The sequence below is a fragment of the Phaseolus vulgaris genome, chromosome 9 (genome assembly GCF_051622355.1).
Source record: "Phaseolus vulgaris cultivar YP4 chromosome 9, ASM5162235v1, whole genome shotgun sequence".
NCBI lineage: Eukaryota > Viridiplantae > Streptophyta > Magnoliopsida > Fabales > Fabaceae > Phaseolus > Phaseolus vulgaris.
In genome coordinates, this window is record NC_143506.1 from 26865381 (window position 1) to 26937469 (window position 72089).

General features: G+C 30.3%; 5 protein-coding genes and 2 non-coding genes across 13 annotated transcripts; 3 read left to right on the forward strand and 4 right to left on the reverse strand.

The window, feature by feature from the left end:
• The first annotated feature begins 5463 nt into the window (after positions 1-5463).
• Positions 5464-7914, forward strand: LOC137820408 (acetolactate synthase 1, chloroplastic). The gene has a single exon (XM_068624490.2). It carries the CDS (start codon positions 5671-5673, stop codon positions 7636-7638), a length of 1968 nt encoding a protein of 655 aa, XP_068480591.1. The 5' UTR covers positions 5464-5670; the 3' UTR covers positions 7639-7914.
• A 2611-nt stretch (positions 7915-10525) lies between these two features.
• LOC137821415 (uncharacterized) lies at positions 10526-12836 on the reverse strand. The gene is made up of 3 exons (XM_068626001.1): positions 12152-12836; positions 11949-12053; positions 10526-11864 (listed from the first exon to the last, which is right to left on the reverse strand). The coding sequence occupies exons 1-3, from the start codon at positions 12197-12199 to the stop codon at positions 10929-10931; spliced, it is 1089 nt and encodes a 362-aa protein (XP_068482102.1). The 5' UTR covers positions 12200-12836; the 3' UTR covers positions 10526-10928.
• A 7836-nt stretch (positions 12837-20672) lies between these two features.
• On the reverse strand, positions 20673-20753 carry TRNAL-AAG (transfer RNA leucine (anticodon AAG)). Its single transcript has one exon. It is a non-coding gene; the product is annotated as a tRNA-Leu (tRNA).
• A 3296-nt stretch (positions 20754-24049) lies between these two features.
• On the reverse strand, positions 24050-28177 carry LOC137821115 (coiled coil protein). 7 transcript variants are annotated; one of them, XR_016515593.1, is made up of 9 exons: positions 27837-28177; positions 27624-27750; positions 27447-27529; positions 27229-27334; positions 27031-27104; positions 26931-26963; positions 26669-26714; positions 25568-25965; positions 24134-24594 (listed from the first exon to the last, which is right to left on the reverse strand). XR_016515593.1 is itself a non-coding variant. In XM_068625550.2 (8 exons), the coding sequence occupies exons 1-8, from the start codon at positions 28100-28102 to the stop codon at positions 24559-24561; spliced, it is 1281 nt and encodes a 426-aa protein (XP_068481651.1). In that variant the 5' UTR covers positions 28103-28177; the 3' UTR covers positions 24050-24558. The 7 variants fall into 7 exon arrangements, 3 of the variants coding, with proteins under 3 accessions (XP_068481651.1, XP_068481652.1, XP_090151473.1); XR_016515591.1 differs by lacking the exon at positions 26931-26963 and having other exon boundaries at positions 24050-24594; XM_068625550.2 differs by having other exon boundaries at positions 24050-24594; positions 27229-27529.
• Positions 28178-32378: 4201 nt separating this feature from the next.
• On the forward strand, positions 32379-32459 carry TRNAL-AAG (transfer RNA leucine (anticodon AAG)). The gene has a single exon. It is a non-coding gene; the product is annotated as a tRNA-Leu (tRNA).
• Positions 32460-51430: 18971 nt separating this feature from the next.
• Positions 51431-52477, reverse strand: LOC150025229 (uncharacterized). The gene has a single exon (XM_090295677.1). The coding sequence runs from the start codon at positions 52475-52477 to the stop codon at positions 51431-51433; it is 1047 nt and encodes a 348-aa protein (XP_090151803.1).
• Positions 52478-66889: 14412 nt separating this feature from the next.
• LOC137820449 (HCP-like superfamily protein with MYND-type zinc finger) lies at positions 66890-68340 on the forward strand. The gene is made up of 3 exons (XM_068624551.1): positions 66890-67144; positions 67252-67414; positions 67506-68340. The coding sequence occupies exons 1-3, from the start codon at positions 67008-67010 to the stop codon at positions 68223-68225; spliced, it is 1020 nt and encodes a 339-aa protein (XP_068480652.1). The 5' UTR covers positions 66890-67007; the 3' UTR covers positions 68226-68340.
• Positions 68341-72089: the final 3749 nt, after the last annotated feature.

A 72089-nucleotide genomic window follows, 5' to 3' on the forward strand; every position in this document is an offset into this window, starting at 1 on the left:
ACTAAACAGTTTAAATGAAGCGTCTACCACTACCAATAGATTAAATCACATAAAAATTTAAATTATTTTTCTAAATTTAAACAGTAAACAAAATCTAAGATAAAGTATTAGAAATAAAATCTACAATAGAACTGTAAATAAAATATTTTTTTTATTAATTTCTATCATTATTAACTTTATGATTATTTTTCAATTGTGATATCATAAAAATAGTTCATAAAAACATTAGAAAAGATATAAATTTCATTATAGTTGTAAAATGGATAGTTCAATAGGTTCTAATCCTTGTTACCCGACCCGACTTATTTTGAATGGATAAATTTTTTTATGGAGTCAACTATATATTTAATAAATGGTTATTATTCTTAATTTAAAAAGAAAGAATAAATAATAAATTTATATTTAAATGATTAACTAATTTTTTTAAAAAATTTAAGTCACACATGTGAAATTAATTTTAATTTTTAGGATAGTGGTTTGATATACAAATTTTAATAACATTGACATAAAATCTATACATTTAAAACTGACTTGATCACTTGAAAACCGATTAACAAGAATTTTGAATTATTATTTTTATATTAAACCTTTCAATTTTATCTTTCATTTTTGAATTTACGCTAAATCATATTTTAGTATTATGATTTTTTTTAAACCTATCAAAATAGACTCACTAATCAATCACAATTTTTCTAAAAAATTAGATCATAAGTTGAAAAGGACATGTTACGGCAAGCTCAAATACACTGATAAAGTAAACACTCGGAAATAAAGACTTTTATCTTTAAACGTTCTTAACTAAAACAATTATTTAAATTTTAAATAATTAAATACAATACTTAGTTTTAAAAATTTAAGTGACACTTATGAAATTAATTTTAATATTTAGATATAGTTATTTGATATATAAATTTTAATAAGAAAATATTTTTTTTAAGTTATAATTGTTATTTTCATATTCAGTCGACTCATAAGCTTGTTTAATAGCTTAAATAGGATTAATAAAAATTGGCCTACTTCAATTTAATTCACTGTTTTTTTCTTTACTTTGCCTTACGGACTTCTGAACTGGTCTAACTATTTCCCTAAGTTACTTTACGGTTTACTTGATGCCACATCGAATAACTATTTTTGTCAGTTTTAAGTTTTATTATTTAATTTTAATTTTATTCTGTTTTAAATCCTTAAAAATATGACTTTAGGAAAATATTACTATTTTTAATGTTCTTATTATTATTAACTAATATTTTACGTTAAATATAAAATATTAGTTAGGATAGTTAAAGTAATTAAGTTATTTTAGGTGTAACTCGATTAAGTAATTTATTTTTTATTTTATTAAATAAGCCATATATATATATATATATACTTTACTTTTATAGCCTTTTTAAGTTTAATCAAGTTTTAAGTTCTTTATGAATTTTAATATTTTTAATTAAATTTTTATTAAAAAAATTGTTCTATTAAGCATACTTAAAAAATTTATACTATATTTTTAGTTGAGTATGTAATCCTCACATACCTCATTCCTTTCCCTATCTCTCTAGTCACATTTCTTTCTTTCTCCTCATTCATTCATTTTTCTTTTCTTTCTCTCAAACTTCATTATAACTTTTTGCCTATTATCTTATTTCTTTCAAAATTTGACCGCAGTTTGCAATAGTTGAGGAGTTAAAGATTATTTCTACTTGATCAGATACTCAAATAAAGTAAGTTTGTATTTACTTTAAAGATTTTGTGTTCTCCTCTTTTCTTATTATTTTGTCATCAATTTTGGTAATGATAGTTGAGAAAAGTGATAATCTCAACTTAATTAACCCCATGCTAAAATTTTGTGATGTTTAGATACCTTGTTCCATGTCTCTAAATTTTAAGGGGTTATCTTGCTTAAATTTTAAGGGGTTATCTTGCTTGAACTGGAACTTTCCTATAAATAAACTATAGGTAAGATAATCTATTTATATCTTGATAAAACTTTAGAATAGATTGTCTATATGCAGGGTTGTGTGTTGTTGAACATGTTTTTAATATTTGAGTTTGAGATGAAATATGTATAATTTGGATGAGTAGAATTTGTTGTGTGTTATCACATTTTTTTTATATTAATGCATTTGAGACTTGTATTTGTTAAATTGGTTTTGTGCAAAACTTTAAAAATATGTTTGTTCTCCTACATAGCTTGATTTTTTAATATTTTTTGCATAGGATGATTTTTTTTATATTTTCGGAGAGTCAATTCTTACTCAAGAAAAAAATTGTCATACAACTCAATCTTGCTTTTAGTCCTTTTTTCGTTTAAGCAAGATAATTTTTGCTCAAACGAAGACAACACTGAAAATCAACCCTCTTTGCCAATTTTTCCTTCAAGCTTAAATATTTTTGCACAAATGAGTTCATTATCGCTCAAGCAAAAAAGTTAAATTTTCTTTCTTTTCTTTCCTTCTGGTCTATTCAACGCATAAGATTGTATACAAATGTTTATTTTAAATGTGAAATGAGTATTAAGTTGTAAATTTAACAGGTTTTGTGTTTTTTATTTAAATGATGTACGTTATATGAAAATCGTTGTTGTGACTAAATAGAAATTTTGTGGTAAAAATTCTAGGACGATATGTGAACTATTGTTTGATGTGTGTATTAAGGATTAGTATCTATGTTTGCTTCACTGATGATTTTAGACACACAAACTAAGATATCAAGTGGTGAGAAGTTGATGAGGGAGTTCTTACACACAATAACCATATGTAATGACTTGAGTTGTGATGAACTTACCCAAATCAATTCTCTTAGTTTTGCTTGTAAATCTATGTCTTGTGTATTTGATCAAATGTTAGTCTCTACTAAGACATACTTAATAAGAATCTTCTAGAAGATATCAATTGATATTCTGTTTGTTGAATATCTCTGATGTATAGATGCATATGTGGTCTATATTGTTATTGTACATTGATAATGGAAGGAGATTGAATGTTTGTGTTATGTTGATTAAAATGTCTTCTTTTGTTGAAAAATTATTTCAATAACTTACCCTTTATTGTATTCTGAATTATGATGATTGTAATATATACCTGAATAAATATAATTACATATGCATGCACAACATTTGGAAAATAATAGGTTTTATTTTTTACCTACATTATATATATATATATATATATATATATTTTTTTTTTTGTGTATACGGGTATTGAATTTTTGGAGTGTTAAAGAGGCTTTATAATTTGATTTTATCATTAACTAGGATGATATGGCTACTACTTTGCATCATTATTGTTTTTGTGTTTCTAAAAAAAAATAATAGAAAAATTAATTAAATTTTATGTCCTTTATAAATTTAAGTATTTTAAATTAAGTTCATATTTAAAAAAAAAATTGTTTCATTGAATATTTAAAATCTTTATATTTTTCAAATTTTTTTATCAATTAAATTATGTGATCATTTCATTTTGAAGAATACTAACTTAAAAAAAATAAATTAGAAATCTAATTATTTAAGAAAAAAATATCTTAAATTTGATTTTTTTTTAATATTTAATTTACAAAATAAAACTATGTTGTATTTTATAAAGATAATTAAGATTATGAAACTTCAATTTTTTTATTATCTAAGTTGTGCTATTTTATTTTAAATTTAAAAGAATCAAACGTTTTTATTGAAATTTTCCAATTATATAATCATTTAGACCTTTACACATTATCTATAATAATTTTAATAAATATATTTTACTTAAAAAAAATCTAAAATACGTATAAATAAAATATAAATTAATATAATAAATTTCTTTTATAATTCAATATTTCAAATTGATACCTTATATTATTAATTACTCACCCCTTTAATTTTAAATTTATAATAATAATTAACAATACAAAATAATATTAATCATTTTAAGTCCCAATATTTTAAATTTATTATTTTAATATTAATTTGTTTATTTCTGTATATTCATATAATATTTTTTTGTTTAACTTATTAAAAATAAATAAATATAATCAAATTTTACTAAATAATTTTAAAAATTCTTTTACATAGTAAAAAAATCTTAAAAATTGTATTAATCGAGTAAACATATATAATAATAATTTTAAGTTAAAATTTTATAATTATTAACAAAAATATTGAAATAAAATCATTTAATATTAATTCTCATTAAAATTATTTTTATCAACTACAAATATGATATTCATTATTTGTATTCAATATATTATTAATTATATAATAATTATTTTTAATAAAATACAATGAAAATAATTTAAACATTTTTAATATTAATAAAAGTAAAAAAAATCTTCACAGTATGTGAATTCGAGAGACAGGAATATAACAGTAAATATAATTTGTTCATTTTGATTCCATGAACAACAAAAGAAGAGACATATAGAATATTTTTCACCTTTTTTCTTCTTCTTCACGCTCTTCCTATTCTAAACCCACCACTGGAACATTAATAAAATCAACTATATATATATATATATATATATATATATATATATATATTACTACATTAAGGATTTTAGTCACTATTATATTATTTTTGGTGTTAAACTTTAAAATCTTTTAAATATTATAACAATTAAGATAGCATGAGCTTTTACCTATTCAAATTTTTTATTTTAAATTTAAATGAAAATATTATACGATTAATAGAAAATATACGATATGAAAAAGTATAACAATGGAAAGTAGAATAAATGTAATGAAAGTAATTTATCTAAAAATAAAATGGCAGGGCTTGAAAATGTAAAATACTTTATAAATATGTTTATACCAATAAAATAAATAAAAATATTATAGAAGCATGTACTTCCTCCATTTCTATCAGTAAGCCTCTTTCAACTAGTTTATACAAAAACAATAAATTTATCAATAATTTGTATTATTGTTTAAAAAATGATCACTATTATATTTAAAGTGAAAATAGTTTATTGAAATTTTGATATCGTGAATATTATATTTAAACTTTAAAATCTTTTAATTATTATGTTATTCATTTGAAATATTTATTAATACTTTTTTTGAAGAAAACATATAAATTAATTAATGATATTATAGTTAAAAATATTTAACGGCATTTAATTAACTACAAAGAGATCTTATATAAAGAAAATCAGATTTTCCAAAAAGATGTTATAAATAAATATTGGGAGTTTAATTTTATTGCTCTATATCATTTAATAAGTTAAACCTTAGCTGTGGAGGTTTGAGCACTAAAATAATAATAATAATTGATAGATGAATTTCAAATATTGAAAGTTATTATAAATTTGATACATAGGATTCATAAATATAGTTAGAATGATTTAAATTAATTTGAGTGGCATAGTGGGTGAAATAAAGAAGGAGGTAAAGGGTGTTTAGTTGTTTCTCAAGTGATTTATGTTGATTGAAGGTTTGAATGGTGGGCCCTACCAAGCACAACAATAATAAAATGTCTGCTTCTTTGATTTGCAGCCTCTGTGTGGCTATCAGGCTCTCACATCACACTCCCACTCTATAATCACCACTCACTCACTGACACTCACTATGCCAAATTGCCCATTTTACCCACGGGGAAGCACGGGAGTTATCAGAAAAAGGAAGGGTAGAAAGGTAAAAACAAAAGCTTCTTTTTCCTCTAAATAAAATCATTTACCATGCACACTTAGTGTTCACAGTACCCTCAGTTCACAATGGCGGCCACCGCTTCTTCAAGAACCCCATTTTCTGCTTGTTCTTGCTACTCCGCCTTTCCCAAACGCATTGTCAGATCCACCGTCCCTCTCTCTCACCCAACCCTCACTAAGCCCTCTCACGCTCACCCTCTCGCAATCTCATGTTCCCACCCCAAGCCTCCGGCAGCCACACCACCCGCCTTGGTCCTGTCTTCTCCGGCCGCCGAGCCTTTCCTCTCGCGGTTCGCTCCAGACGAGCCGCGTAAGGGTGCGGACATCCTCGTCGAGGCGCTGGAGCGGCAGGGCGTCTCCACCGTCTTCGCGTACCCCGGCGGCGCGTCGATGGAGATCCACCAGGCGCTCACGCGCACTGCGGCCATTCGAAACGTGCTCCCGCGTCACGAGCAGGGCGGCGTCTTCGCGGCTGAGGGCTACGCGCGGTCGACGGGGCTTCCCGGCGTGTGCATCGCCACATCCGGCCCCGGTGCCACCAACCTCGTGAGCGGCCTAGCGGACGCGATGATGGACAGCGTGCCGGTGGTGGCCATCACCGGGCAGGTACCGCGGCGGATGATCGGCACCGACGCCTTCCAGGAAACCCCCATCGTGGAAGTTTCCAGATCCATCACCAAACACAACTACCTCATCCTCGACGTCGACGACATTCCTCAGGTCGTCAGTGAGGCCTTCTTCATCGCTACTTCGGGCCGGCCCGGCCCAGTCCTGATCGACGTCCCCAAAGACGTTCAGCAGCAACTGGCGGTTCCTAATTGGGACATTCCGGTTAAGCTCCCCGGGTACACCGCCAGGCTGCCCAAGCTCTCCAGTGAGGCCGAACTGGAGCAGATTGTCAGACTCATATTGGAGGCCCAGAAGCCCGTTTTGTATGTGGGAGGTGGCTCTTTGAACTCCAGCGCAGAGTTAAAGCGGTTTGTGGAACTCACTGGGATTCCTGTTGCCAGCACATTAATGGGCCTTGGAACTTTTCCTATTGGCCACGAGCATTCCCTTCAAATGTTGGGCATGCATGGTACTGTTTATGCCAACTACGCCGTTGATAAGAGTGATTTGTTGCTTGCCTTTGGGGTGAGGTTTGACGACCGTGTCACCGGGAAGCTCGAGGCTTTTGCTAGTAGGGCTAAGATTGTTCACATTGATATTGATTCCGCTGAGATTGGGAAGAATAAGCAGCCACACGTATCGGTTTGTGGGGATTTGAAGTTGGCATTGCAGGGGATTAACAGGATTTTGGAGAATATGGGGGTGAAGGGGAAGGTTGATTTTGGAGCTTGGAGAGAAGAGATTAATGTGCAGAAAGGAAAGTTTCCTTTGAGTTATAAGACGTTTGATGATGGGATTTCTCCTCAGTACGCCATTGAGGTTCTCGATGAGTTGACAAATGGGGATGCTATAATTAGCACTGGGGTAGGGCAGCATCAAATGTGGGCTGCGCAATTCTACAAGTACAAGAGGCCTAGACAGTGGTTGACGTCAGGGGGTCTTGGAGCTATGGGTTTTGGATTGCCTGCGGCTATGGGTGCTGCTGTTGGGAACCCTGGTGCTGTGGTGGTTGACATTGATGGGGATGGGAGTTTCATAATGAATGTTCAAGAGTTGGCCACTATAAGAGTGGAGAATATCCCTGTGAAGATATTGTTGTTGAATAATCAGCACTTGGGTATGGTGGTTCAGTGGGAGGATCGGTTCTACAAGGCCAACAGAGCTCACACCTATCTGGGAGATCCCTCGAGGGAGAATGAGATATTCCCCAACATGCTAAAGTTTGCAGATGCTTGTGGGATACCCGCAGTGCGTGTGACTAAGAAGGAAGAGCTTAGAGGAGAAATTCAGAAAATGTTGGACACCCCTGGCCCCTATCTTCTTGAGGTCATAGTCCCTCATCAGGAACACGTGTTGCCGATGATTCCCAGTAATGGATCCTTTGAGGATGTGATTACTGAGGGGGATGGTAGAACAAGGTACTGAGTGCCAACACCAAATGTACCCTCATGCTTGTTGTTTTGTATAATATACATATAGTGCTTTCCTAGTTGCATGGATGGGCATAATAGTTGGTACTAGTGTTTTGTAGCAAGTCTATGTTTTTCCCCTTTTCTTTAACTTGCCATATGCAGTGGTGTGGTGTCTATCCCCTCTTCTATCTCTACTCTACCTGTACTCCTGGGTTTTGCTGTAGTATGTAGTAATGAGACTGCACATGATATGTTCTGTCACAAATATAACTAGAATCTATTAAATCAAGAGTCGAAGTAACTCCTCTGTTACCGTTGCTCCATCTACCTGGTCCACCAAACTCTATAAATGGCAAAGTTATTGGATTGTAGAAAAATTACAAGAAAGTCATGAACTAAATAGTACAAAACAATATGTTAGGACTTATCTTCAATGACCTCACTTAAGACAACTAAATGTCAATTGCTAATGGCAAAGTGGAATTACAATTTTAGGAATAATAGGTGTTAAATAGTTTAATGCATTTATTTGTCAGTAAACTACCAAAAATGATTTGTCATTAAATTGGGGTTTCTATTTAAGTCTTTAGTTATTCTTGAAGCCCATATACTTTATTTTCTTCGGAAAGAGCAATGGCCAAGTAACCTTTAAAGGGAGATGATTGTGAGGGTTCTGAAGAAGTCCCATGGTTGAAGTGGGGGCATAATTACAACTAGTGAAGTAATAAGATTTTCCATTCAAGAAAACTAGAAGAGAGGATATGGAGATGAAGAAGGAATGAGATGACTCAATCTTCAAAGTAGTAAAAGGTATTAATTAACAATTTTTTAACAAAAGATAATAGCTGCAATAAATTAATCAGATAAATTATTTTTCTCTTATTAAGAGTGAACAAGATGGGGGCAGTCACAAATCATATAATCCACACTATTTTTTCCAATATTAAACAAATAAGAAACAGTTAAATAGAAAGATAGAAATGATTATTTATAAAGAGAGTAGTGTAGATAATTTTGAAAGAACAATATAAATTATTATTTGTTTAGTTTCAACTAAGTAAGTACTGAAAAGTTTACAAGACTTTTTCAACTAATTCATATTGAAGTTATTTATTGACATTAAATTTGTCAAACGAATTATAATGTTTTTCAAATAAGTTTTTTTTAAATTAACCATATTGTTTCACATACAATCAATTAATGTTTAAAAGAGAATAATGGTTATAAAATTTATGGTTATCCATCTTCTCCAATCCTAATAAGAAAAATAAAAGCTTTATATCATTAATTTTCAATATTTATTATCTTTTATTAAAAAAAATTAATTACTTAAATTCATGAATAGAGTAATTTCTAGGAATCTTCCTGTAAACAGATATAGTCTCTGCACACAAGGCATGCGCCGTAATTTTTTTGGCATGAAGTCAATTATTGTTTTCTTGCCAATTTCGCCTTCCACGATAGTCTTAACTCCCATAATTATGACTAAACATTATGCCATCTTACAACATCATTCATAAATGTATAATGATGCATTACACAGCAATAGACACATTCATTTAATAACTCAATAAAATAATATATATTTTTTAATTTAAATATTATTATATTATTATAAGAAGTTGTTAAGCATGTGTTTTCTACTATTTTGAAATGTAAAACAAACTTTATTCTTCATTTTAACACATAATATTGCCAATCAAAATATGAACCATTTTCACTTTAATCCATCAAATGGTATGTTTTTATCAAATTTTTAGTAAATATTTTAATAGTAAATAAATTAAATTAACTTTTTTTATAAACTAAAATTAATTTTATATATAAATTTCTTTTTTAAATTCTCATAATAATTTATTTAATGTTTTATTTTTAATTTGTCTTTAAGTTAATTCTAATTTATGAAAAAGTAATTTTACTTTTCACTTTTAGAAGTAGCCTACCATTTTTAAGAAAAAACTTATCCAAACAAACTCTAAAGTAACCTACTACCACTTGGGGAAAGAATCACTATTCTTCCATATTTATATCATCTACTATGAACTGCATTATTTGTGCACCATAATTCAATCTTGACAAGACAAAAAGATGCTTATCTTTATTCATTAGTGGCCTCTTTTCCGCTAGAGTATTTGAAAGACAACATGCTATAGGTGCTGAGAAAAGTTCACCATCAACCATTTTCTAGTCTATGATGCTATAGTCTATGTTCATTCACCTACAAGATCCTCAAAAACCAAATTGCATGTAGTGGCAAATATAACTTTGTCAGCAGATGAAACTAACAGTGTATAATTGTTTCTAAGATTAAAGAAAGTCAGAAATAAAGATGCACTTTGAGCATGAAATGAAGATAGCAAATTAGATATTGAATCCATTGCATTTCTTTTAGGACATTTTCTTGAACTCATTCAGACAATCGTGATAAGCACGGATTCTGAATTTCTGTCCATGGTTTTGTACTCTAAACATAGAATAAAGCAAATTTTGCAGTATGGACAGGGACAAAACGAACCTTTTGAATTTTGACTTTTGCACTGCAGACAACTTGCTAACTTGACCGGACATGCTTCACTCAAACAACTTAATTCATAAGATGTCTTGGTCTACACGTCCCTAAGCATCGATGTTACCAAATGCCAACGCAGAATTTCGTGACACCACTCAGCTAACTAAAATTGTACGCGTATGTATTTGTATTTTTGTGTCTTGCAAGATAAAATATAAATGACAGGGTTTGCAAGCTTCCAGGTTTTGGAACCAAAAGATTTGAAAACTAAACATATCAAAACTTGATAAGAGAGTTTTAAGAACCAGTACATGCATTTGTAATAGTTATACATGGTCAGAAGTTAAAGTAGAATAAAGTTCTTCAAAACTAATAATATTGAAAAAATGGGTTTGGCTGGGATAACTTACCAAATTAAGATAATTACTTATATTGCTTATAAATTACAAACAAACCAGATGATTAGGAAGGCTTAATTCGTTCCTACCAGTGATAATTGGTCTTATATATGCATGTTTTCATTTATTCAATATACAAAAAGTACTCCAGGAAAAGTCATGACTTCTGAGAATCAATGATACCAAATTTTGCTGTGACAAAACTTAATTGCAGTTTATTAAGTGGTTCTTCCATCAGAATTGGAAGTTCACCTTAGTAGTTTGCATTAAAGATTGATATAAGTTAATTAAGGTGAAGTTCCAATTCTGACAAGAGAAAAAACACCTAAGAATCTGCATGGAAATTTTGTCCATCTTCTAGTTGCTCTAAAATCTTGAGAAAGTACTCCTTATCACTCAATCAACTACCTGAGATGAGGCAGCTGAGTTCTCAAAGGATTTCTTTCTGACTAAGAGACAAGTGATTCTTGAAGGGTTGGAATGAATGTTGTCAAGACTACAGATGACAAAGTCCGGCCGGTGAAGTGCAAGAAGATGTAGCCTATCCTTTCCCACCACCAGGGCAGATGCATCAAGTAGAACATGCCAGTTGTTCCTATGAGCCTCAGAAATCCAATGCATTGTTCCATTTGCATCAACTGGGTAAGAGAACAAGCCTTTTGAGCTGATCTTACACCTCCTCCTAAAGTTTTGACTCAGCTGAGATCCGCTGATCCTCAAATCCAGCCAAGTCTTGGGTGCTGAGATCACCTTGGACTCCTTAAAAGAAGCAAATTCCCTGATGTAGTCTTCTTCCTGGTCAAGAATGGTCATGTAGTAGTTTCCCTTAACAAAAGGGTAACTTTCTCCCACCAGCATCATAGCATCCTTGTAGCTCGGAGTGAAGAGAACAAGGTACTCTTCATCAGGCAACCCATAATGCTTCAAAATCTTATTACGAGCTTGGATTTCTGGGATAGAGATGAAACTTCCAGTAAATGAGGATTTCTTGTTGAGAATGTCCAGTAATCTTGATGGCTCCAACTGGATCTTGGCCCTATCCATTTCAGGGAGATTACTGCCAAACAAATATGTAGAAGACTCTCTTGGTGACTTGCCCCTATCATCCATCACGGGTTCTGAAGGCTCCTCATAGATGATAAAGCTACACAAGTCTATACCATTTCCATCTCCTTCCATCACGCCTGAATATTCTGGATATTTTGCTAGGACATATTGTTCAACATATTCCATTTCTTTTGGTGTGATTGGACCTGACCATCTAATGTCAAGATCAGGGATAGTTGATATGGCTTCAGCTATGATGTGAGCAGGAATCAACGTTTGCCGTTTCTGCATTTCAGACCATTTTTCAGCTTCAATTCAACATGCAACATCCCAAAAAGATAGAAGAAAAAGTGGGAATATGATAATCACCTTTACAACCATGCTGTTTGATTTGCAGCTCTCAGTTATTATTTTTTGTGTTGGACCTTTCTGAGCCTCCTTCACTTCATTTTCTACCATCTCTTGATATTGAACCTGATTTAGGAATTGGAATTCAGAGTTGTTACATCTACCTTAAAATATACAAACATAGAGCTGACTATATATATAGCTTTGAATTGTGACCACTTTACCTCAGATCCTCCTTCTGAAATTTCATGCTCCTGCCGGTTAGTTCCCATATTAATTGTCTTCACTTACAGAAACATAAGATAATTCTGTTTAGTGTACAGTACCTGAGAAAATCTTAGGTAGATGGTGAACAACAACAACAAGAAAGAAAAGAACAGAAGACAATATGTGTAGAAGTCCTTTTAAAAGATCCTCTAACAAATGTTTTCTAAGAGATTAAGGCTAGAGAGAAATCAATCCAATGAAGTAGGATGATTAAGATGGGGTATTAATATTATCAATGACTAAAAAGAAGAATGAAAGGAAAAGAGGAAGAAGGGGGCATGTTTGAAAACAAACTTTGGCCCAGCCAAACTCACAAAGATGACACTTCTTGTTGAAGCTGTGAATTTTCTTATGTGCCAAAGAAATTAAGAAAACAAATAAAGTCAGATGATTACACCGAGAAAGACAATAGCAAGGCTTTAAAATAGAAGGTGATGATGAAACGGGTGACATGTCCCTCTTGCCTTAACCATGGTTTGTTTGTGCAATATTCTCCAGAATTATTCCCTGGTACCTAAAATTATTGGTTTCAAAATTCAAAACTCAACCTTAATTAAAGTCTGAACCTAGGGTTTGATTGTTAAACTCTATTAATTGAGACGTTAGGAGAAGATTTTTGAGGTGTTGCTTTCCATTGGCAACAACATCACCATATTTGTTAATTGTTAAATAAACGTCACTCTTCAGTTTTATATTCTTAATGGAAAATGATCATTGGAGAACCTTGATGAAATGTCAACAGAGCCATGGCATCTTTTTTTAAAAAAATATCTCAGCATACTTTACCGATAGAATACTTCAAATTTTCAAATCACTGGGTAATTAAGTTTTATTACCTTCTTGAAAAGGCTTTCTAATCGTTTTAACAGCTGCATTTAAAGACATTACTTAAACCTGAACAAAATTGACTGTCACTGAATTTTGCTCAGGTAAAACCTAGGTTCATTATGAATTCGCTTCAACTGAGAACTGATTCATATTTAAGAGATAAAATTCAGCAATAAAATCACCATTGGAACAGCGGTTGCATGCTTGATGTAAGAAACCCTAAACCCTAAATTTTATAATATATAAGTGATGGAAATCAATTTTATAAGGTTTACTCCATCCTTAATACTTTCAGGAAGAAAAGCTTTTCAACTTATATGAAATGGAAAAAGTTTATAATAGAAAAATGAAATTGTGGGTTTGTAAGTAGTAGGTGAAATTCTAGAACGTGATTTAATGTGAAATAAGAAAGAGAAATAAAACTAATTTTTGGCAATAATAAGCACCATGATATGATATAGTCATTGCAACAAACAGTGTTTAATATTAATAAATGGTAATGGAAAATAGAAGTGAATTTGTTAATTGAATTTCCCATATGTCACGCCACAACTTGCATACTATTGATAAGGACGAAAATATTAAGTTAATGTTAGGATCATATGGGGATTTGACCTTTATTATTTGTTTCCCTACTGTAGAACAACCAATGAGTCTTTGAAAAACAATTAAAAAAGACATGTACCAATATAATTATACAAAATAAATCAATCTTTATTTACAGGGAGGAAGAGGGCATTATGCCCTTTAGAGATTCCTTCAAAAGAATATTAGATATGGACAAAGGACAAGGGGGTCACAATAAAGTGTTTAATATAATAATTTAATAACTAAACCAAGATTAATAAATAATTAAACTAACGAGGATAATAAATAATGGAATGCCGTAGGGCATGGTTGAATTTGCATACATGACTTGAATGCTTCAATGGCCAACTATCCAATATATGTGGAAATTGGGAAGGTTGAGTTTATAAAACTCTAATACTATATTTTTGAAATATAAGATTGATTTTTGTATATTTATTTCATATGTTTTTTCATAAGTTTTGGAATGATATTTTTTATCAGATTTCAAAGTAGACTCAAAGGATTTTTTTTATTCTAATATTTGTTTTTTTGGAAAATTGAGCAACTTTGAAACAAGTTCTTAATTAAATTCTTAATAAAGTGAAATTTATTATCTCCTGCTATATGAGCTGACTTATGGGTAATAATAAGGAATAAATACAGTAATTACTTGTATATAGGTGAAAAAAATATACATGAAAAAGTAAATATGAGTATAAACTATGTTGGTGTTAATTATTATAAAAACTTTTTTTACAATGATATAGTTACATTGAGTCTTATAATGTTATTGCAATCAAATAGTATATTAAAGATTTGTTAGTTCACTTGTTAGATTTTATCTCTTAATTAATTAATAATAATTTATATATAAAATATCTTAGTTATTTTTCAATATTTTTTGGATACCAATGCGTACAAAATTACAGTGATGTTGGTTAGTAAATTATGTAGTAATGATTTTATGTGTTATCATTTATATACGAGTAACATAATATTTAATGTTTTTAATGACGAATTATTATTCATCTCAAAATAACAAGATAGTTGTGTTGTTAATTTTTCACTTCTCAAAGATTGTTTAAAAACTTCAAATCACTTGGTAAGTAGGTGAAAAGGAAGAATTTTCAAAAGTTTGAGTATATTACTTGTTTTGAAACACTTTCTCATATTTGTAGTGATTTTTGTAATTTACGTTTTTCACTTTTTATACCTTTCAACCTTTTGGTCATCTCAACTTTCTTTAAGCGATCATCTCTTTAGGTATGCCATTTGTTATTTGCTTAACATTTTTTTAATAAGTGAAAAAAATAAACATGAAAAAGTAAATGAGTATAATACTATGTTGGTGTTATTATAAAAACCTATTTTATAACATTTTTAATTAGATGATATAGTTACATTGAGTCTTATGATGTTATTGCAATCCAATAGTATATTAAAGATATGTTAGTTGACTTGTTAGATTTTATCTCTTAATTAATTCAGAATAATTGATGGAGTCCACGTTCTCAAGCATAATAGTCCTTTATGAGGATTACAATATTTGTCTCACTTTGAGGGTAACATTTAATCTCACCCAACAAAGATTAAATACAATGTCTCTTTAGTCTCTTACTAGGATTTTTAATCTCACACTATGGTAGATATCAATTCTCTCATTTACTCTCTATGTTGCTCTTCTCACTTGTTTGTTCTTGCTTGCATTTCTCTCCCTCACAAGTTCTCTTTATATAGAGAATAAGAGAAAGATTTCTTCAGAAAGAGATAATTAATATTTGTCACATTTTTAAGATACCTTGAAAAGACAATCTTCAACTTTTTAGGTTGAACTTCATAGTTTTCAAGAGAGATATAATTTCAAGACATTGGAATGTTCAATATTAAATATATTTAATGGATTAATTACAAATATTCATTTTTCATGGTCTCCAATTAATTATTGAAGGATTTAAAAAAATCAAAGATAATTTGTTTTTTTTAAATGTTTGTGTTATTCTCAATTATCATTTGTCGTATTTAACATTTCGGGCTTAACGAGGATTATACTTCATTCCTTATTTATTTTTATGTTTTATGGCATAAAAAAAATTCACATTTGATGCTTATAACATCATTAGGTAAAAATATATTTAATATAACCATGTTTATCAGTGAAATAGTTATATCTGCGAACATATATGAATCCAAGTTTCTATAAGTTATTACAACATTAAAATGATTTAATTAGCCAAAATATATCTGCGAACATATATGAATCCATAGTTATTAGCTTTTGGAATAATCATTAAGAAAAAAAATTATTGATGCATTGTATCATGATTATTAATATGCATGAGAAAAGTATGTCAAATTAGTGATTTTAACTTGTTAATCATTCTACTTAATTTCGCTGACCTATCAAATCGATTAGTCAGAAATAAAATAAGATAAACTGACTCACATAATTTTTGTATTATATTATTTGAAGAATTTAAATACATACAAGATTATTCTATTTAAATCATTAATATTACAAATTAAATTTCAACAATCAATTAGATGGAATAAAAAACTTAAATATTTAAGTGATTAACAATGTTTTTCATATATATATATATATATATATATATATATATATATATATATATATAAATAACTGAGTTGTTTTCTAATAGAACAAACCAAAATTTTCAGTCATTTAATCATAACCAGAGTTAGCTCACCTCAATCATGTTTGGCAAGTCAATGACAAGTGAGGTGAAAATAGGTGATGTTATTCGTTTTGTCATCGTAATCATTAAAGACTTTTAATCATTATAAAAGCTTTTAATTATTAAAGACTTTCAGTATTGAAATATATTTATATATATAACGCCTAATATATATATGAATCTCAATATGTTGACACGCTTTGTAAACTAATGCACAGTTGACAAACTGCAACGTGGCGTGATTTAACAAACATAGATTGATGTGACATGACATGACAAAAAAAATCGAAATTTGAGGAGAAATTTCTCATTCTTGCTCATTTGCATTTTCTGTCTTCCACTGATGTTTTGTTCCTCTTCTCTTGTTGTGTTGTTTCTCTTCTCTTGTTGTTGTTTGTCGTCGTTATGTATGGTGTGAGGATCGTGTGATGTGTAGTCGTTCATTCGGTCGCTTTGGTTTTGATGGGTGTTTTCCCATGCACTAGGTTGTGTGTTTTGGATTTATTATTGCAAGGGTTCTTTGATGAGATGTTGGGTGAGAAATTTCTGGAAGTTTGATTTTTTTTTTTGTAGAGTTAGGGTTTTGGTGGCCTGTGTTTGAGTTTTATGAATGATACGTATCTCTCTTGTATTTAGGGTGTGAGACTTGTACGATTCTGGGTCTGCAATTGGAGAAACTTTCCTATTCTCATATAAAACATGCTAGATATAAGATACAATTACATTGAAGATGAGTGGTCAAGTTGAATTATAAGATGGTCTTTATTGTATACCATAATCATAGGTTACCCTTTCGTCATAGTATCACTTCATCTTAAAATGGTTAAAAGTTTGATTATGAAGACTTTTACAATAAACTTGGTATAATGCATCACACAACATGTATAGAAATTTCACAACAATACTCTATAGTGGAAAGGAAAAATTAACACATATTGAATGTTACTTCTAACATTGCAGTATTTCCATTTTCATTAGTATTAGAGATGGATTTGTCCTTGCTCCTTCCATAAGTTCTTCGATTGAAGATGGTTTGAATGATTGGAGAAGGCATGACAACATAAAAATTGAATAGAAATGGATCAAGAATGAATGAGTTTTGGAGTGTTGCTGGAGAAAGGTGCTAGGAAGGAGGTTAGACCAACCTTCTAGCTTTTTCTAAGGCTTCTACACTAAGAGAGTGAGAGCAAAAGAAAAGTGAGACTTGAGAGAAATTATGAAAACAAAAAATTCAAGTCTTATGTTTACAATAGAAGAACCCTCTATCTATAGAGCCAAAAGTGACTAATGGAACTCAAAAACTCTCCATTCATGGAGTGACATGTGACACCTAAAAACTCTCCAGTCATGGTGATGTGATTCCAATAACATGATATGGATATAGAATGAATGGGTAACTCTAAAACAGCAAGTAAACCCCAAGAACTACTCAAGAACAGTTCAGGAATCACAAGAACAGTGCCAAGAACAACAAGTTAACGCAGCATACAAGGATCTACCGAATGAAATGAGCAAAAGAACAAAACCCATGTAGAAGAACTTGAAAACAACAAGATTTCGCATGTAAAATGATACCAAAACGAAAACGAACCAAGAACAACAAGAGTACAACAGATCTGCACTGATTATAAGGGGAATAACGTGTAGAAAAAGATAGAAACACACCAAGGACAAATTGCAGCGAACAAGGAATAGGGAAACCAACAAAGAACACAAACCGGAAGAAAAAGGAGATGGAAAGAAAGACTTATGTGGTTGTTGATCAAGGGATGATCTTCACGCCACTTGGAGGGTGGTTGCTTCCAAGATGAGTGGTGGTGCCGCCACTTGAGAGTCCCAAGAGCTCACAAGATGAGACTAAAGAGAGAAGAAGAGTCAACACTCACAACTTTCTCTAAACTTCACTAGAGTTTCATTACTTCCAATTTTCAAATCTGTTTTACAAAGAGGCAAAGTTCTCCTTTTATAGAATGGGAGATGACCGACCCTCTACGTAAGGAAGGAAGGAAAGGCTCCTTCAAGTTCCTTTTGTGAGCAAAAGGTACCTAACTAGGCCAAAAGGTGACCTTCCTAGCCATTTCTAAGTAACTAGTGACTAAAAGTGCCTTTACATGCATAGTTTCTTTTGTTTTCCTTTTTAGGCACTTCCCTAAGGCTATCCTATCTTATTTACAATTTAATACAAAATATATTACAAAGAGAGATTTCATTTGGCAATCTCTTCCCAATGATCTAGCCATGCTCCTAGTGATTCTTTGATTGGAGTGGGCTTTCTTGGGCTTGGCCTTCTTGGGTTTGGGCTTTGGGCTTGGGCCTCATCTTTTGCAAAGACTAATAAGAAGAACTTTAAATGCTTCGGCCCTTGTCCATTTCTTCTATTGATGACATCTATTTGATTTGCATCACATGGGTTGCCATGTGGCAATCAATGTATTCCAAAACTATCCATTCAAGATGTGACAAGTGGCTTAAGGAGGAGAGGAAGGAAAGCATGAGGCACATAAGTCATCATGAAGGAGAAGGAATAGTCATTTTGGAAAAAGGAAGGGAATGGTTCCATGTAGGTGTCCAAATGGTGCCTATGTGGATGCCATGTGTGCTCCCTTCAAGCTTCTTGCTCCTAAGCTAAAATTTGGTCCAAATACAAGGCCCAAAATCATGTACAAAAATTTAAAAAGTAAAAGTAAACTACATTATACAGTTTTACAAGGCTTCAGAAGGAGAACCTTTTAGGAAAGAGTCTTCTTATCAACATTTCTTCTTTTCTGAGCCTGATTGTATGTGTGTGTATTTTAAAAACACAATAAGCCTAAAAAAAATTAATCTTGAAAACAAATGTAGAAAATTAAATTAGATATTATCAAATATAAACATAATCTAAAAATATGTTCTTTATTTAAATTCAAACATGTCCAAAACAAAATTGCTATAAGTTGATCCATACTCTAAAATTTAACACAATACTTTATGATATACAAAATTTCACTCATAAAAAATATCTTCTTCAAATTGTAAACTTTATTCATCTCCATCTACAAGGTCACTTGGTCCCAATTTATAAATAAATCACAATTCACATATAGTTTCTAATTTGCATAGTTATTTACTAAAATAATTAATTTAACAATTTCTTGAAAACCAAATGTTTTAGTAAAATTTATATTGAAGTTTATTCATTTTGCTTCTTTTATGAATAAAGAACACACAGGTCCCTTAGTTTGAGAGATCTTTTACCTAATACTACTCAAATCAAAGTCATACAATTCTTCTCGCAAAGAATTATAAACTCTCTTTTAATAATAAAATTACCATACTTAAAAATTTCCTACTCACATAAATGATGATATATATTAATGTTCTTAATGAAGATGAATTGAAGTCTTCTGAGGTGGATGTCCAAGTTTTATGAGATTCTTCTGTGAAGGATTACCGAACTTTACAGTTGAAAACTGAATGGTGGTCCTCCTACTTACTCTTTGATGTTAAGAGTTATAAGATAATATGTAAACAAGCAATTAAACAATGGTTTGCTAAACTTGGAACTTCCTTACAAGCATTAACTTCATTCAATCTAACTCTTATCAATATTTGTTCACCAAGATAATTGCATCCTCTTTCATTTCTTTGCTTGTATGCATAGATGGATGCAGTTAAGATGTTTTTAAATAATACCTTTAAAATTAAGAACCTTAGACAACTCAAATTCTTCATGGGTTTAAAGTTAGCACAATCCTACGAAGGTATACACCTGTACTAAAGAAAATATTCTCTAAATAATCTTGCCGACATTAAAATGTTTGTTGCAAAACCTTACTTTTCTCTGATGGTGAAAGACACAAAATACATGTTCAAACAAGAAACATACATCCACGACATTGAATCATATAAATGTTTTGTTGTACAGTTCTAAGCTAGTTTATACAATCACGATCCATACATCAAGAAACACATAGTGTCCTAACGTATATATATAAAAGAATCACCATCAGAAGTTATTTTCTTTCCTTCTGATTTTATCATGCAACTTAAAGGTTTTAGCAATTCCAATTTAATATCTTATCTAATCACATGTGACTTACGTATTAGATATTGTGTTTTTCTTGGATCATCATTAATATCAAGGAAATTAAAGCCATATAAAATGGTTCATAGTCTACTCAAACATGCAACTCAGAACCATGTTTGTGCGCCAAACCCTACACTACTGCAGAAATCGAAATGTAAGCTTGCATTCAGAAAATTTAGCTTCAAAAGTGGGATGTGATTGTTGTAATAAAGTATTCATAAATCTAAAACATTGTTCAAGAGATATAAATTCATTTCCACTTCAAACAATAACTTTTGAGTTCCCACAAAAATGCTGCTAATTCTGCATTAACTAAAAGAATGTTGAGAGTGGGATTTGAACCCACGCCCTTTCGGACCAGAACCTTAATCTGGCGCCTTAGACCAACTCGGCCATCTCAACTTATATTAAACATATTTTGTAGTGCATATATAATACAAATTACTTTTCATGTAATTTATAATTAATTAGATTAAAATTAATAAAACCCTTTAAAGTACAAATTATATTAGAAACAAAATTATATACTTTTCTAAAATATTTCTGGTAGAAAATAATAAACCCTTAATATAATTTATTTTATATGTAAAATGTAAAATACTCATTAATTTTATAAGTTATTAATATTTTTGTAAAATTTAGATAGTTGTGTAATGAATTCTGAATCATAGGTACTACTTGTTTAATAAGTCTCTCTTAGTTTTATGATTTTCAATAAAATTGAACCATTAATTAAATGTGTATTAAAAATAACTATATATGTCGTTAATACTCATCGCTTGTATACAATTATTTTGCATTTACCATTTCTTAATCCATCTTAGAATTCATATTACCAGTTAGCTTACACGATAAAGTTTCTTTTTTTTTAACTCGGAAAATACTTTATAGGCACAAGTAGCTCTAAAAGCTTTTCTTTTCTATTATAACCACCCAATTTGTAAGTAAGTGACAACGTAATAAACTTTTTATTATTTTTTAATATCAATTACTCCCCGTATTTAAACTTAGAAAGGTATAGTATCATATTTTTCTCTTTTTTATCTTCAAGTAATTTTCCTCTTTTTATTTTTCGCTGGAAAAAAAAAGGACATAAGCAAATTTTGGGATAAAAATTGACACAAGGAATGTGGAGTGATTGTGCATCCTATCTTAGTTGTACAAAGACTGAAAAATAAAAGACAAATAGGAAGAATATTGAATGTGCATGATGAAAACTTGGGGACAAACCAAAATGCAGGAAAAGAGAAAACCAAGAAGAAAAAGTACTCAATATTATTCATGGAGAGAATATTATAAGCTTACCTAAAGAAGAGACCAATGTATATAGGAGGACAAAAAGTTTTAATATGTTATCATATAAATCAAAATACTTCCACTTTACAACTTATTCTAGCAATATAATAATATATATTAATAATATATGTTAAATATTTAAAATAATTAAAATAATAATATATTAAATTATGAAGTGAAAGTAACTTTTTGAACACTTTTTAAATACAAAAAATTATTACTTCAACTTAAGGAGACATGGACAAGGAATAAGTGCTAATAATTCAACCAAAAAAATTTGTTGACGTATACTTAAAGATAATCCTACTTTTGTTTACATATACTTAAAGATAATCCTACTGATATTGGATGAGAAAATCCTAAGAAAGTGAGAAATAGTTTTAGCACACATTAATAGACAAATAATTTCAACTAGAAAATAATTTATATCAACATCAATGTAAAAACTTTAACTTATATTTAACTAAAAAATAGTTTCATTGGAGTCGATTAAGCATTTTAGTTCTCATGGGCTGAAAAATAACCCTATCAGTGTTATTAAGAAAGTGCTAACATATAAACGTTATCAACTAAAAATAATATATGATGTTAGCAAAAAGAATGTGTTTGGCAAATTAAAAAATAATATAAATGATTACACAAAAATCTCAACGAGACCTTAATGAACTTTAGCTAAAAAATAACACTAGTCTATATTGATAAAAGAAACATTTTTTTGTGATAATAACTAAAAAATCATCATCATCAATTTAACTACATCACTTGAATAAATGATGTTAAGCCAATGACTTATGAGCATAGGGCGTCCAACTAAAACCCAAGCCAACAATATCCCAATTGAAGTTGGATAGAAAAGGAATATAAAGAAAAGAAACATGAATTTGAGAGATAAAAGAATATTAAATTTTTTAATTTTTACTTTTTTTAAATGAAATTCAAAATTATATAATTTTTAATTAATCAAAATATTCTTATATTTTTAAATTTTTCATTTTTTTAATTCTTATTCCAATCATTATATTTTGTTATAAAAATTGTAATTTCTTTATAAAGAAGAATTGTATTCTAAAAACATATCTTGACAAGTTGACAATAATTTTGCAGGAATCAAATTAATATACTCTTATATAACTATAACAATAACAATAAAAAAAACTCACAACATATTTAAAGGACTTTTAGTGTTCTTTAAAATTCTTAAACTTATCAATAATTGGATCATAACTAAAATGTTTAGTTATTTCTTTTTCAATTTAAGTAACCATATCATCTTCCATAAACCTTAAACTTAAGTGAGTTAGAATGTAAACATATAATATATAACTATTTAAATTCTTATATTTTAAACATTGCAAAAACAAAAAAACTTTTTGCATGAGAAATAATAAAATATAAACTGTTTGCCAGAACCAAGGGGTTCCTGTAGAAACCTTCGCGAACAATCGTCGTTTTTTTTTTGTCAAAAATACTATACTATGAAATTAATATTTCAGTGTCTAAGTGTTCAAAAGAAAGGACGGTGAGAATAGAAATAATGAGTTTGTATTTTCCTTTTTTTTCCTTAATAAATGGAATAAAAACAATAAGTTTGTGTTTTACTATTTAAGAGAAAACCAACTGAATAGGTGATGGAAAAGAATATTAAAAAATATTAACTTTTTTTCTCTTATACATTTCACAATTTCTTTATTGTTTATTATATTTAATTTTATTTTTTAATATTTATTAAAATTAAATAGTCAGTTATAAAACAAAAATTGAAAAATCTCCTAATTTAAAAAATTTCGGAAGGCTACACCACCCCCCTGTAATCCTTTATGGTAGTTCAGTGCCAAAATTGAATAGGTGCTAACAAACTAAATCGTATGATTTTGCTGTGAACTACAAGGAATATTAGTGATGCACCAGTAAAATGTTGTATGTGGAAAGGGGTATGAACCTTAGCAAACTTTTTTGTGAATCTTAATATATATGATGTATAATTATTTAGTTGTTTTCAATTTACTAATAACTAAGCTAAAGTCTTGATAAGAATACAGTCTAAAAAATATATAGTATCATCTTGATAAGAACATCATAAGGACCACGCGGCTTAAAATTATAAGATAATCATCAAATGTTATTACACTGTTCAGCCATGAAAGTTGTAACTGCAAGCTTCAATTTTTTTCATGCTCAAATATTTTAGAAACTCATCTCCCAAATTACTAGGTTTATATACTACTGATCTTGTAATAGTAACATACAATCTGAGCAAACAAATAAGTATAGGTTTTAGTTTCGATTCTACTATTTTTATCATACTTCGTCTTGGTGTAAATATTGGACAGAAGTTAGTAGCAAAAAATAATTGAAATGTAAGATTAAATTTAGGAGTTGAGATGAAGGACATTACAGTGGTATTCTTTGTATAGCTGGCCAGAATACTTTCAGTACTCAGTATATGCTATGGATAAGTTTGTTCCATTGCATGTAAAAGAGCAACATGCTGAAAGGCAGCCGATCTGATATTAATATTCAAGTTACCATTCCCTACATTGAAAAAGCAAACTGGTAGGCGATAATAAGCACCCAATAACTGCACAAAAATGAGCAGACCAACCATACCAAGAATTGTTATCACATGGCATATGAAATCGAAATGTCGTAAAATGGGTTTCCCTATGATCACAATCATTCATGCAGATTAACAGCCCTAGTTTCTAGCTTAATGCATGTACATATTTACTAATCTATTGTTGTGCTTCAATACTGCACATTGACTGAGGTACTTTTTTCCAGGATTGACATAAACGTGACATTTCGTTATGTGAACTTTTTCCAGTCTTCTCCCCTCCAATGCAATAGATGTTAGTATGCATATTTATTATATTGATTACACTCCCCAAAAACATCACTGCGACAAGAAATTTCATCCGCTTGCATTATCACCTACACTATCCATCCGCTGCAAAGAACAAACAAGAGGAGCAGATCTAAGTATTTACATATGATGATTGAAATGTCAATATTATAATAACTTTATAGTACAGTGCAGAAGGGAAATCCAAAATTAACAACTCAGTGCTATAAATTCACACATCCATTTGCCAGTTTGTTCCTAACTTCACCCAAGGCAGGGCGACCACATTATGCAGTGTTGTCATGAACCTACCCAAGCGATGAGCAATAATGATTTCTGTGGACTATTTTTTTTATTTCAGCGTTAAAATGTGTAAATATCCTGGATTTACAACTGTTTCAATCAAAATCTCATCCACTTGCCAGTTTGCTTTGCATTTCATCCATGGCAGGAGGGCTAGGATACCATGTACTATTTGCAATGAAGCCAACTTAGATGGGCAATAATAAACTAGGAAAGTGATTAACTCCTAAACATTTAAAATTTTAAAAATCAATTGAAATCATTTATTACCCAGACAAACACAAACTAATTCAAGTTAAAAATGCATAGGGAACAATATTTATTTGGAGTTAAAACAAGCTGTAGGCCAAGCCAGCCTAACTGTTACCTATCTTAACCACCAACTTTTATTGGTTGTTTCTCAAAGACTTATGATATTATATTTTGTTTCTGGTGACTCAGTAGGCTGGTGAAGGCATTTTACAGAGAAAAATCATTTATAATAACTGTGCTATCTATTCATCAGCCCATCCAAAGAAAACTGTGCTAACAATTTCCAAGTCCAAAAAATTAAGATGCACCATCCATTAATGGGTACATCCCACCATTTTAGGCAATCTGGGATAGATTGGTATAATGAGCTTAGCTTCAGCCCTTTTTGCATCCCATTTATCTTCCAGTTGGATTTGGGCAATTTAAGTCAGCCCAAATCAAGCTGGTTTTGGCTGGCAGTTGCAAAAGAAACTAAACCAGTGATCTTTAGAAAATAGAATTGACACCATAGAATAAAACTCACCATTCTTTTGCTTACATAAGGCTGAATTTTGATTGCCATCTCAGACTCTGTTTCAACATTTAACTTCTGCAACTGTTTCTCCCTCTCAAATTCTTTTCTGGATTCTCTTCTGCTACCAGATTGCCAGACTCTACCAAAATTAGGAAGCCAGCTGGCATCACGACCATTCCTTATCGTCTCTCCCCTTTTCTCCTTCTCCATTTCAATCTTTCTCTTTTCAACCCAAGCTGCTCCCACCCGATTTGGATTCAACATTTTGGACTTCCCTAACTTGTTTGAACTAGAATGCATCTGAACTGCCTCAGTTGTGTCAATCCATGGTGGAGGTGCTTCAGAATAAACTTTTTTCTCAGCACTTTCAATAGGCATAGAAGAAATCTGAGTGATCAATTGTACACCTGAAAACGTAAAAGAATCATAGTAGAAAACACATCATCATTCTAGTTTACCACCTCTATCCATGGTAGTAGAATAGAGATACAAGTAATGTATCGGAGAGCTGATATTATGAATCATAAATCGTATAGTGAATCATAAGATTCATAAACATTAAAAAATTTAATATATACTTAAATATATAAGATATGTATCCATGCAAGATACAATAAATTATATATATATATACCACACAATTTCACCAAAACAACCTCTAAAAAAATAATGTGGTGCATACATGTTATTAAACAAATTCTGTCTATCTTTTTTAATTTACTCATTTTTTAAAATCCACACTGATTCACACAATACGGAATCGTTTCGTTTCGCGATTCAGCGATTCTTCGTGCGAATCGCATGATACAGATTCAGGGACGAAAAAGATTCTTCAAACGATTCGTATCATGGGAGGGTGAAACCGTATCGTTCCGTACTATACGTATCGTGAATCGTAAGATACTAACTACTATGCCTCTATCAACCTCTCCATGAGAATAGTAAAATTTTAAAACTCTTTCTCCGCATTCATATTAGTCTTAAATATTTTGTACATATACAAATTCCCAGTGCAACTAAGTGTACATATTCAATAGGCACATGCTTTTCATCTTTACAGTACTTCAATGATGGAAGCAAAACAATATATTCATAATTACAAATAGATACCCTGATGAATGCTTTCACCGCTAACCATTCTACCATTGTCACGCCCCTGGCACATTGACACAAAATGCAATATTTTCTATCAATACCGAATTACAAGTAAGGTTAGACAACTACAACACTGGAGAAGGGTATGAAAGTGTTAAAAGATAAATTAGAAATTATAAGAAATACAAATACGCAGTGTGCTAAGCCAACCATAATCTTGATCATGGTAGACTTAAAAGTAGGCAAAAATCCAAACAATTTCATCTTGCTTGCTTACCAATGAAGTTACCACCGAATGATTTTTGATAGTCTGAAACTCAAGTAGTTAGATTCTAATGACTTATTTGAAACAACTAAAGCCTAAAGACCAAACAAACCTGTTTATCACAGGAGTAACCATTACTTGATGATTGTCTACCATCATGAGGGAAAGAATGGCTTCTCCTTTCAACTGAGGCACAATATAAGCACACCGAAAATATCAAATTAGAACCCAAAAGTATCGAATCTCACCATAGATGATAGTTGTAAAGAGTAAAAAAAAAATACGTTTTAAGTAGACAGGGTAACCATACCCAAAAAATCTTGAAAAACAATAGGTTTTGCATCAGGGCGCGCTTCCGACGAGGTAGCAACATTGGCGATTCCAGAGAGTCCTGAACTAGATATCTGATACTCATTTGTATAGTTTGGTAAAGGTAAAACAGGATTTGAAGGATACGACTTCACAGAATGGGAATAAACATTTGTTTCAAAACTATTACTATTTCCACTGGTGAGTTGATTATGGATATGATCATCACTTGAAGGACCAACCACCGTTCTGCGACTTCCCTCATTCGCTTCATCCTTTCGCGCCACGCACTTCTTCTCCCACTGAACTCGCAAAAGCGAAACAACAACAATTATTTCTCAATTTCCCAAACGTGCAAGGAAACACACAATAAAATCGATACAAATCGTAAATTACCTTGGTCACATCATCATCGGAAAACATAAACGCGTCCAATTGATCCGCCGCAGCACCGTATTTCCAGAAGAAGTGCTTCAAATTCTTCAGGTGTAGGGCACTGGCGAGGTGGCGAATCGCATTGGCGCTGTCACGAGAACCGAAGGCATCCATGAAAATAGTTAGAGCTTGGTAATAGTGATTTAATTTGAATAAAAAAGGTGGATAGTGTACCAGGCAAAGGAACTGGAGTGTTCGTGGATGTCTTGGTCGCAGAAGACACACCAGAAGCGATTGCGAGAAGCCAGTTGGGGATTGAGAGGGATAGGGGCGTTGAGGAAAAAGCGAACATCGGAGAGTTTTTTACGGAAGCGAGATAGGAAGGTGGAGAGGGATTTCTTGTGGTTAGGGAAGTACTTGTGGCGGAGACCTTGGTCGTGGTTTATGCCGCACGCTTTGCAGAACTCGAACTCGCTTTTCTGCGTCTGCTGCTTCTTCATCTTCTTCTCTCCCTCTTCGTTCCACAAACAAAATGTTTTTTTCCTATTCTCATCATCCAAACAGTGCTTTTCAGTTTCGGTATCTATTCACTTTTACCTCTAAATATTATAATTTAAAAATAATAATAATAATAATAATTTATAAAAATAAAAATTAAGGAATTGTATAACTATTTTATTAGTTACAAGATTAACTAGTTAGTTATGAGGCTTGAAACTCTTAAATCATGAGTTTGGACACATGTATCGGACACCGACACTCGAAAGATATTTATAGGACAGGTTGTCAAAAAATATTTGTTGGATTTCTAACCATTCTAACACAATTTTGAAAAGGAAAAATACATTAATTTTATAAAAACTTAAATTTATTGTATGAATTTTTAGCATGATTATAAAAATAAGTAACAATCCTTTTAAACTAATCATGAAAATTATTTTTTTTTAAAAAAAACTAAAACATATTTCTACATATAAATCTTTATTATTAATTTATATAATTCATAATTATATAATATATAAATTTGTACTCCGTATCCTACATTTTAAAAATTATTTCTATATCCGTGTGATCTCTCTCAGTGTCTATGCTACCTACATAGTTTTAGTTTTAATTTCATAAAATTAGAAATAACGATGCACTAATGAAATATTTATCGCCACACTAAAAATGTATTTAGCAGGAAACACGCGTGTTTTTTTATTCATCAAACTATCTTATTTTTAAAAAGGTAAAATTTAATAATTTTTTATTAATTTTAATTTTATACACATTTTTACGTATAATATTTATGTTATAAAATGTAAAAAAACATATTACATATAAGAGGACACTGAATTCCACTCATTCTCACTTTTAAAATTCTTCTTTCTTTTATATCACACCTTTTGACTTCATTATTTATAACAAAACATTTGAGTTTTACAAATCACATTCTCTTTTAATCATATTTATACAATATAAAAAGTTACATTGTTAATTATTTTACATGATAAGTTTAATTATATTGACTTTTTTGAGATTGATGTGTTGCAAACAGAATTTAAGTTACTCTTTTTTTCCTTTAACTTTAACAAATAGGATTGAATAGGTAAGTTAAAAATATATATGGTGATTTAACAAATAGGATTGAATAGGTCAATTAAAAATATATATGGTGATTTAACAAATAGGATTGAATAGGTAAATTAAAAATATATATGGTCATTTAGCAAATAGGATTAATATTTCAAATAACAAATCAACCATCAATTAATCAATATATTATATTATAGAAGATTTTTGAAATAGCTAAATCTGTTAAGTATTTGTGTTGGTATTTTTCTTAGTTTTAGTTTATCTTTTTAATTATTTTAGCAATATTGAGAGGTATATATTAAAGTAGTGAAACATATTTAATTAAATTCTTCTCTCAAGTAGGATATTTGGGAGGTATTTCTCTCCTTACTTCTTTTCAATTATTAGAGTAACACTCCTATTTTTATTCATATTTAATAAAATATTATGTATGTAATATCTAATTAACATATAAACATATACAACTATCTTATACTATGTTTTATATACACGAAGGTTTAAAAAAAATAAAACATTCAAAATAAAAACATCTCATCCTCCTACTATTTAATGAGGAGTTTTATCACTTACAACCTCATCTGCTCATGTGTAAATTAACACGATCATCATAGATTAAAAAAAACAAACACAAAACAAAACACATGGTAAACTAACTATTTTTAAGAATTCTAATATAAATTTAACTTTTGATAACAAGCCTAATCCATCAAATTCTCATAATTTGCACAAAATCATCAAGTGTCTATCACATTCATCATCCACGTTACTCCTGTCAAATTCCTACTAACTCACATACTCAGACATTTGACTCTACTTCCGAAAGACTCGTACAATGAAATTAACATCAAAAGACCTACACATGTCATACTACTTGTTAAGAATCCACACAATCATGCACATAATCATCTCAATATTTCATCATCTCATATGACAGGGTAAATTCATATGACCTGAAAGACTAGATTATATTTCAAACCGCAGACAAAGTTATATGAACCTCCTTTGACTCTCACCAACGGAATAACTTCATCTATGTAATTTTATTATATCAGTAGAGTCAAGATCGTCTCATTCACAGGATATTCACAAATCAATACACCATAATAACAATCTCAACACGGTATTTCCTTTCCTGAAAATACTATGTTTTGATCTCACTTTCACATCATTCCATACCTCATGTAACGCATCAATATATCATTCAATCACATTATTTTTTAAACTTTTCTAAACAATCCAAATATATCTCAAAATTCACTTAAACACATAACTAAGTTCCTTTAATCATATATTTAAATAAAAAAATAGAATTTTCACCTAAAAACAATAAGCAATAATAAATTAGGCTTTGAAAAGCAAAAATAAAAAATTTAGGTTTTTTTTACTGGCTTGAGCAAAATTTGTTCACTTGAACGAGAATGGGTCTCGCCCAAGCGGAAATTCTCATGCTTGAGCAAGATTGAAACTGCAAGCACCCAGAATTTTATCACAAGCCTCACTTGAAAGAGATTCCTTTTTGTTTGGGCGAAAACGAACCCGAGAGCACCCCATCTTTTTATTTTAGTTTTGCTTAAGCGAGAATTATTTCACTTGAGCGAGATATGCAAAAAAAATTGCATAATTATGCCTAATTTCATCATTTATAGTCAAACAAAAACAATTTTAATAACTCATTCACTTCAAGAGTAACTTACACTATATGAACTATACAAATCAACCAAATTTTCATATTTAAACAAAAATATCTACTATAACTCATCCATATCAAAATCAATATATTCACATTTGATTTCAAATAGTACCCTACATTACTCAGAAACAATCAATCCTGCAAACAAAATTTGGAATTAATGATCACATTACCTCACATCCAGATCTTTTAACCTATGATTTTATATAAAGTTAAACCTAGTTTCATGAAGTTGAAGAAATATACATTTTTATGATTCATATATATATTGCATATTACTTTTCTAAGTTAACAAATTTACTTTCATTGGTTCACGAGCCAGAAGTAATTCAAAAATAAACTGTAAAAATCTACCATTACTTTTTCGGAAACCCAAAGCGATATTTACTACAAATAATTATAATTTAAAACTTTAATATAAGTACATAAAGGAAAATACTATAAAAATAATTTTATATTAATCAAAGATATAACCGAGAAAATAATATTATGAACTCTCGTTCTCACTTAAATATATCTTTTTAGAATTTCCGAAAAAAATATTAGAAACTGAAATGGTATATTTGAATTTATAAAACCCATAAACATAAAAAAAAATAAAAAAATAGAGGAACGGAATAAGAGATTTTTTGAAGAAATAAAAAATAAAGAAAGTGAAATAAAATATGTAAACAATGAAATCAAATACAACTAGATAAATGAAGACTTAATAAAATATAAGATTTTTGTTTGAAAATATTGTAAAAGAATTTAAAAAAGAAGTATGTGAAAAAATCCCCACAGTATTTTTAAATTTAATTTTTTTTTCCAAAAATTATTAGAAAAATAAAAAATATAGTAAAAACTCTTTACTACCTGAAAATTCACAGAACATTTATGATTGTAGAAATTGAAGTGTCTGAATTAGGATTTGGAAGAATATTAAAAAATAAAACTAGAAGAAGAAGAAGATTAAATTATAAGATACTATTATGGAGTCTGGAATGAAACTCAAAAGAAGTACACTATTATTAAAAAATAAATACTTTCAATTGTTTTATGTATTACAAAGTTTCAAATATATATACAATAATTTTAAAGAAAATGATAATTCTAGACTTAAAAATACAATTCTTTAATGAAACTATGAGTTTAATTTTATTTTCTATATTTGTTATGTTTTCAATATTTATACAAAACGAAGGATCTTATAAATTATTTTTTCATCACTTATAAAATATGAAGATTAATTTGATAAAATGTATATTAGTGAGAAATGAATACAGGTAATGAGGGTACTAATTAATATTAAGAGAAAATATATATTGTAAGTTAAATATTTTCAATATCAGTTATTCCGTCCTACCATAAATATTTGATAACAATATTATGATTAAATTTCTTAGATATATTTTTGTTTCTAATATAATTTGTTCCTTTATAGGATTTTATTAATTTTAATCTAATTATTTATAAAATGTAACCAAATTAAATATACTATATATATTAAAAAAATACATTTATCATCAGTTGAGATGGCCGAGTTGGTCTAAGGCGCCAGATTAAGGTTCTGGTCCGAAAGGGCGTGGGTTCAAATCGCACTCTCAACAAAATAAATAAATAGTTTTTATGTTTAATTTTTAGCTCTTAAATAATATTAATAATATAATTAATACAAAATTTAAAATAGTATATATATATAAAAGTATAAAACGAGAAACGGGGTTTAAACCTGTTTTTTATTACTTGAATTTAGAACAACTTTTCCTCATTTAAATAAAAATATCTTTCAATCTTTGAAATTAGAGAAATATTAATTAACTATATTCAGTGTCAATATATTTTATAAGAAAATTTTATTTTCAGTATTTTTAAATATATTTAGGTCAATTTTGTCTCCTTAATTTGAAAGTAATGCTTTGGTAGCAAAATTAACAATTGAGTATTCTTACAATATATATTTTTTTAAAGAGATCTCCATTTATATAAGTTAGAATCCTACTAGACTGAACTTTAAGTTTAATCCAACTTCATGAAATCGGCTCATGAGATTAAGGTTTGCATCCACATATATACAATGAAATATCTTTATTTTTAGTCGATATGGGATCTCCAACATGTCATACTTTATTATATAAGATACAACTTTTTATTTGATTTTATGAGATATTTGAAACAAAAGTTATTTTACACATAGTAAGTTGAGTGCTCAGTATTTGCCATTATAAAAAAGATATATTTAGAAAAAAAAAGTTGTTTCATTCATAGTAAGTTGAGTATTAGAGATAAACTTGTTATTTAAAAAAAGTAATAAACCTTAATCATATTAATAAGAATTATATTTAATGATGATTTATTATGATGATTCTAATCTACATGTCATCTGTCAAACCGGAGATCACATTTTCGGTAGAGGTCGAGACAAAGAAGAAGCCGATTCTGAAATCAAAATGGATGAAGAAGGTTGTTCCTCGCAACGAGAAGTAGGTGCAGATCAAGAAGAAGTTCTGCGAATCGAAGTTTCACACTGTTTGCAAGGAGGCTCAATGCCCTAAATTGGCAGCTAGTGCTATTGACCATGTACAGGTTCTGCTTTCTGTACCTATTTTTTCCAAATCCAGTTTATTCATTAATAATGAATGTGTTTTCAGCTTCAGCTTCAAACTGCTTTGAGCTTTTATAAATAAATGAATCAATTAACTATTAAATAATATAAGTGAAGGTATCCTGCTTTTCTTTATCTGCTTTTCCTTTTCGATTTAGAATGAACTGTGTTATGAATTTTGCTTTGCACTGTTCTTAATTAGGATTAGTTTTATATATTGGTGCTTATCTACCACTTTATACATCATTAGCTTGATTTCTCAATAAAATTTAGCTCATTATTACTACGCCAGCCTTTCAATTACAAGTGAAATGGATGTGGACCATATATAGAAATTTCCCTATATTTGTGATGGATTTGAGCATTTAGATTCTGTTTTTTAATATAAAATTGTTTAGATTCTGTTTTTTAATTCAAAATTGTTTATCCAGTTGAATACTTCTGCAGAAGAGATTGTTCTTTCACTCACACAGAGTCCAGGTGATTAGACCAAAAGCACCTGAATTCAGCACGTTGAATGTTTGAGCATTGCTCTTTTCAAGATCATAAGTAAATTCTGATAGAAGATCCATCTTTTCAATGTCAATAGCAGAATCAGCATTAAGGCCCTGCAGCCAACCAGAGACCCTACAGTCTTTAGGGGCACTTGATCTGTCAAATGCAACGCTCTGTCGGATAGAAAAATTATCAGTACTGAAATTTAAAAATCTAAAAAATGGATTCAGTGTAGCAGTGGCATGAAGATAAAAGTATGTTGATACAAGAACATCCATCATAAAGAAAATAACAGATAGAATTCGGAAGAAATGACAAGTTTAAATTATCAACAACTGAGAATTTCTCAAAAGCAATATCATTCTGTTCAATGTCCACCACAAAAGCAACTAAAGAGTCGTTTATTTAATCTTCTATTTCATGTTTTATTCTGTTTTCACTTGTGAATTACTAAAGTACCTGTTATTACAGATATTAGAAACACTAGTTCAAACCTACGTGTGTAGGTTATGAGTCACTTTTTCAGAGTTTTCTTGTAATAATGGGGAGGGTATTTATCGTTGACAATTAATTGAAATTATTGGAAAGTTACTTACCGTTCACAATTAATTGTTATTAGAGAGAGATTACTTATCATTAATTATTTTTATTATTGTTGTATCCTAAAACCACCATATATAGTATCTTCCTTTAAGCAATGTAACACACAACAAACAACCACATACACTTAGCTTACTCTTTATTTTCATATACTCTCTATTTCTTCTCTTGGGTGTAAGTGTTTAACCCATGTAGAGAGAATTTGTTTTGGGACTATTTATCTATTAGCTTGAGAGGCATTATACTCCGAGTACTATTACAGTGGAAGTTTTGATTCTCTCACCGATGATTTTTTACCTATATTTAAAGAGGTTTTTTTACCTCTATTTAAAAAAGTTTTCCACATAAAAATCTGCTATCATTCTCATCTTCCTTATTACTTTAATTTCTCATAATCTTCAATTGAAATTATGATGCTTCCATACATGATATCTCTACAAAGACGTTGATTTGAGAGATGGAGATGTGTGCCACAAAATCACAATGTGAAGTAGGGCTTTATTAGAGACTTCTTAAAGAGAGGGATCCAATTCATATCATTTGGATATTTTAGCAACTAAATTGATGTCAACTTTTTTCTGGACTATATTAATAAGTTTTTTTTCAGGAACCAAGATCATTCTGTGCTTTTTTTATTTTAAAAATTAAGAAATTATATCAATAATTAAGGTGTTTGATAGAGTATTCTCCGACGAACAGATACATATGTTATTATATTATTATAATGGATTTTCAAGTATATGTATTTTACTTTTAAATGTTAAAAGAAATCTTTTCCTGTAGATGATTACTTTTATAAATTTTGACCCATTTTTAAATTTATACTTTTACATAACTATTTTTATTCATTTTTACTGACTTCATTTAGTACAGTTTGTACTTAAACCAGTATCATTAACAAGCATTTAAAGTCTTTTTCTTGAATAATAAAAACAATCAATATATTACTTAATCTAGATTATCCAACTTAATGACCACATAGTTACATACCTTCCTATTTCTCTTAAACTCAATAAAGTATTCTTTATAAGAAGAAGACCTATAAATCAACATAATATGATACATTAAAAGCCCATATATTTAAGACTTCATGATAAACAAAGAAGATAAAATAGAAAAGAAATTGAAAACCTACCAACTAAGGGAAGTTCTTTCATACTTTCATTAAGAATACCATTGTATAGAACAAAACGTAATTCATTTATTGGAATGGTGGAATCTTCAATCAAACGAACCTCAGTTTATTTCTTGGAAAATATTCTGAATTCATGAGAAATTGGTTTAAACTTAGCTGAATTTAGAGCAATAAAGAGAGTTAAAAGTATGTGCATATTATCCTCTAACAATCTTTTTTCAAAAAGATAAATATGGTAACTTTTTAGAGTGCATTGAATTCAATCACCCTAACTTTTTTAGAAGAAAATTACTATACAAAAATATGAGATCAGAAAAAAAATCAAGTTAGCATTAACTCCTTACTTTGATGCTCCTTACTTTGATGCTTCATTTCTTATGCTAACCAACATTAGCACTCTTAATCATCTCTATGAAGAAAGCCTCATAGTAAATTAACTTGTGACCAATGTAAAGTCTTAAATAAAACTTTTCACTACCCTAACATAATGGTCACCTACAACTAATTTCTCTTAAACTCAATATGATATCCTTTGGTAGAAAGAAAACCAGTCAGATTTGTAAATCAATAGTCTAATAAAAATACTAATGATGATACATTAAAAAAAACCATTGAAAACATACCAACTAAATCACATCCTTTCATACTTTCATTCAAAATATAATTGTATAGAATAAAATATAATGTATTTATTGGAAGAGTGGAGCAATCAATCAAACAAACGTTCGTTTTTCTCTTAAAAGAAATTCCAAATTCACGACTAGTTGGTTTAAACTTTGCTAAATTCATAGCAACAAAGAGATTTGACAACGTGTACATACATTTCTTTTAAAAAGCAAGACATGGTAACTATTCAGAGTGCATTAAATTCAATCACCTTACTTTTTTTAACAAAAGAAATTACTATATGTTCTAGACAAAATAGTTTGGTATGATTCCTAGAACTTTCTAGTTAAAGCATTTAGAATTGAATGAGTTTGTTGATAGTAAGAGGTGTATTCTATAAGACATAGTTAGTTATTTTGTTATTTTCTGGATCTTAACAAATACTATCTAATCTTTAAAATTTGTATTTTCCTCAACTAATTTCAAGTATTGTAAGTAGATATTTTTTTGAATTTCACCAAAAACTTTGAGTAGTTTTGTTGAATCTCTTCTGTTAGTGATTTGAAAAAGCTTTCAAAAAGGGATGTTGTTTGGCTTGCAAAGGTTCAACCTATCCATGATAGTACACAACCCCAAACATTGAGTCTGACTAAGAAAAATGACATAACTAGTATTAGTTCCAAAAGCTTTCATCGAGACTTTCAAATGTCACACACCATTTCAGAGTAGGAAACCCTTCAACCATCATGTCTTCTAAAGTATCTTTCTATATGGTTAGGGGAGATTGACACAACAAATGCACATGTAGTGTATAAGACTATAATAAACCATCATAAAAAATACCCTTGTCAATTTGGTTTTAAATTAAAAATAGGTCGATCCTTAACCGAGATAAGTGTAGGAAAATGTATGTGGCATATTTAATTTAAGACTTAATTACCCTTTTAGTCCCTATATTAAGGGCCAAAAATCAATTATATCCCCCAAATTTTAAAAAGTTCAATGTTGTCCCAATTTTTTTTAAAAGTTCAATTTGGTCCTAAGTTTTTTTTTAAATTCAATTTGGTCCAAACTTTTTTAAAAACAATTCAATGTGGTAACAACACATATAATTCAATGTGCAGTATCGCTAAGGTAAATATGTTTTAATGAGGGCAATCTAACCAAAGGAACAACGTTGAATTGTTTTTAAAAAAAATTGGAACCATTTGAACTTTTTAAAAATCTCGAGACTGAATTAACTCTTGACTTTTAATATAAGGACTAAAAGGGTATTTAAGCTTATATGAAAAACTCACTTCTTGTTGACCACGTGGTAATTGTAATAATTTCAATTCATATTCTATTTTTATTAACGCTTTGTCATATGAATTAAGTCAATTCATTTCCTTTGCTTTGTAGGTTAGACAAATAAGTGGATGACAATTTTGGATATGAGATATGTTATTGCCAATTGATATAATATGATTCTTATGTGTTTATCTCTTAAAAAATAATGACTATTTTTCCATTAAGGTTTTAACCACCAAGTGATTTTGGGCACCATCGCATCATCTCAATTGGACACTTTTATGGAAACAATTTTGTTTAGGTGTAATCCACTTAACTCGTAATGCACTTATATTGCTTAGGGAAAGAGGTTTAATTACATTGTTTATTGGTATTTTTCAAGTGCAGTTGCAAGAAGGTTGTCTGATTCCACCAACAAATATATTGTGATCTACCAATTATTTTTCCATCGTCCAAGCTTGGTCTTCATATTATACTAGCCAGATGCAAGTTTTTACGCAAATTATGTCTAGTAAACAACATTTGTAGTTTACACTTCATATTTGAATTGATAATTCAATATGTAAACATTTATTTTTATTATAATTACGCAAGAAGGAATTTACAATATCAAGTTGCAAGAAGAGATTCCATTATATAGATTTCAATAAAGTCTACGTTTATCAAATTACAAAAAAGTAATAACTGAAAAGCAAAACTAATATATGTCATCAATGACATCCATGTTGTGGTCTCCAGATATACACAATCATATCATCATTGATTGATCAGGCTAGCATAAGGGTTGTGTCCCTTCCCATGCAGGTGAACCCTTGACGACCTTCGTCCACCATCAATTACAATGTCGTTGCAATTCTACGACAAATATCATACAATCATACAATTTATATTCAACAAAAGCCAACATGTATAATTTAAAAAACAATTTATAAGTTCTAACCACTACGAGATGCTTAGTGTCACTGTCATTTGTTTGTTGATGTCCTCCAACATCTTCATGTGCATCAGGGATTATCATCAAAGGATGATCATCCTCATCCTTTTGAATGATATATGGATGTGATACATAGCGAAATCACTCCATATATGCAGGGATGCATGCTCTCACATCAACTACAAAGGCGACATCCTCGACGACATAATCATTAAAATGTACTCATCATCGGTCCAACTCACCTATTCAGGAGTTGCCATCTATCGCCACACTTGGGTGACGAGGGATAGTTTGAATATATCCATGTTGTCAGAGTACACACTCAGACAATTGCAACTGTCTGCTTATCCCCAAATGAATGTACCCAGAAACATGTTACAAAATTCAATTTGCCTTGCACTCCCCCAATGCCTTCCAGATTTATGATTCTACACAAATTTTATATTAGAGATTTCAAAATTAAAAAAAAAAAAACTTACCTTTCTTCTACAGTGAATAACGACTCCAAACCCTGCCAGTAACCACAAGAAAGCAATTGGAATGCACTCTTACACACTGTAGTATACAACAAACCACTCAAAGCACACCAAAATCGCACAAAGTGCTTATCAAAATAGTCACGAAAAAACACAGAGGACAGAGAAGGAGGCACTACTGCACTAAGGTTTATTTAAAACCTCCTAGTGTCATTTGATTATTTCACGTTTTTTTATGAGATGCAAGAAGAAGAATGATGGGATGCAGAAAGAAACACCGTAGGTTAAATTATATAATAAAGCCCAGGTCATGTCCAATATACTTTCTATAAAATCAAAATTGTACTTTTAGTTTTCATATTTTAATTTTGCATAAAAGTTTTATCCAATAATTATGGAAGTATTATATAAGTAGGACATATCATTGATTTGTATAAATTAATAAAAAAATTACGAAATATTTCACCTAAATATAAAAAATACGTATAAGATATGACAAAAGTCATTTTATTTCAATATTTTTATTTTGTAAATCTATACAAATTAATGATATTTATTTTTTAATCTATACAAATTGTTGTTTCTTAGATCTCTCAAATATAAAAATTGATTTGTAATAATTGGTAGTTAAAATCTTGCTTGTTAATTAGATATCAATTTAGAAATTATTTAACAATAACATAAATTAATTTAAAAATCAATTTTTCTTTTAATTTCTAAAATGATTTCTAATTTAATTACTATTGCAATTAATTATTTTGATATTTATTTCATGATTTTCTTATTTTATGATTTTTTTTAGTGTATGATGTATAATTTGACTTTGAGAACACTCTCTGAATAATAATACTATTCTTTTTACTTCAATTCTCTCCTTCTTCTCTTTTTCTGTTTTGTGCTAAGATTTTCGTTTGCCCTCTCGTTCTCTCTTCAATCGGTGATTCTTGCTTGGCAGCATTTTCTTCACACAGGAAGCATTATCTTACCATTTTCTTCTTCTCAATAGTACGTGTAAGATAGTTTAACATCTTAATATAATTTTTGTATCATAAATTCATTGATTTTTTATAATTACTACCTTAAAAACTATATAAGCAGAGACTTTTAGTTGATTAACAATTTAAAACTTTAAAAATATTTATTAAGAAAAATATCCCAACACTACATATATAATTATTAAACTCTTAAATAAATTAACTCCTATCCATAAAAATAAGTCACTACAGCCGAAAACAAAAGTTTAGAAAGATGACACATAACAGTCCAGTAATTTTTTATTATTTATTCAAAAGAACTACAAGTGAGAAACATATCAAAATAATTAAACTTATAATCAAAATTAATGAATCCATATTTTTAAAATAATTTTTATTTATTTTGTTATTATAACGAATTCCACAAAATACTATAAGAAGTATCATCACTCTTTAAATTAATTTTTTGGTGATGCTATAACCTGTCAATATTATTTTCTTATAAACACAACTCATTCATATTTCCTTAATACACTAAGAAAATTATTAAATAAAAATTAATATTATAAATAAAAAATATTTAATTATTATTAATGAAATAGATAGTATTTCATTTCATTATTGATATTAAAATTAATTTATATTATTGATAAATAATATCTACTAATTTTAGAATCTAACTAATAAATAATTAATAACTAATTAGATACTAATTTAAAAACTATTTATTATTAATAAAAATTAATTTAGATAACAACATTTTTTTAGTTTTAAAATAATATCTAATTTAATAAATATATCTACTATTTTATATCTCTAAAATTAGTTTCTATTTAATGATATTATTATTTTTGATATTTAAAATAAAATAAATTAAAATAACAAATTTAGTATCTTAAAAACATAAGAATATTCAACAGTAAAAAATAAAAGAAAATAATATTATAAGAGGATTTCAATTTTTCTTTTTCTTTTTCTTTTTTATTTGAAGTTGCTTTGTAAAAGATATTTCTAAAGTAAATTTTCTTTTTTTTCTCCAATAATATCAATAATGGGTATTTATTGTCTTTATCAATGAGGATATCTCTTAAATCTAAATCAAAGATTTTTGTTAACAAAGATTTTTTAATGCACACCTAATCAAACTAAGAAACAATATTATTTATTAACATTTTATCAGAGAATGAAAGTATTAGTGCGTGTTTGATTAAAGTCTGAAATATTGTATTCATCATGAATATAAAAATATATAAAGTTTGAAAGATTGTATTGGTTAATTTCAAAATAAAAACTATTCACAAAATTGGTTCACTGAATCATATATTAGAATTGGATGTGAACATAAACATGGAATTGAATATGAAGATCGGAAGTATATCTGGAGCATCAAAATGTGTTCACATCCCGTCACGTCAAATACAGAATTATTCATAACAAAATTTATGAAAGTGCTGTATTTTTAAATATTTATCTATTTTAGTAAATTACTAAAACAATACACGAGTTTCATAAAGTTTCCTATATTTCATTAAATGTTACTTTCATACCTTAAATAAAAACCAATTTTTAGATATAAAAAAATTATTTCTAAATTAATTTATATTATTGTTAAATAGTTTTTAAATTTGGTAGCAAAAACCTTAATTGTTAATTAGATACTAATTTAGAAATTATTTAACAATAATATAAACTAATTTAGAAATCAAACATTTATTTAGTTCATAAATTAGTCTCTAATTTAGTCACTATAGCAACTAATTACTTTTTGGTCTCTAAAATTGGTTTCTATTTCATGATTGTCTTGTAGTGATGATACAAGTTGAGAAAGAATAGTTAATATGGTTAAATATGTAAAATTGATTTTCTTTTCTATTACAAACTTTATACCTTCTGAATATTTATAGTAAGAAATTTATTAGAATGAGATATTATTAATATTTTTTATGCGACAAACAATTTTCTACTATAGACTAAAATGTTAAAATATTTCATGTTAACTCATCGTTAATGTGAATGTTATAATATTATAATATAATCCACGTTGAAAATTCGTTTGTTACGTGCAAAAACATGAAGTATAAAGTTTGGACTAGGGACAAAAATCAATTTCATATTATAATATCAGAAAAAAAAAACATATTTTACACTAGTTAATATAATGTATTAGTTTTTCAAGAAAATAAAAAGTTATGAAATTTTTTTATAAAAGATGTAAATTGTAAGAAGTAAATGAGTTATCTCAATTTTACAAAATCGACTTATAAGGTGAGATTTGCATTCACTTATATATTATGAATTGACCTTGTATCTTAGCAAGATGTGAGATCTCCAACACAGCCGTCTCATACTGATATCAACCAACAACTCATGTGGGAGACTATATATTTATAAATAGATTATAAATTATACTGGTTTAATCTTAAAAAGAAGTGAACTTTAAATCTAATTATAATCGGTTAGTTTAGTTTTTGACGAGAGCAATGAGATTCGATACTATATTATCTTTCTGGTTCACATATAATTGTACTTATTTTATATTTAGATTTATGTTTTAAATACAACACAACCATGATTTTGAATGTAAGTTGTTGTTAAGGGTTTTGAGTGGGTGGCCAGAAGTTCTCCCAACTGGTGCATGGATGAACGAAGGCAGTTAGGTTAGGATGATCTAAATGCAATCTCCAAACCATTATCCACCATTTAATCTGGTTGGTATCATGTGTCTTCCTTTTTCCCATCTTCAAATTTTCCTAAAAAAACAGATATGTCTCCACAACTTTCAGTCTTATCCCCATAAATTGCAGTCCACATCAGTGATGTTATTTCCTCTATTATGAATTTCCAAAGCTAAAAAGAGGCAAATTCCCTGTTGCCAAAGGAAAACTCAATCAATAACAATATGAATCTATCCACCACAACCCAATTTTCACGGGAACACAAGAGTTTATCCTTCATACGCTAACTCCTCTTAACATTTTTTTCCCACAACCACATTCTTTTAATGGGCTTGCATCACTTGCTGAGATAATTCACCAATATTTATTCTAATTACGTTCTTGAATAAATTGTTTAAACTTTTTTTATCTTTCTCTCTATTCATTATGAAGCAGTTGAATATCATTGTAATCCCGAATGAATCATACAACACCCATTTCAATTTGACCATATCATGTGTAGAACCTTCCATCACAAAATAAACACAATTTTAAAAAATTCATATATCCATTATTGGGATTAGTGAGCCCCTCAATTATTAAAGAGGCAACTTGTTCCTACAATATTATTTCCTTTCATTACGCTAACTATTTTTTTTTTAAAAATAGCTTTTTCTCTTATTTTCTTATTTCTTACTTTATTAAATGACTTTCTGTACAAAGTTTGTACATCAAATCGTGGGTCAGGATTTTGGATTTGATAGATTAGTCAAAAGATATGTTACGCAAACAACTTCTCGTAAGTTTCTAACCATCACCCTTTCTTGTCTTATTGGAAATGATGTTCGTACGCAAACACTCTGTTTTTTTTAGTCATTGTCTTTGTTTTCGTTACAATTTAGGGTGTTGCTTGATGTAACAAAACATTCTAAATAATAAATATTTTTTTACCTTAATAAAATCTAGTTTATGACGGTTGACTCTTGTTTTTATAATACTATTCTTTTATTCACGACTTGGAATATAGGGTGCCTTCTAATCAATGTGTAGGAGGTGATTTGATGATTTTGGCATAAAGAAAAGAGATAGAAAAAAGGAAAGTAAGATAAAGGAAGATAATGAGGGGAAAGATATGTTGTTTGATGGGGAAAAATGAAGAAAAATAAGATATTTTTTTTGTTATTAATAATTTATTTTTTATATTAATTTTGTAAGTGAACCACTAACAAAATTTGAATCTCTTTAAATTGTGGTTTCGTTCGTTTAACATGTGTCTTATAGTTTTATCTTTAGGTCACACGGTTACTTTTACAATAGATATAAAGATATAATACTAATAAATAAGATGTGTATGTTAAGTTGAAAACAATTATAATAACAAGGCTAATTTTTTTATAGTGATGTCTACATGAAATTATAAAAAAAATGTGTATGTTAAGTAAATTTAAAATTTTAAAAAGTACATATAAAATTTAAGTATTTTTTAATAATTCAATGGTTGTTGAATGAAGACACAATATTTCTATGTAGTGTATAAGTATCTAATCATAATCATGATGTCAAAAATATATTATTTAGGCAACTTAAGAATACAATTTTATTTTTTTTCAACAATTAATTTCTTTTATTTCACAAATTATACTTAGACTTTTAAATTAGGTAAAAATTTATATTATAAAATCATTATTTTATTTTTAGTTTCTTAGCAAATTGATTTTGTCTTAACAGAAACTCTAGCCTTTTGTCTTTAACAATTTCACTTTGCTATGATCCTCCTCCACCTTAACCAAACTTTAAATAAAATTATTCTTTTAGAGCATTATTGGTTCAGTATTGTTATCTTTTTCATAATTGTATGCTCCTTCATGATGAACTAGAAGAGTGAGAAATAGACTTTGAATGCTCAACCCAAGAAAAACTTTATAGTAATTATAATTATATTAGTGAGTGAAATAATTGAGTGAGTACTTCCCTAAATTGGTGTGCATTTATAACTTGAAGTCTCTGTAAATGAAGCTAAACAATAGGAAAAAAAAATTTCATTGCATTGTTTGTGTTATAAAATTGACAAACAATTCATTACCGAATTTCAATTTAAATGCAATACTCAATTGACAAGATTACTAAATTATTATCCGTAATTATTATAATATACTTTAAATTTAAATATCTTACTGGTACACGAGTCCTCCAATTCGGAATCCAAAATAACTTATTTAAATAAGTAGTCGGACAATTAGTTCTTCTTTATGTGAATGAATTTGATGAAATTAACCTTTTATTACCAACTTAGGTATATTCTTATGTACTAATTATACAATTATGTGCTTATATCTTTAATGTTCATCTTTATGAATAATTATAGGAATGAATGTACTTTTAATGTTGATTAATTTGAGATTTTGAAAATTTGTAACATCACAACATTTTCAGCCGATGCTTCCTTTTGTCTAACATGCTACCCTAGGAAGTGAAAATTTCGAATTGGTGCCTCATTTCATGAAAAATGCAATAAGTGTCCACTATTTAAAGTTTATTTTACCTCCTACTTTTATTTTAAGCTTCCTCTCAAATCTCACTCCACACTTTGACCAGCTTATTCCTTTCTATATTTGCATCATGTCATCCTTCCCACTTTGTTCAACCTAAGATGGAGGTGGTTGTTGTAAAGCCCATCCCAAGGCAAGTGACAAATGAAATGGTTGATCCGATAACCATTAGGGTGATAAATGTCTAATTTCAGCAATATTTCGTATTAAAATACAGGCACTTATGAGTATTAATTGCTAAAATACATATAAAATAATCCCTAATTTATGAATTTATATATTTTTTTTACATTTTTTATGATTTTTATTTGAATAAGAACATTTTATTCTCATATTTGGTGTTAATTTCAGGTTTCTAGGAAAGAATGGAGAGTTGGACTAAAGAATAACGATATAAGCTAAGAGGAGAAAGCTGCAAGGCCCAGAAACGCACAAAAAGAAAAAAAAGCCCAAGTTAGCAGCGGAGTATCTCGCTTGAGCGAGAATGCTCCAGTGAAAAATCTTCATTCTCAAGACAAATACCTTATTTGAATGACAAAAATGATGTAGATGAAGTACACGTTACACGTCATCATCACAATGAAGTTATATGGGATTAACATTTCCACAATAGAAATTAAGCTATGTTTTTAATAGCTTTTCTATTTAAAAATTGGTTTTATTTTATTTAAATATTTATCTTAAACATGTTTTATTTTTTTTAGGTTGATCACATGGTTGACTCATCAAAGAAGACTAGGGAGCCTACACAATCGAGAAATCTTGTCATTAGGTGTATGGGTAATAATAGAGTTCCATTTCAAATAGACCCTCAGATTGGCAAGGCTGACCTTAATCATGCTCAATTTGTAAGTTATTTAGGAGTCCTAACTCGATCTAAGGTGTCTATCTTGGTACCAGACTAGGACCACGTAACAGGAGTAGAGAAGAATCTTATTTGGAAGGATATTTGGTAAGTTATTTATTTAAAGGTTATTAAATAATTTATGTATTGAAAATGTTATTTGCATTTTAATGATTTATTTATTATAATATTTAGACAAACTTTAAGTTTGCGACTTCGAATTTGGTTTGGAGCAAGATATTGTCTTAAGTAGTTACAAAATGGAGGCAATTCAAGACAAATTTGACAGTCTATTACATCTTTGGCAAATACAAGGACAAGTCTCCTTGTGGGAAATATTGTATAGATGAAAGGGCATGGTCTCAATTTGTTCAGGGTCGAATGGATCTCTCATTGTAGGTTTGTGAATATTTCATTAAAAAATGTTATTAAATTTTATCATGAAATTCATAATTTATGTGTATGATGTACTTACAGGAAAAGAGGAAGAAAGCTCAAATCATTTCATAAAATAATGTTAACCCCCATAAACTGACTCAGGGAGGTTATGATTTGTTAGAGAAAAAGATAATGGAAGAAAAGTTCAAGAGGCAGTAGGCAAAATTTGGTTATGGTGAACTTATTGTCCTCCATCCCCTCATAGTCGACATGAGAAATGGAAGTTGACCAGAACTAAAGCAGGGGGTCAGATGTAACATCCCTAAATTTTCCCATATCTATAACCATAATCTGTATGAAATATTAAAATAAATATATAAACATAATACAAATATATCTAAAATTTCATTATTATAATTTTTCAAATTATCTCTCTCTTCATAAGACTTGAAACATTTACATAAAATTTAAAACACAATTTCAAAAGAAAAATAAACATTTTCCCTCATCCATCTTCTCACCGAGAAACTTGATCACCTGTAACATCATTTGTTCCCGTGTAAAATACACGATCATCACAGATCAAAGAAAAACAACCACAAAACAAAACAAAGGGTAAACTAGGTATTTTTAAAACTTATAACACAAATATGACTTTAAACATCCACATAAATTCATCCTTTCTCATGCATTTCACATAACCATCAAGTGTTTATCAACAATTTCAATATTCATCTTTCTTATGACAAACTTCTACTGACTCATAACACATAGATACTTGACTCTACTTCCGGAAGACTCGTGCGTTGACTTAGACTCAGAGATCTGCACCTGTCATACTACATCACTATGAAACCCACACAGCTATGCGCATAATTAATCTCAATATCATCTCTCCCCTAGTATGACAGGGTTAACTCATATAACAGGTCAAGTTAGTTATCTTTCAAACAAATTACCATTCATATGAACATCCTTCGACTCTGACCACCTGAATAACTTCATCTATATGATTTCATTATCTCAGTAGAGTCAGAATATCTCCTTCTAGACGAATCCCTAGTCAATGCACATCCTAAACAATCTTAACACAGTATTTTCTTTCCTGAAAATACTATGTCTTGATTAAAATTCATATTTTGAACCTCATAATATCCACCATTAAACAATCAAATCATACCAATGTTTAGAATTTCCAAAATACACAACAATTAATTGACTAATCATATAAATGTCTAATTAAAGAGATTTTCAATTAACTATACATGAAATAAAAGTTTACATACTTTATAAGAAAAACTATATAGAAATAAATAAATAAATCTTTTAAAAGCAAATAAAAATTAGTTTAATATTTTTATTTTTATTTATTATTATTATTATTTTAGACTTTTGCTTGAGCTAGAATTCGCTAGCTTGAGCTAAAATGCACCAGAGAGCACCCAGAATTTTAGCTTGAGCTAAAATTCGCTAGCTTGGACTAAAATCCTCCAGAGAGTATCCAGAATTTTAGCTTGAGCTAAAATCCTCCAGAAAGCACCCATAATCTTTTAGCTTGAGCTAGAACTTGCTAGCTTGAGCGAAATCTGCAGAAAAATTCTGCATAACTTAATATACTTATTAGATTATAAATCAATATCTCATTCAATTCATAAATTATAAATCTACACATTTCATTGACAGTTCCTATTCAGCATGATACAATCACTCTCATTGAATCATTGCGCTATTATGTCCATCTATACATATATATGATTTATGATTCCAAAACCATTTAAATCAAACAACCAATTCTCAATCACAACAGTTTCAATTTCAATCAAACTAAAATCTACTCAAAACAATAAATCTTGCAGCAAAATTTGGAATTGGTGACCACGTCACACTGACATTCAAATCTTCTAACCTAGGGTTCTATTAAAGATTTTAAACTAGCTTCCCTTACCTGGACTTTAGCAGATGCTCACTAAGAGCTCCAAACCCACCAAAAGCTTAAGGATACCCTAACCTGCACCATAGAGTCATGATCATAAATCTAACTACATCACTAGGACCCTGAGCTAACAGAGACTACGATCCGGTGAGAGATTTCCGTGTCAGTGGACAACTTGCCCAATCAGAATCACACCACCCAAAGAGTTGTAAGTTGTTCTCTCGAGGTAGGAGTATTCCTTGTCCAGTATGTCCCTTTAAATATCGAACAACACGAAGAGCAGCTTGCCAATACTCAGAGCGTGGATTTTGCATAAATTGAGATAAAGCTTGGACATTGTAGCAAGGTCAGGTCGAGTGAAACACAGATAAATTAACCTCCCAACAAGTCTACGATAAGTAGCCGGGTCAGAAAGAAAAGAACCAGTAGCGGAGCTCAATTTGTGATTTTCTTCACATGGTGTAGTGGCGGGCTTCGCACCCAACAATCCGACTTCAGTAATGATATCTAAGGCATATTTCCTCTGACAAAGGAAGATTCTGTTGGGGGAGCGAGCAACTTCAACCCCAGGAAGTACTTGAGGCGGCCTAAATCTTTCATATGAAAGCATTGATTTAAGTAGCCTTTAAAACATTGGATGGCAGTACCATTATTCCCTGCAATCACAAGATCATCAACGTAGACTAGCACAACCAACTGTATGTCATTATTATTGAGAGTAAACAGGGAATGATCCTTCGGGGATTGTTGGAAGCCGTAACGAGTGAGAGAAGAAGATAGTTTAGCAAACCAACACCTGGGGGCCTATCGGAGGCCATATAGAGACTTTTAAAGCTTGCACACTGCCCCTGGTTGAGATTCTTGGAAGCCAGGAGGGAGTTTCATATAAACCTCATCATCAAGATCACCATGGAGAAACGCATTGTGAACGTCCATCTGATGAAGCTCCCAATCTTTTGCGGCTGCTACTGTTAGAGTTGTGCGAATGGTTACCGTCTTTACGACAGGAGAAAACGTCTCGTTGTAATCCAAACCCTCCACTTGATGATTGCCAAGAATTACCAATCGAGCCTTGAATCTTTCAATTGTTCCATCCGAGTTGTATTTGATTTTGTAGATCCATTTACACCCAAGTGCCTTCTTTCCAGGAGGGAGAGCGGTGAGTTTCCAGGTGTCATTGAGTTCGAGAGCATGAATCTCCTGTGCCATAGCATCACGCCACCGGGGTTCTCGGACCGCTTGAGAAAAGAACAGGGGTTCCTGCTCGGTGTGTAAAGAGGCAAGAAAACTTTGATGATGGTTAGAAAAGGAATCACAATTCACAAAATCATGTATAGGATACGAAACACCTGAGGATTCTGTTGAAGGAGGTGACGGAACAGAGGGGCTTGACGGTATCGTGGTGGCTGCGACAAAATCGCGTAACCGTACGGAAGGCAGCTTCGCGCGATGCCCTCGCCCAAGGGGAACCGCGGCCGTCAACGGTGGTGAAGAAAACCGATGGCGCCGTCTCCGTCGGACGCGGCGGTGGATCCGCGGGTAGCGTCGAGGCTTCTATACACGGATCAGAGTCGTTGATAGTGTGGTCGAAGTCATCTGTGAGGGTAGCATCCTCCTTGGCTGGGATGGGAGATGCAATGGGTTGGTTGACGATGCATTCATCTAGGTTTGAGGAGGCAACTTCATGAAGAAAATGTGGGTCCGTTCCAGTTTCTAAAGAGTAGGCAATAATTGGGTTTTGCAATTGTGGTGCAGTGTCCATCTTTTTGGCTTCAAAATATGGAAATTTATTTTCGAAAAAATGTACATCACGAGAGACAAAGAAAGTTTCTGTTTCCAAATCAAATAATTTCCATCCTTTTTGGCCATATGGATACCCGACAAACACACATTTTCGGCTACGACTATCAAATTTATCCCGCTGTCTATTTTGATTATGAGCATAACATAATGAATCAAATACTCGTAAGTGCGCGTAGCTGGGTACACATCCATGGATCACTTCATAAAGGGTTTTTCCTTTTAGAATGGAGGATGGTGTGAGATTGATTAAGTAGCCTGCAGTCAAAACGCATTCCCCCCAAAATTTAATGGGAAGATTGCCTTGAAACCGTAATGACCGAGCAACATTCAGAATATGCCGATGCTTGCGTTCGACGCGTCCATTTTGTTGCGGGGTCCCGACACAGGAAGTTTGGTGAAGGATACCTTGTTGAATGAAATAGTGTTTTAGACACATGAATTCGGTTCCATTGTCAGAGCGAACCATTTTAACACATTTGTTGTATTGCCTCTCAACGAGTGTGAAATTTTTTTTCAAAGTCACTGATACCTCTGTTTTTTCTTTTAACAAATAGATCCAAACTGCCCGTGAACAATCATCCACAATTGTCAAAAAATATGAAGCACCACAGGATGAAGGAGTTTTATAAGGACCCCATAAGTCACAATGAATTAAATCAAAAATATTCAAAGCTTGATGCGCACTTAAGAAAAACTTATCTCTCGTTTGTTTCGATTTTTCACAAACTTCACAAACTGTATTCAACTCATCACGAGTACATTTCCCACTTATATCAGGAAGCATTTGCACAATCTGAAATGACGGATGTCCTAATCTTTGGTGCCAAAGTGCTAGTTGATTTTCCATCTTGACATGACATGCTTGAGTCTTCCGTACCCCACGATACCAATAAAGCCCATCTTTCCGTTCACCTGCTCCAATCAGCGTCCTCGAAGTGCGGTCCTGTATAATACACAATTTATCAGTGAATGTTACAACACAATTTTCTTCATCCGTCAATTGAGGTACTGAAAGTAAATTGCATTTTAATTTGGGAACATAAAGGACATTTTTCAATTCAAGTCCTTCTTCAAGAGTCATTGTTCCCTGTTCGCAAGCTAGAACACGTTCACCATCGGGTAACCCTACGGGGCACCTTTGTATAGTTTCCTTTTCACTCAAATTTTCCAGTGACCCGGTCATATGGTTTGATGCCCCACTGTTAATAATCCACAAATCCCAAATGCTCTTACCAGTCATTTTCTCTGATTCATTTGATTTTTGTTTGCTGATCATATCAACCAGTACCTTCCATTGTTCATTGGTCAGATCTGCCATTTCAAGTTTCTTGTCGTCATTGTTGGCTTGACTGTTGCTTCCACTAGCGTGTGCCACATTTGCACGTGTCGGGTTACCTTTGTTTCGCATCCCTTGGCGTCCCCTGCCGTTCCATTTGCCTTCACTTTTTGGTCTGTCACCCCACCATTCGGCATATATCCGATCAATTGGAAGCATCCCTTCATGTCATGACCATTTTTACCGCAATGACTGCACGTCATTAATTTTTCTACCATATCTCCACGCCCTTTTTCTTTGTAGTTGGCCTGCATCGCGAGACCCACGACCAACCCCCTTTCTTCCGTTGATTTGGCCATCATTCTCACTCTTTCTTCTTGTACCAACATAGCATGTACGCGGTTCAGAGACGACAATGGATCTGAGGCCAGAATGTTTGATCTTACTGTCCCGTAGCTTGCGTCATCCAACCCCATAAGGAGTTGATGAACCTTCTCCTCCTCCCTTCGTTTTTCCAACTGAGCACCAATCCCACACTTGCATCCACCACACGTACAAGATGGAATTTTGTCACTGTTAGCAAGCTCATCCCAAAGGACCTTCAATTTTCCAAAGTAAGTTGCCACCACCATTCCCTCCTGCTTGCATCTTGACAAGTCCGACCTTAGTTGTTGAATTCTAGGTCCATTCACGACTGAGAATCTTTCTTTAATGTCTTCCCACAAGTTATGTGCAGTCTCAACATATGCTACTGTGGATCGTAAGCTTGGTTCAATGGTGTTTAGAATCCAAGATACAATCATGGACTGCACGGTCCACCAATCTTCAAGGTCGGGTGCCTCATCCTCTGGTTGGATATGTGTTCCATCAATGAAGCCCCATTTTCTCCGGGCACGAAGCGAGATCTTTACTGCTCTTGCCCATTCGTCGTAATTTTCTCCGCGCAATTGGACTTGCGTGATTATGTTTCCGGGATTGTCACTCACGTTGAGATCATATGACGAGTAGGTCTTCTTAGCACCTCCTCCTTCGTGCTCTGCTTTGTTGGCATTATTCTTTTCTGGTGCATCTGCCATGGTTGTGCACCGTTGCCTTTGCTTTGTGTTTGTCGGGTATCAGAGTTTTGTGCTCTGATACCATGAAAGAATATTCTCTGTTTTATTCAATCTGTCCTTCATCTATAGCAATGATACATATATATAACCATAGCATTAGAACCGTACAGATTCTTTTTCTCACATAACATCTGTAATTAAGACTAATTATAAACCCATTAATAGTGATTATATTCCTATAATTAAGTCTAATAATGATTTTGTCCGGTAATAGATACCCTAATCTGCACCATAGAGTCATGATCATAAATCTAACTACATCACTAGGACCCTGAGCTAACAGAGACTAATTCTGAAGATAAAAACCTCACATGCAAACTTAAATTAAAAGGCAACCCAACCAGATCAAAACTAACTCAAAGGAAAAAGAGCCAAGAATTAACTTACTCTATCTAAGATTTTGATTGGTCAAACTTGTAGAGTTCACTGCCAGGAGTCCAATGGCAGACTCTGATCATCAAACTGATGAAAGAGGAGGTCAGAATCTAAGAGAGAAGGGAGAGGAAAGGAAAAAGGGAACAAAAATGAACATACTCTATGAAAGATTCTGATCGGTCAATCTTGTAGATCTCGCTGCCAGGAGTCCACTCGTGGACTCCCATCATCAAACAAATGACCGAGGAGGTCGGGATTTTAGAGAGAAGGCAGAGGAAAGGAAAAAGGAGTTTTTAGAGAGATAATGGTTCTTTTTTAAAATGAAACTTGAATAACTAAATCTCTATTTATATAGCCTTTTCACTTTAATAATAAAATATTCAGGTGTCATTTTAATTGTACCATTCCTACTCTAAGACTATTTTTCTCGGTCCTTACAGATCACATATAGATTTTCCAACGTATTGTAAATTCATAATTACATGTCTTATTTTTAGTATTATACACTAATCATTACATATTGTATTATTCTTACAGGATTTGCTAGTGGAGCAAAGCTCATAGGGAAGTTTTGTTCCTAAAGGTCGAGATGACATCTTGATCATGGCTATTGGGACTGAAGAACACATTGGTCGTGTACGTACAATTGATTTTGGTGTTAGGGTGAGACAATACTTTGGATCAGCTTCTCGATCCAGCTTTTCTAATGCAAATGTCAATCAGAGTTGCACAATTGATAGCGAGACTGACTCCACAACTAAATTAAAACATAAAAGAACAAGTTACTAAAAAGTTAAGAGTTGAATTCAACAATGATATAATTCACTTAAATAAGTAGATGTAATTACTTTAAGAAACTATTAAAATAATTAATAATTAAAAATATTTCATATATATTAGTCACATCAAATTAACTCCCTTATATATAAAAAAAAAAATGTGTTTAGTAAAACCAATAAAATAGTTACTAGTTTATTTGGTTAATTTATAAGTTAGTTTGAACAACATAAAAGTGTTTGGTAAATACATAAAAAATAGTTTATTTTATGAATTTCTAACTTATAAGCTATAAGCTACTTTAGCTAAACTTCTAACTTATTTAATTTTCTTGTATTACTATCTCTTATATTTTAATTAATTTTCTTAATATCCTTACCTTTTACATTAAATGTTAAATTTACGGCCAATACACTTGTTACTAGCTTACTTGATTAATTTATAAATTAATTTGACTAACATGAAAGTGTTTAAAGTGTGTAAGTCACTACAAGAAAATCATGAAATAGAAACCAATTTGAGAGACAAAAAATAATTAGTTGTTATGTTACTAAATTAGAGACCATTTTAAAAACTAAAAATATTTATGATTTCTAAATTAGTTTCTATTATTGTTAAATGATTTCTAAATTGGTATCTAATTAGATACCAAAGTTTTTGCTACCAAAGTTAGAATCTAAATAATTAGTAGTTAAAACTTTGACAACTAATTAGATAACTATTTAACAATAATAGAAACTAATTTAGAAACCAGTTTTTTTTTAGTCTCTAAAATGGTCTCTAATTTAGTAACTATAGCAACTAATTATTTTTTTTCTAAAATTCGTTTCTATTTCATGATTTCCAATATAGTATTTTGTAAATACTTCAAAGTAGTTTATTGTAAGAACTTTTAACTTATAAACTATAAGTTATTTTAGCTATTGTTATTTGTTATTTTTTAATATATATTTTTATTGTCTTTAATTTCTTTCAATGTATTATTATCCGATTCAATTTAGAGAGATAATTAATTATTTCATTATTTTTAATATTTGTTATTTTTTTTTTAAAAATTATATATTTAAAATTAAAAAAAAATAACAGAAGAACTTGAAGTAAATAATATTTTATTATATAATGTATTGTGAAAACTTTTATACATGAAAATTACAGAAAATAAAATTAATGTATCAGCAGCTCAAATTAAGAAAATAAAAAATTTAAATTTGATTAATATTCATTATGTCAGCTCATTTAAAAAATAAATAAAATACTATTTTTTTAATAAAAAAGTAATTAATTTAATAAAATCTAAAATTATAATTACATAATAATATACATTTGTTTAGAAACATAACTTTTATTTATATAATAAATACAACTTATATAATTATATATTTTTTTTTACATTTAGTGATTGGTTTATTTATAAGTGCAATAAACTAGTTTATTACCATATAACTTATATATAACAAATTTATTACCTAAACACGAATTTATAGGTTAATTTTGCAAAACAGACTCAAAGTCTAGTTCCTTCTGTTTTGAATCTTCCATCAAATAATGTCAACTTTAACCCCTGTTTTTAATTACCTTAAAATGAGTTTTTGGGTTTGAATTTATTAGAAGAATAAAGGTTAACAAGATTTTCCGGTGGAAAGAATAAGAGTCAGTATATTTAGCTTACTTTTAAATTTTAGATTTTGGTAGTGTTTAGTTTGACCCAATGAAGTTCAATAGTTTCTTAATTTGTTATGTTTAATGTGTGATTTGTTAGTTATGTTGTAGCTGGATGATCACGCGATCTTTCCATTTACAGGTTTTCTGTAGAAAAAATTGTAAACTGAAGTAAGGCTTAGGGTGTAGAATTGTTCCACCACTTGCAAGGTGTTTGTTTATTTGTTTGTGAGAATGTCACCTATATCTAATTTAATATTCATAGTATTAATTTATAGGGTCTTTACTTTGACACCTTTCTAGACTTGATGAGGAATAGGCAATCAAATTTGTTCACTTCGCAAACTTGTACTTTTGCGTGCAAGGGAAGGCAACAAGGCACAAACCTACAAAGTTTTCTACCTGTGTCATATATATCATTCATTTAGGCTCATGCTCAGACATTTCAGTGAAGACAAAAATATGGAATATGGTAAGAGATTTTGTTAGGTTTCCCATTGGCAGCAAACACTTTTGCAGGTGCCTCAGGATGAGAAACATGACTTGGCACTCACACACACACCTTTGTTACTATTTTGGCATGGGAACAAACTTGGTGACTATTCTCATGCATCATCTCATGCTCTTTTATAGAGGGTGGTGTGGTGGTATGCATACTAGTAGTACTGATGGAATCTACAAATCTAAAGTGACCCATGCGTGAATGGCTAATTTTCACACACACAAAAGTGCCTAAACTTCTTTGCCTCCTTTGTTTCACAGACCATGAACAACCAAAAAAGTTGATTGGTTCAATGTGGAAATCCTTAGGCAGAGGGCATCGTCTAAAATAATTTTGGTACATTTTTTCCTCTCAAATATTTGAATGTAGGTGTATGGATTGATGGCTAACCACACCATTGTGATGAGGTGCTTTTTTGCTTCTTTTGAGGCTCACATATCCAAGCATGCATGTGGAAGCAATTAGTGCTGTAATTATGCCTTGGAGTGTTTATCTCACTTACACACATTGTGATAGCATCATTTGGAAGGTGCCAAGTTCCCTTCTTCTCACTCTCCTTGTCTCAAGCATGCTCCCACCACACACCCATGTGGGGTTTCATTAATCACTACACATCTTTTGCATTCCTCTATTTTTTACCCCAACCTTAACACCTCAAACATACATTTCTTAAATGTTCATTCTTTTAACTTCACTTTGTAATCAATAAAAATTGAAAATTAGATCATATAATTACATGAATGACAAAAATTGAAAATTAGTGTGTTTTAAAATATATATTATGTTAAAAAATATAGTTTTTTCATAATATCTAGTTCATACAAACTGTATTCATAAGTAGATAGTATTACAAATTAGTTAATAGTTATAAAAATACTTTAAATTTTGTTGATTTAATATTTAATTTTTATTATGAAAGTAATTTAAAAAATTGTGAGTTTAATTTTAATTATTAAATATAATTTAAAAATAATTTAAATAAGTAATCAAAGGATAAATTTCATATGTATTTTATGTAATGTTTTTAGAGAAAACTTATTCTTTTTATTTAGGGATAAATTTAATTCACTCAACTTTGAACAATTTAAGCCTAAACAACAAGATTTTGTTTATTTCTTCCAAATTAAATATTTCTACCAATACCTTTAAAACTAACAAAAGAATAACAAAGAGCAAGAGCAAGAGAACGCGAAAATTAAATATAATCTTAGAGAACAATTTATTCAAAATTAAACTAAATTAATTACAATTAAAATTTAAAAGCATGAGAGATTAAACAGTTGTATCTAAACTATTTCTAAAAGTATTTATATTTGACAATTATCACTACCTCAAAATCAAAGTTTTGCTCGTCTTTGAAAAACAAAGAAAAATGCATTCAAATCCTAATGGAAAAAAAAAGGCATGGTATAAAATTATTGTAATCTCAAACATGATGTTCAAAATTCATATTAACTTACTTTAACACAATGTGATGTCAATGATTACAAATGATCAAATCAAACTTAAAAAGGATCATTATCTCCTTCCTTTCAAGGGTAAGACTTTAGAAACACTAGTTGGAGAATATTATTATTGTTTATGGATGGTTATTTTTTTTTTTTGGATACAATCAATTTTTTTTTTTTATAATGGACTCTAAAGGGTTGAATAGAATATTATAATTTTTTCGTAGTCAATATTATAAAAATATATTTAGACAATGGTTTTTAAAGTTCTTAGGCAGTTATTTAAGAATCGTAGTCTATGTGTATGTCATTTATAGTTTTGAATTATAGACTAAGGTTAAACAACCAGCTAAAGTTCCATTAAAGAGCGTTTCCACGTGGTAGAACCTCCTCAGGGAATATAAGGTTTTCATGAGGCTGATCTTGAGCTACCATCCATGCACGAATACTAGTCTATAATGTAACTATAGGCGGCATTTATTAACAAAACCGATGCTTATATTGTAAGTAAAACAAAAACATAGAAGACCCAGAGGAGAGCATATACAACGATTAAGGACAAAAGCGTCATTTATACTTTTTTTTGGGTCTTCTATGTTTAACTACATGGAGTCATCATAAACTACGGTTAATCTAAAATTGTAGTCTATGATCCACTATAGGCAGCGATTATGTTCATACTTGTGGCTTATAGACTACAATTTTGGTTATGACCGTAATATATATAAAAAAAATTAATTCAAGTTGTTTAATGTGTTTCCTCATCTTAGTTAACCTGTTCATTTTAAAAGCCCAACCAGACAACCAAATTCACATCTATTCAAACAATCATATATATATATATATATATATATATATATATATATATATATTGATAAATCATTTACATCCACCAATATATATTCATATCTACTCCTATCTATTTGGCTAATTTTGCATACATTAGAAGCATGTAATATAACATAACACTTAAGAATATATATAAACTAAACCTATATTATTCATCAACTATCCTGGGTGTTATAAAACATAATGAAATATGTGGCTCAAGCATTCCTCCCATAGCCGAATGTGGCCAAATTTAGTGGTTCAACTTCCATAAAATACTACAAACAGTATAAGTTGAAATTAGTGTTTAAAGTACACAAAGTTTATTATAAACAATAATTTAAATATCCTGCTCCCAACCTCTGTTAATGCCAAGTGTTATAATGGTAGTCATTCATGGCATAACCTAGTAGTCACACTCGTACCCTTTTGGTTGTTTATTACATTATAATTCAATATTAATTGTTAATATTGTATTTTGACAAACAATGAAGAGAGGAAGACATAAAAGTTAATTAATGAAAATTACAAACCTTTAGGATCAACCATTTAAGCTTATAACACTTTGAATTGTGTCAACCTCTCACTATGTTATATTCATGGTATGAGCTAATTAATAAAAAAAACTTGTTAAGAGACGTTTAAGTATTATACATAGGTAAGTTGATAATGTAAATACCCGTCCACTACTTGCTTGAGATATATGGGTGGCTTCTTGTGCAATGAGTAGAACCACACAACAGTGTTATCATTTATGGATAACACAAGTAACTGCCAGTGAACCCTGCATCATCAATGAAAATAATTAGTCAAATTTTATGACATGAAATACTAATAATTAACGACTTATTAAGTGAACTTACTTATTAATATAAGGAGCAAATATATTTTTCCCCCTTGTATGAAGACAATTGGTGATGTATGTTTGGGTTTCAACTTTCTTATTTCCCGTTGAATTAATTAAATTGGGATCCATGAATTCATAGACACCACGTTTCCCCTCATTAATAATGACTTCAAACAAATACATACATATATAATTAGTTAAAGCATAATCAATATTTAATTATATAAAGTAAAATGATTTATAGTCAAAATGACTTACATCATCTAAAACTGAATGGCGGGTATATTCAGCTCCTAGTTGTCAACTGCAAGATATAACACATCAGTCATGTATATGTATAAAGGGATGTTACTACTTCTTCCAAAAATAGTGGCATCCAACGGAACCTCAGCTGGATTTGTACCTATGAGCAATCTCTAATAATGCGATTATAGGATTGTCAATGGAAACTGGTTGTTTCTTTCCTTGTGGACTTGGTTTGACGCGGTTGCTACAAAATAAAGAAAATTTTCATTAAATTAAATATAATACATAAATATAAATTATTAACTACAAATTAATTTCTTACCAGGAATTCAGGAATAAGTCAAACAAGGTGTCTAGGCCAAGCTATAATTGTCATAAATGTCTCGACCACAACAGTGACCTCATTATTAGGTAGAGCAACATGAGTATCAACAACTCGTACTTTCTCTACCATGACCTTTACCACATCAAGGGGGAAATATACATTATGTAAGGTAGTGGCCCCTTCAAAGATATTCCCTAAGGCCACCGAGGAGTAAATTCGTCCCAGCAACATATGGAGTTCGTGGATTATTAATGACTTTTATCTCAGCAAGTGTATCGAGTCAAAAGTAATAAATTATCCCAGAGGACGGATATCGAACCCACAAGGAACAGTTCTAAACTCTTAAATATAATATTCTTTAAATATTAAAGGATGTGCAAAAGTTTGTTTGAAAGGCTGTTTATATAATGAACTTATGTAAGAAATTTAAATGAAACAAAATAAATGATTAAGATAATTCAATTGAGAAAATTAAGATTGGGGTTAATCCTTCTCACTCGTCTGTATTTTCAATGAATAAAAACATATAACATATAAAAATCATCATATCAAATTATTAAGATTGTCTCCTAAATATTGATTCCTCGCATATTTATAAAAACATTCTTATCAACAGATATTATAAAAAAAATAACATCTGAAATGATCTTGATTGGGAGAGTTTGGGCGAGTTTTCAATGTTCCAACTTTGTCTTTCTCCTTGTCTTAAACTTGTCCATTCCTCCTTTAGCCCTTTGTCTCCATCTTCCCCTAGATTCTTGAAATTAGCACAACATGGAAATAAATTGTTCTTATTCATCTCATAATCCAAAAATATGTAAAAAGGTTCAAATTCATAAATTAGAGGTTGAATTATAACTCTATTAGCAATTAAAGCTCATAAGTGCTTATCTTTTTGCATGAAATATCACTAAATTATGGTACATATCAATTGTCAGTCTCTTGAGGTCCATTAAAAGCTTTTTTTAACCTCCAGTAAGGATGATGATGACTAGATTTGGATTAGGGTGGGGTTTCTAAACCTACCCAAGGTTTAATTGGGCTTAATTTGGTCCACATAAAAACCCTAGGTTGATCATAGTAAACCCTAACATTTAGAAGCAAGGCACATGGATCACATTTCCATCACATATCATATGTGACTTGAATTAGTGCCTAGTTTTTTGAATTCAAAGTTCCCTCCATTTGCTTTGTATTTTGTCGACCAAAACACCTATAAATAAAGCTACAAGGCTTAACATAATTCAAATCATATTGAATATTGAATAGAGTTATGCTGCCAAATTTGCTAGCCAAACTCTTTTGTCTCACCTATAGCTTGGTTACACGACTCATTGATCTCTTCTCCAATTCCAAGTGATTAGACTTCACCTATAACTCATATTTGGAAGAAAAGCAAGAATGAGATCTGGAATGGATTAGTAAAGAAGATATCTACTTGATAATTCAAAACAGAGAAAGGAAACATTTGAAAACTGTAAAACAATATCATGAGACAAATTCTGAATTCAATTTTTTGCAAAGAAAAGAATATTATAAAAGTGACTTCTGAGGAAGAACCGGGATGACATTTTTCATCACATTTGTGTTGAGTTTCATAGTCGAATAACGCTTTTAGACCTAGATTTATTTTTCCTTTGCTTTCATTTTGCCTCCACGTGAAAGGTTAAACTCTTTTGGGTTAATTATCTTGTAATTTTGCAATGAATTCTGAGTTCTTAAAATTCTCTATAGCAATTTGTGTTAGAAGGTATGATCTATTTGAAATTTGGTTTTTGTTAAGGAATTGTTAATCTTTTTGAGAATTCAATTCTCTTATTTAATTAGAATTCTCTCTTAGTTCCCTAGTTCTAATCAATCTCTTAGTTCAAGGGGTAAAAGATAAACATCTCACAACTAGACGCTTGGAGACAACTAAGTTATTGAATACATCAGTAGAAGCTTATTTTTCTGATAACATTCCGTTGAATTTGATTAGCGCTTGTTTGATTAAGTTTTACATTTGTGTGATAATTGAAAGAGTGAAAATCTTAAGATAATCAGTGAATAATTCATTGCTGAATGAAATTGAGAGTCAACTTTCTTTCTTTACTGTTTTATTATCATTTATCTTAATTTTCTGCATAACACCTCAAGCCCTCTTTTATCTTTATTGTTATTTCTAACCTTTTGCTTGCAAATAAGTTTTGAACATTGATTGACTGAATTTACTATTAGATTCGTTGGAATATCATCTCTTTGGTGTTAGATGGTATAACACTGGTTAAACGGTCTAGAATTAGTTAGATGGTCCGCTAAAATTATTTTAATTTGATTGATAAACGACAACTATCAGTACCTTTCACAAATCAAAATTAAGGCTGGTCCAATTCGCAAAGTAAAAGTTTTTGCACCAACAAATGAAGGGAACTAATATTGAAGGTTGAGTGAGGAATCACACACCATATTGAATGTTGGCAGTCAAGTCCCTAGTACCATAGTTTCTACTTCTACTCTTACCTCCTACAACATCTTTCCAACATTGAATCTTTATGTTCCCTCCCATTTGTGTACTAACTAAAGATGAATTCTCTCTCCATGATATAATAATAACATCATAGTTTGTTTACAACCTCATTTAAAGCTTACGGCTAGAAAGTTAAAAGTAATGTATATTGTACAATAAAGTAAAGTTGGCAAAGTTGTAATTTTAATTTTGAACTAAACTTACCTTTTACTTTGCTTATTCTCTATCTCTCATATATCACAATAAACAACTTCCGTTGTATAGGACATTGTATCTATGGATTACTAACTAAATTGGAAGTTTCGTATTTCTTTAGATTTTATATTCAACTTAGCATCTAAAAATAATGTTGAAGCTTTAACAATGGCTTTTTCTGTATGCTAATATTTATTCAATTATGATTTTGCATAGAATTTTTTTTGTTAAACCATCTCTTACACTTGCATATCATGTTCCTTATGAATGCAACCATGCCACTTTTATAAGTTTGTTTCTCATATTGTCATTGATTAGGTGACTTCATTAGGTTCAACCTTAACTATTAAAATAGTTAGCAACACAAGAATTGAGGATTCTCAGTTTAGGTTGTACAACCTAGTAGAAATTATGTCTCAAGTTCAATACATATAGAATCAATATTAATTATTTCTTAAAAGATCGGTTAATTTTGTTTTGTGTCTGAGGCTAATTTTGATTATGCTAGCTTCACCATTCAAAATTCAAAAGTGTTTTTAAACTTTTTCTAATTTTCTTCTATATTTTTATGTCTTCGAGCAACATATTTTTATGTTTTATGTTCTGTATCTTAATTGTTTATCTTTGTATAAAGGTTAGAACATTCTAAAGTGTCTCGTTTAATTCATTAATTTGTTTCTGATAAAAAAAAACAACACAAGTTTATTCACATATATTTAAAAAAGTTAAAAGAGGAAGAGGAAACACGTGAGCTAATTATGAACCCTGTAAGATCAATCTACATTCCTAGAGGATGTTTGACAAGAAGAAGTTCTTCCCTATTATCTATCTTCGTCCTCACACACCACCATTTTTCTCTTTCTACTTTTATATTTATGTAATTTTTTGTTTTCTAAATTTGATATTTTAAGCAATAACTTTAAAATTAAGAAATAAAGGTAAAGTGTTATTAAACTTTATCTATGATTTTATACTCAGATCTCTCTCTACGTGTATATGTGTGTGAATATGGATATATACGATGAGCAAAAAAAAAAAGGATATATGTGCTAAATATTCCTTCTAGTTTGGTGTTGTGTGTTTCGTCATATTCCACAAACGAGTTAATAATTTTACAAGAAATCAGGGGAAAAGACGCACACAAACACATTAAGTAGAAAAATCATAAAGCACCACATAAATTGGCAAGCATCCAGTGACGTCACATCCTAATTCAACTTCATAACCTTTCTAGATGTCGCAAAAATTTAAAATTCAGTAAATAATATTAGGTTTAAATATGTTTTTTTATTCCTGTATTATAATATAAAATTAATTTTTTTTAATTTTAAACTTTACACTTCCTATATATTTGTATTAAGGAATGACTCATTATATTATATAATATTATAATAATTTTATGTTAAAAATTCGTTTGTTATGTAATAATAGAGTTAGATATATTTTTTGTTTTTGTATTATAATATAAAATTAATTTTTTTACCAGTTCATGTATATTAAAAAATACTCACATAAATGTTATAATATTGTAATAGAGTTAATATTAAAAATTTGTTTAAATAAAAAAATAACAAAAATTCATTCCAATTATAAGTATACAAAATTAAAATTTGGATTATAAAAAAAAGCTAATTTCACTTAAATAGAGAAAAAAAATATTATTAACTCATATATAGTAATAATAATAATAATATTAAAATATAGCGAATTGTTATGAATGAATCAATCTTTGTCCACTAATTTTATACGAAACATAAAGAGGTGAGTTTGGTAATTACAAGGTCAATTTCTTAAAGTAGTCTTTCCATTTGTGTTATTAGGTTGACCAAAGAAAACCATCTGTTACCTTAATTATTGCATTTACGTGTCCCTAAGTGCTGGAAGTTTCAGTTGTAACCAAAAGTCAGAGTTCAGAAGAGATCAAAATTAATGACCATTTCCTTTTGCTATTGTGGCCACCATCCACTTAGCATCATATAAATATCCAACCCTAACCCTAAATAATCCCTTAAACCATCAATCACGCTGAATGGTAGATGATTTTCTCTTTCGTTTGGTGCCTTTTGCTTATTCATCTAACTTTCTTCTTCTCTTGGCTCACTCAATATCTTTTATATACATATTTACATCTAATACAATCAACAAACAAAACAAAAAAGCACACAAGTTGTTTTCTACCAAAGCCTCGAATATATTCATCTCCTTTTGGTGGGACTGTGTAGGAAAGGAAAAGGATTTGTGTTTCACCAACTCCACACCTTCAAGCCTTATCCAAATCCACATTAATTTTCTATGGGATGTAACTTATTCCAAATCATTAATTTACTTTACTCTTCTTTTCTTGGCACGTCCCCACCAATGCATATAATAAATATCTATCTAATTGCTTTAACTTCATCTTCAAAATTCTTTCTCTCATCCCAACTTGTTTTTTATTCCACCATCAACAACTTGTGTTATGCGTAGAGATGTGAACGTGTAACAAAGATAAAATAAAATAAAATTGGTTATTCCTTTCATGCATATCTTCATGCCATGCTTCACCTACCATGTTAATTAAACCCTTTCCTTGTTCTCTACTTACCCGTGAAAAAGTTAGATCATGTGTGCAATGCTTTCTCCAACCAGTCCCATCATTTTACTTCGTTCCTTCTCAAACCTAATTTACATTTATATTATGAGGAAAATGATGTAAACATTAATATTTTCATTTTAGCCAAAAACGTCTTTTAAAAAATGCCGCCTAATTTGAGTGATCAATTAGGGTTGTTAAAGCTTCTTCCAACACATGACATGACGTATATCATAATTGATTAAACAACGAGCTTTGTTTTCCTCCATGCCACACCTTCTCGTGGGCCATTTTATCGTTTTTATTTATTTATTTTATTATTCTATCAGTTTTTTTATTTATTTTTTCCCTCTTCGTATGATTTTCTACATACATAAAATTTGAAAAAAACAATAGAAGTCAATCCAAACTTAGTTTATTCGAGTTGTTTTTTTTATGGTGAAACTGAATTGATAACTTGAGTGGTCCTATTTTTCAAGGATATTTATTTGGACCAACTCAAGTGTAGGCCTTTGGTAATGAAAAGACATTGAAACCTTTGAACAAAACAATAATAATAAATATATATATATATTTATATTTATATATATATATATATATTTATATATATAATTTAATTATGGTATATAGAGGATTGAGTGTGAATGAAGGTGGTGCTTTGGTTATACGAAAGACAACAGTTTTAAATCCAATGACTCAAACAGACCAATCCAAAGGTATTAGAATTATAGAATATGATAAGATCATAATCTCATTAATTATATCATATTCTTCAGAGTTAATCAACCTATTATTATTCGGCAGCTAGGATAATAAAGTCAACTCAAATTCGACACAAATTCAATACCAAAAACTGTTGTTATTTGAAAAATTCTTAAATTAAAAAATGTCTACAAAAGAATAGTTATTTTCTTTATAGGCCAAAAAAAAAAGATCTTGCAGTAACAAGCTAATGTATTATCTAATCTAACAAATAAATTAAAATGAGGTTCAATTAGGTTTTTGTTAGATCCAATTCAATCCAACACATTCTTCGTCGAATTGGATTAAGCCAATTGAGTTTTGAATTTTTTTTAATTTATTAATTTTCAAACGCTTTATTGTTAGCATTCTAACTTTTTTTTTTAAATAATAAACTTGCTCTTTGTAAACTTAAACAAAAAAAAAGTATAACTAAAAAATAAACATCTAAATAAAAACAAATTAAAAATGAAGAAGTTTAAATGGTCAAACAATAAACATTTTTTAGTAATAATTTTGGTCAAATTACTCAACTAGTAAGAGTTTAGGTCTGCTAAAATTAAGTTAATAATTTAATTCAATTATAAAAAAATCTAACTTTATTTGTTTATACTATATTAAATTATTGATTATCTATAAATGTTTCTCCGATCCATTCAAGAGATAACAAATATACTATTAGGAGAAGAGTGAAAAAAAAAACGTATCTTTATCATATATCAATAATACAAAAAAAATATCAAATTAAAAGTGTATTGAAGCAGAAAGCTAAACGCATAGATGTTAGTTAAGAGAAGGAAAGGGCACTCGAGTCCCTCCTCATTGCAACTCCACTTGCTTAACCCAGATGAGCTTTAAAATGAACCTCGGTTTTGAAAGAAAGATTTTTCTTTATTAATTTAAATATGTTTTTCGGGTATGAGAATTTTGATTTTATTTTAAATCCCAAATTTATACTTCTTAAATTTTTATTATAGGAAAATTGTTAAATTAAATATTTTTTACATAAAAAAAAGAGCATATTTAATTTGAATTAATTAAAAAAGCTTGGTATGGTAAGAAGTTTATGATAGTTTAAGAGGGGAAATAGAAAGCGCGAAGAAGAACGCATGGTGGTGTGAGGGTGTGAGTTGAGTGGTCCCTTTGACCAGTGGTGGGCATCCACTCCAAACCAAAGCTCTTCCTTCCTGCAACTTTGCCACTCACCACTGCCACTTCATACCCATTATTGCCCTTGCTTACGTGCCATCACAATTTCACGTCTTGCCAAATACAAAACAATAATAATAACCAGTAACCACTATCATATTATCATTAATTACACAATTAATTAAAAAATAGAAAACCGACGCTTCTGATGTCTGGTGGGTCCACTAGCTTTTCCTCTTCTCCAAACTCCAATATAAACTCCTCCACCCTCTCTTCCCATTTGTTTCGCCGTTACAAACTTCCACCAATTTGAATGCCAACATGAGAGCTCCATTCAAGCACACCAAGAAGAAAAATGATCTCTTTGAATGCCTTCCCGATGATCTAGTGGTTTTCATTCTCTCCAAACTCAGCTCCACCGCTTCCTCCCCTTCCGATTTCATAAACACCGTCTTAACGTAAGTCTTCCTTCTTCTGAATCTTTACCCTTTTCTTTAAACTTCCTCTTCCAACTCCCATCTCAATGTTCCTCACGAAAAATGCTTATTTTGTTCATAAACAACAGATGCAAGAGATTAAACCGGTTAGGCCTGCACCGTCTTGTGTTATCCAAAGCTGGGTCTAAAGTGTTCTCCATAAAGCCCAGAAATTGGTCGGAAAAGACTCACACTTTCCTCAAACACTGCGTTAACGCCGGCAACGTCGACGCCTGCTACACTCTCGGAATGGTTAGTCCTTCGACATGAAATAAATTGTGAAAATCGAATATTTTATTTTAGTTTACGTGATTGTTTAATTAATTTATTTATTTGTTCGCAGATCCGATTTTACTGTCTGGAAAACCGAGGGAGCGGGCTTTCGTTGATGGCGAAGGCGGCTATGAAGCTGCATGCGCCGGCTCTGTACTCGCTGGCGGTGATACAGTTCAATGGCAGCGGCGGCTCCAAACACGACAAGGATCTACGCGCTGGCGTGGCTCTGTCGGCGCGTGCGTCGCTGCTGGGCCACATCGACGCGCTTCGGGAGTTGGGCCATTGTCTCCAGGACGGTTACGGCGTGCGGCAGAACGTTGCGGAGGGGAGGCGGATGCTGGTGCAGGCGAACGTGCGGGAGCTGGCGTATGTGCTACGCGAGGTGACTCCTTCTGCTTCTGAATCTCTCATGGTGACGTGGCGGACGCCAATGACGTGTCAGAGAGATGTCACAGCGTTGTTGAGTGACTACGGTTACAGAATTCCGGTGCCGGAAGTGCAACCGGTGAATCGTTTTTTGAGGGAGTGGTTTGAATCCGGTAAAGGAAAATTGGAGGAAGGATTGAGGTTGTGTTCCCACATTGGATGTGGCCGACCGGAAACTCGGCCGCAGGAATTTCGACGCTGTTCTGTTTGTGGAAAAGTTAATTATTGCTCACGTGGATGTCAAGCCATGGATTGGAAGTTAAAGCATAAAATGGAGTGTTCGCCCACTGAACCCTACGCCGAAGGAGATGCTGGCGTAGACCTAAATAACGAGTTTGCCATACCAAACGATGCCGTTTGAGGATGAATTTTAACCGACAAAAAAAAATAGTTTTACGTACTGCGTACATATGGGTTAATTTTTTTAATTTGTATTTTAGACAACAAATTATAAATATTATATGAATGAATGGGCAGCGATGTGTTAAGTGTTTTTTTTATTGAAAGGTGTTGGCTTTAGTAAAGTTTTTTGTTTGTTGAGAATGGGTAGATAAGTTGAGATTAGGATTTCTTAATGGTATGGTTTAGTTTAAAAGTGGAAGGTGGTGTTGTGTTATAGATTGCGAAATGAGGAATATTGATTAGGTTACTAGTTATGAGGATGCAAGGGAGATTTGGGTGGGAACTTGGTATGATTAATTAGAAATGGAATGAGTAATGGGGAAAGGGATGGGTAATATTGTGGGGAAGGGAAAGGATTGAAAAGGAATAGCATAAAGTAGAAAATCCAAAACCACATTGTCACTCCTTTCTCTCTGCTTTCTTCAGTATCTATTGAGTGGAGAGTGAGCACATCCATTAACTATTTTTGGTTCAAGTTGCGCTATCAAAAGATTATCTACGGTGCCAGTTCCCCACCAATTAAGCTACAACTTATTCATCTCCTCACTCTTTTAAAACCATTTTTCTCTACCAAAACAGTTCACTCATACGCAAGCGTTATTCACTTTTACAAATTTTTAAAACTCAAATTTTATCTGTATCCGTGTTTGCACAGAAGTTGATATAATATTTTATGGTTAGTGAAAAAGTGGTGTGTAGGTTTAAAATAGAACTGGTGGATGCACGTGGATGAGGAGCGTCGTATACGGTACCAACTACTCCTCTAGCAGCACAGTACCAGGTAGCATGATGTAGATGAATGTTGAAAAGGCGATGGTAGAGTGACATTTTCCGGAAGAGAGAGCCAACACAGCAGACAGCGGAGGTTCCATCTTGTTTACGTTATCGTTCTTGTCGCCACACCGCAGAGGACCCTTTCCTATTCAAACCCCTCATTCATCACCATTTTGACGGTTACCATTGCTCAACTTCCACATCCTTCTCTTTTCCAATTATTTAACCAATTTCCTTCTATTTTATTCTATTTATTAATAAAACCTCTATTCTATACATTTAAAACATTAATCATACTACTTTTTAAAAACTAAATCAACTTATTCACTTTTCGAAAAATATGACACGGATAAATCCTTCCTCTCACTGAAAAAATCATAAAATAAAAACAAATTTTAGATACCAAAAAAATCATAAAATAAAAATAAATTTTAGATACCAAGAATAATTAGTTGATATAGTAACTAAATTAGAAATCATTTTAAAAATTAAAAAAAATTGATTTCTAAATTGATATCTAATTAGCAACCAATGTTTTTGCTATCAAATTTAGAACCTAAATTATTGGTAGTTAAAACTTTGATAACTAATTAAATACCAATTTAAAAACTATTTAACAATAATATAAATTAATTTAAAAATCATGTTTTTAGTTTCTAAAATAGTCTATAATTTAGTCACTATAATAATTAATTATTATTTTTCTCAAAAATTGATTTCTATTTTATAATTTTTTTTTAAATTCGATTATTATTTCTTTGTTTACTATTTTTTTTATCTAAATTAAATACAAGCCAATCATGTTGTTATATTTTAAAAGTTACATTTTATTTAGGGGTGACAAAGTGGGACGGACCGGATCAGCATGCGGCCTATTGAAAAAAATGTAAGTGGGTTGTTTATTTCAACTCGTTGGCCTGCTTAGGTTTACCCCATATAACCTGCAGCCCGTGTGAGCATCCCGTGCGAGCTAAATGCAGGACGGGACAAGTTGGTCGGCATAACTCGCATAACTTTAAAATATAGATTTTTTCTACACTTTTATATTTTCTTTATCTAGCCTTATATTTAACATTATGAAAATTTTAATAATATCTTACTACACATTTCTCATAAAAATAATATTATAAGACCATTTTCTTAATTATCTAAATAAAAAAATCAAAATTTTTATTTAAAAATTATTTATTTACGAAAATATTGTCACCCCTACTTTTATTTATTCAACTTTTACCATAATACATATGAATGGAATACACTAAATAAATAATAGTCACGCGATACTGCTTTTATTATTATGTGGTTTTTTTTAGATTCCATAATTATTTTATATTTTATAGCTAATTTGATTTAAATACTCTGAGACCTTATGGTAGTCACTGGAAGAATCAGTGCAAACCCCCATAAATAAGTTTTCTATAGAACTGAAACAAGATTCTGAGTTTAATTATAATATTACAAGAGTACATATGAGTCTAAAATGGTGGTGTGTGGACAAGGATAGCCCATAGTTAGGTGGAACCTAGTTAAGTGGCTAACCATGATTAATTATATGATTAAATTAAATTAAACTGCAAATATAGTTTATTTGATGGGAATGGGGTGGAGTATCAGTCTCGTACAAAACTGGAATGAACATCATCTACTTAAGGTTATACTTATCCAATTTGCAAAATTATTATTTTTAGACTATACTAATGTGAAGATAATTTACCAGTTTAAATTATATTTGATTTGTCATGGATAGTTTGCATCTTCCAGTGAACGGGTCATGTTGATTTGACCTGAAATGACATCTTATGTACAGTAAATAAATAGTGACAAACAACATTTTTCATCCTCTAATAATATCTTTAAGAATAATAAATGGAATTTGGATTTTTTGTAAATGAAGTTCATTTTTCTATAATCTAAAATTATTTTGCATAAATTAACTTGTAAAAATTATTTCATATATTTTTTAAAAAAAAATTAAAATTTTATTTTCATATTTGTAAACTAATTTAAATGGTTGAAGAAATTCTCCACAATCATTATAAGAGTAAAAAGAAAATAAGTGTAATTCAAATAAAATCTCAAAAAATTAATATAATTTCTCTGTACTTTAACAGGCGTTTTGGATTTTAAATTTATAGTTTTTTTAAATTTTTATCACCTAAAATTACGCTACTTATAAATTTTTAATAATATATATATCTTAAAATTCTAGTATAATAGAAAAAGTGTACCAAAATATTCAATAAACGAAAAAAATAGAAATTCACAAATTTGGATCTTATCTATGCAAATAAATTGTGGCCGACACCCCACAAAAGATCAACGTAGATAAGAAGATAATTGATTAAAATAAGCACCAACTCAACAAAATAATTCTATAAAAAAATTAAATATATTTCATTGTGTGAAGTAGATTTCTTTTTGGTTCCCTAATTCAAAAATGATTTTTTTGGATTTTTAAAATATTTTAGATCTTTTATCTTCTTTTAACCTCAAAACAAATTTTATTAAAATAGTTGCAGTGTAGAAGATATACTCATATGGTCTAACCAGAAACAGATGCAATAAGTACCAAAACTTAAATTATTCCTCCCAAATTATTCATATCTATACTACATTTAGGTACATTTTGACTTTTTTTTATATTATAACCACTATTAGAGAAACTCATACTTGTAAAGACTACTTGATAATGATCTAAGCTCCTAAACAGCAGAAACAAAGACAGAAAATAGAGAAACAAAACAACAAACAACAACCTATATATACTAGCAATTAAACTTCAGTACAGATTCTCTTTAGAAAATTTCAGCCCTATTTGAAGAGCAAGATCTCTGCACTTCACCTCTCATACATTTTCATCTCATAAGCTTCACCATGAACTGATGAGATGAACTCCATCTCATCGTATAAATAAGTTTCATCTCACAAATTGTTCAAGGACTCTCTTATTATAAAACAAAATATCTCCTATCAAGCTCTTCGATCTCTTTGTCATTCGATACTTTGGCTTAGTCTATTCGCTCGTATAGCGTGGGATATAATAAATACA

Excerpts from the sequence above, each read along its gene's own strand:
- LOC137820408 (XM_068624490.2), top strand. The coding sequence starts at position 5,671 with ATGGCGGCCACCGCTTCTTCAAGAACCCCATTTTCTGCTTGTTCTTGC.
- LOC137821415 (XM_068626001.1), bottom strand. The coding sequence starts at position 12,199 with ATGGGAACTAACCGGCAGGAGCATGAAATTTCAGAAGGAGGATCTGAG. Across the intron at positions 12,054-12,151 it reads TTTCAGAAGGAGGATCTGAG|GTTCAATATCAAGAGATGGT; the intron begins GTAAAGTGGTCA and ends TTCCTAAATCAG. Across the intron at positions 11,865-11,948 it reads CAAACAGCATGGTTGTAAAG|AAACGGCAAACGTTGATTCC; the intron begins GTGATTATCATA and ends TCTGAAATGCAG.
- LOC137821115 (XM_068625550.2), bottom strand. The coding sequence starts at position 28,102 with ATGAAGAAGCAGCAGACGCAGAAAAGCGAGTTCGAGTTCTGCAAAGCG. Across the intron at positions 27,751-27,836 it reads CACTCCAGTTCCTTTGCCTG|CGCCAATGCGATTCGCCACC; the intron begins GTACACTATCCA and ends TTCTCGTGACAG. Across the intron at positions 26,964-27,030 it reads GTTACTCCTGTGATAAACAG|ACTATCAAAAATCATTCGGT; the intron begins GTTTGTTTGGTC and ends CTTGAGTTTCAG.
- LOC150025229 (XM_090295677.1), bottom strand. The coding sequence starts at position 52,477 with ATGGCAGATGCACCAGAAAAGAATAATGCCAACAAAGCAGAGCACGAA.
- LOC137820449 (XM_068624551.1), top strand. The coding sequence starts at position 67,008 with ATGAGAGCTCCATTCAAGCACACCAAGAAGAAAAATGATCTCTTTGAA. Across the intron at positions 67,145-67,251 it reads TTCATAAACACCGTCTTAAC|ATGCAAGAGATTAAACCGGT; the intron begins GTAAGTCTTCCT and ends CATAAACAACAG. Across the intron at positions 67,415-67,505 it reads CCTGCTACACTCTCGGAATG|ATCCGATTTTACTGTCTGGA; the intron begins GTTAGTCCTTCG and ends ATTTGTTCGCAG.